At 46.5% G+C, this 71556-nt stretch overlaps 3 protein-coding genes and 1 pseudogene across 4 annotated transcripts in view; 3 read left to right on the forward strand and 1 right to left on the reverse strand.

The window, feature by feature from the left end:
• RAC1 (Rac family small GTPase 1) overlaps positions 1-2187 on the reverse strand; it is a 20378-nt gene extending 18191 nt beyond the window's left edge. The window contains exon 1 of the mRNA XM_080940521.1: positions 1867-2187. Coding sequence (XP_080796647.1) covers positions 1867-1901 — 35 coding nt within the window. The 5' untranslated portion in view covers positions 1902-2187. The remainder of the gene's footprint in view (positions 1-1866) is intronic.
• Positions 2188-19986: 17799 nt separating this feature from the next.
• SMIM10L3 (small integral membrane protein 10 like 3) lies at positions 19987-34424 on the forward strand. Its single transcript, XM_080940584.1, has 2 exons — positions 19987-20373; positions 34286-34424. Exons 1-2 carry the CDS (start codon positions 20188-20190, stop codon positions 34304-34306), a joined length of 207 nt encoding a protein of 68 aa, XP_080796710.1. The 5' UTR covers positions 19987-20187; the 3' UTR covers positions 34307-34424.
• Positions 34364-35988, forward strand: FAM220A (family with sequence similarity 220 member A; the record flags this gene model as incomplete). The annotated part of the gene is made up of 1 exon (XM_080940581.1): positions 34364-35988. One exon carries the CDS (start codon positions 34364-34366, stop codon positions 35147-35149), a length of 786 nt encoding a protein of 261 aa, XP_080796707.1. The 3' UTR covers positions 35150-35988.
• A 12741-nt stretch (positions 35989-48729) lies between these two features.
• LOC308439184 (L-lactate dehydrogenase A chain-like) lies at positions 48730-49727 on the forward strand (annotated as a pseudogene). Its single transcript has one exon. The product of its transcript is annotated as an L-lactate dehydrogenase A chain-like (transcript).
• Positions 49728-71556: the final 21829 nt, after the last annotated feature.

Below are 71556 nucleotides of genomic sequence, written 5' to 3' on the forward strand. Positions count from 1 at the left end.
ATTAAAAATAAAAAAATTGGACTTGCCCACCCCTAGAAGTCATCAAGGGCCCATCTCGACTGAGCTGAGGTCCTCTCTGCCCTGGGCTAGTATCCTGTACAGCTGCTGTTGAACTCAAAGTGGAGTCCCGAAAATACTGTTTCCACCTAGAGTCCCTGTCCTCTGGGTCTTACAATCTCTCTTCCTCCCCATGGTCTCTAAACTCTGGGAGGAAAAGAGGATGGTGACAGAGCATTTCAGCTTATTAAGAAACTAGGAATGTGGTAGTAGTCCCCAGTCCACAAACTGCTGACTAAACATTTTTAACTTTTAAAGAAAGGTCGGATAACTTTCAAACGTTCCCCAGCAAGGTGCTATGTTATAGCTCATTCACAACAGAGACAGACATGGGGACAGAGAGGGAGGAAGGGAGGGAGAGAAAGAGAAAAGAGAGAGACAGACAGGCAGACACACACCACCCAGTCTTCACTTAAAGCAGACCTGCTGGCACACACCGGTAGACCCCACACAAACTTCCTACCTACCGCTGACAGGAGACTCGAGATGAAGTCAGAAGCCAAGATTTACACAAAAAGACCCCCTCCGAGTTCTACAATCCATCTCCACTTGCACTGCTTTCATAATCAAACTAACTGCCCCAAAAGACAAAGCTTTCTTTCAGGAGGTGTAAGGAAAGCACCATACACTATACTCAATGAAATTCCAGTTGTGTAGTTACATGCATTGAACCGTGTCCAGGAGACTTCCTGTTCCCGAGACAAATCCCACAGACTGACATGTTAGCAGAAAAATAAACTTCTCTGACCGTCGGGCTGAATTAGTTACAGGGACGATCCCAAACGTCTGAAGTAGAGTTATGTAAATACGCTGAACAATCGATCATAAATCCATGAGCTGCGAGTGCTCAAGGCAAGTCCGGAAGGCATGAACCAAGTTTGCAACGTATTCTTCTGAACTTGAAAATGTACCAGTTGCATTCTGCGTTTGAGGAAACGGGGAGTAGTAAATCTCCAAGCTTCCTCGTTAACACGAACCTACACAAGCAACGCTGAGACGCGCGATTTTGCTCAGATTACACTGAGATTCTTGTTTCTACCGAAGGGGGGTGGGGGCACAGCATAAGACCAGTCTTGTCTCCCTCAAGGGCCTGAAACCATCACGGTCAATCATGAAAAGAATTGCCTCGAGTCACAGGGAGCTGGATCAGCTACATCCATCTCTAATGCCTTCAGAGAAGATTTAAAAAAAAAAATGAAATAAATAACCACACTACGTTTAATGGACAGTCTTCCTCACACTCCTTCAGCTAGCATCCGAATAACTTTCTCCGCATAAAGTGGGGAAAACAAGTATGTTTATAAACACCCTGCGAAGTCGAAGCATCCGAGCCCTTTCCCAAGTTCCAGGTCACCCAAGTGACTGGTGCAGACATGCATCGAACAGGACAGACTTGGAGGCCGTTACCTATCCCAGTTCTCGGGGAGGATGAGGGGGGGTACCCTGAATTAATGAAGAAACTAGAGTTCCCTTTCTCAGAAAAAAAAAAAAATGGTCAAAGAAAAAATTCTTCAAACCAGCCTGGTCTACGTGCCAACCCGAGCAGGGCGACGGGCGGTGTCCGGCCCGGGAAGAAGGCTGGAGGGTGGAGTTCACTTTTCCCTCCGGCCGGCTCGCCCAGGCCCTCCCCCAACCAGAAGCCGGAACCAGGCCCGGGAGGGTGGGAGGCCCGCGCCCCCCAGAAAGCCGGGCGCGCGCTCCACGCCAGCTCGAGGCTTTTCGGGCCTGCGGGGACCCGAGTGCCGCCCGCCCCCGATGGCGCCGCGCGAGACACCCCCTCCGTAGCGCCCAGCACGGTGGTGCACTCACCCGTCTCCCACCACCACACACTTGATGGCCTGCATTTCGGCCGCTCCGTGGGCCGCGGTGGCGGCGGCCGGTCACTAAGGCGGGAAGCGGCGGGCTCGGGAAGCGCGGGGCGGGCGGGTGCGAGGCTGCGGGCGGCCGGGCGCCGAGTGCCGGGACCGCTGTCCACGCCGCCTGGCCCTCAGCGGACTGGAAGGCGAAGCACAGCAGCAGCCACCACCCAAAGCTGAGGAAAACTGCAGAGAAACAGGAAATGGCCGCTCCACTCACATCCGGCCTCCCCTCCCCCTCGGTGCCGTCGACGCAGCTTCCAGGCTCCGGGCGGGGCCGCTCCCGCCCGCGCCGTTCCTGGGTTCCACCGGCTTTCGGGAAAGCTCGGAAACAGTCGGCTCCAGCCGGCGAACGGGTCTCGAAGGCCGTGGGGCGGGGCGTCCGCCATTTTGGCACGCTAAGGCGTCCTGGGTGTGACCAGGTTTAGGATGGTCTTCAGATCCTGGGGTCACCGGTTCGGGTCTCTGGTAGGGTCCCAATCGCTTGCACCCACTTCTGCTAACTTCATGGGGAGATTCCTGAGCCCCCTTGTTGTGTGATAACTACAATATGCTGTGGTATAAAGTCCTGCTAGAAAATTCTAAATAGTTTGTGCTACAGTGAGAGCCTGTCTCAAAAAAAAAAAAAAAAAAAAATCTGCTGGGGAAGTGCCAAGTTAGAATGCTTGCCAGCATTTACAACCTGGAGTTCCATCCCTAGCATGTCAGAGCCTGCCCTGGTGGTTCACATGTAATCCCAACACTTGGTAGGAGAAGCAGTTGAACCCTGAGGTCAACCTCAAGGACATGTAGAATTCAAGATCCAGCCTGGGCTACATGTCTCTAAGAGGAGCTGGGTATACAGCTCTCAATTAGTAGAGTGCTCTCCTAGCAGGCATAGGTTTGAGCCCCACTATGGTATGAAGCAGGTATGGTAGTACATACCTGAAATCCCAGCTCTGATGACAGCAGAATCCAAAGTCTGTCCTCTGGTTATGGTCTAAGGTTAACCTGAGTTAACCTGAGCTACTATGAGATGTTCTCAAGGTGGGAGGGGGGCACTAAATAAACCAATAGGAAGAAAAAAGAAAACATACATACCATTAAAATAATGAACATAAGGAAAAAAGGACAGGAAGAATTTTTGGAAGGTTGCTGATATGATAGGGTAAGAATATAATTCATTCACAAATAAGGTAGCCTATTAGAAGACAGGAACAGTAAAGATATTTTTGGTTATGTATGTGGTATGTTTGTGTGTGTGTGTGTGTGTGTATGTATGTGTGTGTGCATGTTTTCATGTGTGTGCACATGTGTATAGAAGACCAAGGTTCATATTGAGTGTATTCTTCAATTGCTCCCCACCTTATATATATTGAAGCAAGATCTCTCACTGAACACAAAACTAGCCAATTCTAGTTAGTGTGGCCAACCAGATTGCCCTGGAGATCCCGTCTTTATCTCCTGGGATTACAGGTGACTCACCTCCCGGTATATACATAGGATTGGAGCTCTGCTCCTCACTCTGGTCCTCACACTTGCCTGGCAAGTTCCCACTCATGGAGCCTAAGAGCCCAAACTGCTCTTGCAATAGACTGGAGTTTGGTTCCCAGCACCCGAGTCACACGGCTTACAGTTACCTGTAATTCCAGCTCCAGACTGATCCAACACCTTTGGCCTCCTTAGACACCAGCATTCTCTCACATGTGACATGTGTGCCCATGAGCACATGCACAACATGTTGAATATTTTTTTAAAGAAACCAGACCAGGAGTTCCCACCATCTTAATAGCCTAACAGTAAAAAAGTTAAAAAAAAAAAAAATAGAAACAAAGCAAAACAAAATAGGAACGTGTCTGTGGAACTATTCCAAGAGAATTTCCCGGACGTGAAGGATAAACCATTTACAGATGGATAGTGCCCACAGGGAAGGAAACCTGCCCCGCTGCACTGGACAAACTTGTAAAACTTGAGAACTGTGTGAACAGATAAGACCCTTCTGGCTTCCAAAGAGAAAACAAGGTCTTAAAGAGACAGCAAATTAGAATGGCTTAGGGCTTCTCAGCAGTTCCATTCGAGGGACACTGCCTTCGGGCTCAGTGAGTAAAGGCACTTGCTGTTCAGCAACATGTTTGGTGGCCTGAGAGCCACTCTTGCAACCCAGGTAAAGGTGGGCAGAGAGAATGGACTCCACAGAGCTGTCCTCTGACCTTTGCACACACCCTTTGTGCACACGCAAATGGGGCCCGTGAGATAGCTCAGTAGACAAAAGCATTTGCTGCCAAGCTTGATGTACTGAGTTCAATCCCCAGGACCCACAGAATAGAAAGACAGAATTTACACTCTCAAGTTGTCTTTTGGTTTACACACACACACGTGCACACACACACACACACACACGCACACTGTGGTACATACCTGCACCAGACATCCACACAAAATAAGATGTAAAATAAAATTCTTTTAATGAATACATTTTTTAAAAAAGAATTATTCTTGGTCTGGACATGGTGGTTCATACTTTGCCTTTCATCCCAGCACATGTGAGGTAGAGGCATGCAAATCTCTGTGAGTTTGAGGCCAGCCTGGTCTACTTGGTGAGACCTTGTCTCAAAAAACAATCAAAGATAAGTAATAAATGAAAACTCTTTTGGAAAAGTATGCTTAAGCTAGAATTCCTCACATGGCCAAATTATTGATCAAGTCGTTGGGCAAAGTAAGAATGGCTTCCGATAAGTAAGTTCTCAAAATAGATTAACCTCCCACACACCACGTTTAGGGAAATTTCTGGATCATGTGCTCTTTCAGAAGAAGGAAATATGAAAGACAGAAAGAAACTTGAGCTCCCGAATAGCAGAAGGGATGCCACAGACGGCAGGGAAACTGCCACAGCCCACACTCAGTCTGTGCCTGCGGCCACTTCCTTCAAATGAACAAAGCAGCACTTCTGTGGGCCACCGGGTTCCACTGACAGGCTGTGGAGGTGATACTGATGGCATTAAGAGCGAGACAGGAGGGGACGGTCTTCTCTGTACTGTCCCCCCACGCCATCTTTACAGAATACAAACCTGGGAAGGCTGGCGAGATGGCTTATCACGGGAAGAGCTCACCAGCCTGGCGCCTGCGTTTGATCCCCAGGAGCCGTTAGAGGAGAACCTATTCCTTCCTTGTCCTCACTCCTGCCTGCTGTGTGCACTACAGGTGCTCAACTGCACACACACACACACACACACACACACACACACACACACACACACACGGATCTAACTTATAAAAATTAGCCCTGTGCGGTGGCACAGCCTTTAGTCCCAGCACTTTAGGGGCAGAGGCAGGTGGATCTCTGTGAATTAGAAACCAGCCTGGTCTATATAGTGAGTTCTAAGCCAGTCAGGGCTACAAAGTGAGACTCTAGCTGAAAAGGAAAAAAAAAAATGAGTTTTTGTTTATTTGTTGTATTTGAGACAGGATTTCTACTGGGTGTTCTGGAGCTATGACACATATGCTTTCTTGTTTCTTGGTTTGGTTTGAGGCTCTCTCTCACGATGTAGCCTTGGGTACTCTGGAACATGCCGTAAAGACCGGCCTGGATTTGAACTCAGAGATCCTCCAGCTCTGCCTCCTTCTGAGTGTTTGCATCATAGGCGTGCGCCACCAGGCCTAGCACATCACATATTTTTTTTAAGGAATCATTAAGATAAAAATTTATATTAGGGCTGGAGAGATGGCTCAGAGAGCGGTTAAGAGCACTGACTGCTCTTCCAGAGGTCCCGAGTTCAAATCCCAGCAACCACATGGTGGCTCACAACCATCTGTAATGAGATCTGATGCCCTCTTCTGGTGTGTCTGAAGACAATTACAGTGTACTCACATATAATAAATAAATAAATCTTTTTTTTTTTTTTTAAGATTTATATGAGTGGAAAAATGGCCTGGAGCCTAAAAGCAAGTACTCTTCTCACAAGGACAGGAGTCAGATTCCCCACACTCACTTCCGGTGGCTCACAACCACCCGTGACTCCAGCTTCAGAGGATCTGATGCCCTCTTCTGCACTCCATGGGTACCAGCAAGCACACGGGCACACACATAAAGAAAAATGAAAAAAACATACTTTTTAAAAATGAGAATTGGTACTAGTCAATGGAGTGCCTGTCATTAATGTTAATAGTTATTAACAGTGTTTTCAGGGAACTCAGTTTCTACTCAGGCCCCTCTGGGACAGGTGGGCCTCTCTGGTCTGTTTCACTATGACCCTTCCCCCCCACATTAACTAATTCATTCATCAGGTTTTAATTATGTATTTATTTTGTGCAAAGTAAACATGTATGTTCTGTGGTGTGCCCATGGAGGTTAAAGAACAATTCCCTGGAGTTATGGAGGTTTTTTAAATTTGGTTTGTTTTTCTCTTTGTTTTTGAGACAGTGTCTATGTAGTCATGGCTGTCCTGGAACTCACTCTGTGGACCAGACTGGCCTTGAACTCAGAGATCTCCTGCTTCTACTTCCAGAGTGCCGGGATCAAAGGTGTGCGCCATGATGCCTGGCCTCTGCAGTTAGCTCTCACCTTAAGGCACAGCTCTCTGCAGCACTGAGCTTTCCGGTCATCCACCCGTGCAACCGTATCCACCTCCAGTTTTGCTGTAGGTGATATCGTAGATCTCTGTGACAGCATCTGGCTTTGGACACGGGCCGTGGGACTACATCTCTGGTTGCCAGGCTTGGGATACAAGCACCTGATGCTGTGTGATCTCTGAGGCCCACACTTTAATTTTTAAAACATCTATTTATTATACATGTATATCCATGCATGCATGAATGTATGTGTGTACACAGCATGCATGCAGGAGACTACAGAGGCCAGAAGAGAGCTCCGCAGTCAAGAGCATTTGTTGCTCTTGCAGAGAACCTTGATTCTCAGCCACATGTGGCTCACAACCATCCGTAATCAGTTCCGAGGATTCAATGCCTTCTTCTGACCTTCTCATTACCAGGCACACACGTAATGCAGGCATATAGAGTATAGAAAAAGAAGTCATCCGAATACCTGGGAACTAGAATTATGGGTGGCTGTGTGGTTGTGAGCCAACCCCAGTCCTCTGCAAGAGCAGTAAACATTCCTAACCACTGTTTCTGCTGCTGTTACAAAATACTACACTCTGAGTAGCTTATAGCACACTTATAACAGTGAAGGCTATTGACTCCAATATCAATGTCTCAGAACTGTGCACCTTTTGGTTTCTTGTTTTCTTCCCAGCCCTCAGAAACACACAAATGCACAAACATAAAAATACATCATGCATGTGGTTCAGCTAGCCTAGTACTGTTATCAGATAACAGGGGCTAGAGAAATGGCTCAGAAAGAAAAGGGCTCAGTGGGGCAGAGGTGGTGCACACCTCTAATCCCAGCACCTGGGAGGCCTCTGAGTTCAACGCCAGCCCCGTCTACAGAGTGAGCTCCAGGATAGCCAAGGACAGAGAAACCCTGTCCCAAAATACCAACACCCTCCTTCCCCCTGCAAGGGTAAGGATCAGAGTTTGGATTCCAAGAATGCAAGTAAATGCTGTGTATGCCTAGCAGCTTATGTGTAACTCCTGTGCACGGAGGGGAAATGAAGGATTTCCAGATCTAGATGGCTAGCTAGGTTAAATAAGAGACTTCTGGGTTAACGTGAGATTTCCTACCTTGATATACAAGGTTGTGTGTGATTGAGGGAGACACCCAATGCCAACTTTGGCCTCCGCATACATACACACATACCCACACATGTGCCTTCACATACATCAAATCATTGAAACTGGTTTACTACTCCTATTTTTTTTACAGATTGATTTTAAATTTTATGTATGTGTATATAGCGGACAGGTGACCTCAGAGAACAGAAAAGGCTTTGGATCCTTGGACTACCTGATGTCACCCTCCACCCCCATATATGTTCTGGAAACCTAACCTGGGTCCTTTGCAAGAACAGACGTCTTAATCAACTTCGATGGGCTGGAGGGATGGTTCAGTAAGTAAGAGCACCGAATACTCTCCCAGAGGTCCTGAGTTCAAATCCCAGCAACCACATGGTGGCTCACAACCATCTGTAATGAAATCTGATGCCCTCTTCTGGTGTGTCTGAAGACAGCGACAGTGTACTTATATATAATAAATAAATCTGTTTAAAAAATCACTTAGACATCTCTCTGGCTGCCCCCACATTTGTGGGAGTGGGTAGAGTCTCTTTTTGTGGACTAGTCTGGCCTGGAACTCACAATGATCCTCCTGCCTCTGCCTCTCCAGCCCCGGGATTAAAGGTGAGTACTACGTTGCCCCGTTCGCTCCTCTCCCATCTTTATGGCCCTTCTGAGCCTGTAACAGGAGACTCTACCCCACTGTGCCGTGCCTTCCATATAAAACAACGAGGCTAGGTGATTTTATTACATTCTATTTATTCTTATGTCTATGTGCTTTTTACCTGCTTGGACGTATGTGGGCAATGCATGTACCTGGTGCGTGTTTGATGCCTACAGAGCCAGAAGGCTTCGGATCCCCTGGAACTGGAGTTACAGGCCGTCAGTAGCCACTACAGAGGTGCTGAGAACCGAACCTGTGATCTCTGCAAGAGAAAGAAGTGCTACTAACCACTGAGCCATCTCTCTACCCCTAGTCTAAATCATTTTTAAAAGGGCAAGATGGTGAATTTCAAGTCAATGTATCTCACTGTAGATATTTTTCCCACTTTGCATTTGAAACTAATTTTTAAGCTGGGTGTACTGATTCACATCTTTAATTACAGCATTTGGGAGGCAGAGGCTGGTAGATCTTTGTGAGTTCAAGGCCAGCCTGGTCTATCTATCACGTTCCAGACCACCCAAAGCTATATAGTGAGACTCTGTCTCAATAAACCAAAAATGTACGTGTGTGTTCACAGACACACAGGTGCCATGGTGCATGTGTGTCTCTACCACTGAATTATTCCTTAGCCTCTCACTGTCCCCCACACAGGGGCTCTACCACTTAGCCACGACCCAGCCCCTCACTGGGGATTCTAGGCAGGGGCTCTATTGTAGAGCCATCTCTCAGCCTCTAAAATTCAGTTCTCCACATTTAGTTGCTACATTACAAAAGTTCAGTCCTGACCAGCATAGTGGTGCATACATTTATCCCAAAACTTTAAAGACAGAAACAAGTGTATATCTGTGAGTTCAAGGCTAGCTTGGTCTACATAGAGAGCTCCAGGAATACAGCTATTGAAAGACTTGGGAAAAGACTTTCAAAAAATTGGGAAAAGGGTTTTCTTCTTCTTCCTCCTCCTCCTCTTTTTATTCTTCATCTCCTCCTCCTCCTCCTCCTCCTCCTCCTTCTTCTTTCTCTCTCTCTCTCTCTCTCTCTCTCTCTCTCTCCTTCTCTCTCTCTCTCATTTTTCAAGGTAGGGTTTCTCTTTCTCTGTACAGCCCTAGCCATCCTGGAACTCACTCTGTAGACCAGGCTGCAGGCTGGCCGCAAACTCAGAGATTCACCTGCCTCTGCTTCCCAAGTGCTGAGATTAAAGGTGTGTGCCATTACCACCCATCAGGAAAGGTTTTCTTAAACAAAAATTTTAATTATAAGTATGCACACACACACAAATAAATGTTTATGAAAAGTAAAAAAAAAAAAAAAAAAAATGAAGACACAAAGGCTAGATCAGGGACCTGAAGGTTTTCATTCTGCAGAGCTGACACCACAAATCCAGCCCTTCTGCCTGAGCGTCCTATGCCGCGCCAGAGAAAACACCGACGTGATAAGGGGGAGAGAGAATCTTGGTTGTCTGGTTCCTGGTCACCCACTAGGGAAGAGAGGGACCAGCTGACTTGCAGGACCACATACGTGGGGTGGAGGAGTGGGAGCTGTGGCTGGGCAGAAAAGAAAGAAAAGAAACTGAGAGAGTTCAGCTGGTAAAGAGCACACAGAACCGACACCTGAGTTCATTCCCCAGCACCTGTCATCCCTGTGGTAAAGCTGCAGAGACAGGAGGATCCCTGGGGTGACTTGGTCAGCCAGGCTAGTTAAATCACCCTGGTTAGAGCATGAGATCTTGTCTTAAAATACTAAGTGGGGGAGCTGGATGGGGGGGTGGCACATGCCTTTAATCCTGGCAGAGGCAGGCAGATCTCTGTGAGTTTGAGGCCAGGCTGATCTACAGAGCGAGTTCCAGGACAACCAGAGCTCCACAAAGAAACCCTGTCTTAAAAAAAAAGGTTAAAGAGGAAGGAGGAGGAAGAAGAGAAGCCAGCCATCAACCATCAACCTTTGGCCTCCAAGCACATTGCGCGCGCACACACACACACACACACACACACACACACACACACACACACACGGTCACATTTTATATGTAAACCTATATACGTGTTTAAACACATATACATATGCGTGTTCTACACACACAAAAATAAAAAACAATATATAGGTTTTAATCAAATAATTGAGAACAATGCAAATTGTAACTTTTTAAGATGAAATTACACAATTCTGTATATCCTTATTTCACATTTTTATTTACATATTTTTTTCTTTTGGTCTTGAGGACAGGAACTCAGGCCATGCAGGCTGGCCTTAGATTCATTCTGTAGCTGACCTTGACCTAGATTTCTTGATATTCCTGACTCCACCTCTCAAGTGTAAGGAGTGCAGGTATGTCTGGATTTATCTTTATTTTTTTAATATTTATTCTGATTTTTGTTTTTGTCTTGTCCTGGTTTTGAGACAGTGTGATGTTCCCAAGATAGGATTCAGAGTTACTAGGTAGCCCAGAATGGCCTTAAAGTCTTGATCCTCTTGCCTCTGCTTGCCAAGTGTTGGTATCACATGGTGGAAGGCAGAACAGACCCTGTATTTTATCCTCTGACCTCCGCATATCCACATCTAACAAAGAAACTAAAACTTGGCGATCTCCACAGCAATGGGCAGTCTGCCCCTCCAACTGCTCCACAATGGTAGAGACCTACAGTGAGCCACCCACCGGATGGACAGGATGACCTGAAAGGACAACTGACAGTAGATAGTCAGGGAAGTAGTTAGTCCCCTATTCTAGTGGTGACACCAGCGGTTATACCCAGGAATACAACAAGGGGTGCAGCCAGAACCACGTGTTAGCCATGTGGTGCTGCTCTATACTCTGTGATGAGAACTGGTAAGGCTTCTGGTCAGACCTGAGTCTCAGCAGATGTAGGAAGCCTTGCCCAGAGGAGAGCGGATTGACCTTAGCACCTTCTGAAGCCTAAAGAAGCAAGGGTCTGTTAGAGTTGAAATATAAAAAGAGGGATTATTTGGAGGCATTGGTGGAGGCTTAGATTTCCAAATCCTACTTTAATAAGGGTTCTTAAATAATAACAGTATTATTATTAAATAATAATAAGGGTTCCCTTTTAACCCACCACCCACCAGAAGTAGTGGGAAAGAAAGGTTAATAAGAAACAGGGGTTGTGGACCTATTTAGAAATAGTTCTTTGGGGCGATTCCAATCTTAGTTGTCAGCAGTCCAGTGCTCTAGAGAACATTGCTTGTGAATCAGCAATGGCCGTCCAGTCCAGGAGAAATTGAGAGGTTCCATCAACAGGCCTGAATCTGTGCAAATGGCAAGAAGCTGCTGGAATATTACAAGAAGTTCTTCGGCAAAATGACTCTCTATGACATCATGACAAGTGAAGGTCTACGCAAGGGGAACCAATGCCAGACTGTCATCGGGGACCATTAGCAAGATGGAACACGGTAATCCAATGCCAGAGCCTCCTCCCATTCTCTCTAAACACCACACATCTTCTCATTGTGTCTGCCCCAGCAAATCGTCTTATAACATAACTGAGTTTCCAAAGAAACCAGAAATTTCCACTTCACAGTGTTGTCAAGGGCTTAAGATGGGAAAGGTGAACCTGTCAAGGAAAACATTAAGCTTAGTGGCAGCTGTGACAGTCAAGATGACCTGGAAGGCTCATCCATATAGGGAGAGGAGGGGGCTTGTGACCAGGAGGAGAAAGAAAGGATGATGTTAATTGAGGAGGGAAGACAGTTAAGAAGCAGCTGAGGCAAGGAATGACTGGTGAAATTTCAATGGAGGTATGAAACGGGGGCATGAGAGCTCACAAGGGAAGGTAGACAGAGGCTACTTACAGGAAGAGCCATGGCAGTTTTATCTACATGGAGTCTTCGAAAGAGCTTGGTGAAAATTTTTCTGAGGGAGTGATTGGCTCATTTGACCTTGCCTAAGGACTGGGGATGATAGAAAATACCACAGGATGACGAGCACGTTGGTTAATTTTTTGAGAGATGTGAGACTGAAACTCAGCACAGTTATCTGCCTGAAGGGAGGTTGGAACTCTGAAACGGGGATGATCTCCGAGGGATCAGATACTATCTGTGACCTCTTATGGTGGGGAAAGTCTCTGCCTATCCTGAGGATCTGTCTACCAGGACCAAAGGGTATTTAAAACGTCTAATGATGAGCTGGAGGGTGCAGTGGAGCTCCCAGTCCGTCCCAGGACATGATGAATGAAGAAAGGAAGACTCCTAAGCCCCTGTGGTGGGATTAGGAGTTGGAAAAATTTTATAAGAAGCGGTGACCACCTTTAGAATGGATAGATCCTCAGGGGTGGGATGAAATTGGGTCTTAATGAAATGAGAGGAAGCTGGTTATTGGGGTGAAAGAGCTGGTGCAGACAGGACAGACGTCATCCGGTGTTTGGAGATGAGAGTACAGACATGGATGGTAATGTGGGGATCCTGATGGCTGGGACAGGGATCTGGGCCTCTGGGAGCCCTACCTCTAGCCACCACAGAGTCTCGTTGGCTGTTGTTTCCTTGAAGACAATGGGATTGCCTGCTTGGTTTGATTGGCAGTGGATAATTCCTATGGCTGTGGGACACTGAGAGGCCCTTAGCATGGCCACAATTTGGTCTGAGTCGGCTGTTGACATTCCCCTTGTTGTGAGTAGTCAGTCCACACTCCCTCTGGATGGCTGCGTCGGACAGGAGACTATGGCAGGTATGTTTGGAATCTGTATAAAGGTTTAAGGATTGTCCCTTTGTTACTTGAAAGGCACAATTCTGGGGCTGGAGAGATGGCAGCCACTGCTCTTCCAGAGGTCCTGAGTTCAATTCCCAACAACTTCGTGGTGGCCCACAACCATCTGTAATAGGATCTCATGCCGTGTTCTAGAAAACAGGCGTGCATGCAGGTGGAGCAGTCATACAGAAAATAAACTCATACATCGTAAATGGGAGCCCTGATTTGGATAGTCCCTCCTGGTGCCTTTCCTCCTCATTCGGTCTGAGCCACACCAGGACCTCATCCCCATCCACAACACACGGCTTCCAGCTCAATACTCTCTCAGCCTCCTGTTCTCCAGCAGCAATTCTGTAAATTTCCCCTTTAGTATAAACACTTTCCTGAGTCTGAGGAAGTGACCAGTGAGCATCCGGCACCCCTGCAGGTACTCTGGGCCTTGGCTTCCTTGGGGGATATGTCCAATCAGCAAACCAGCAATAACAAAAGCAGCAGTGGTGTTTACAGCTATGGAGTAGTTGGCTTGGTGTCTCCGACCCCGTCAAACAAGCAGTTCAACAATAGCAAAAGCAGCAAACACAAGAGCAGGAACCAGGAGCAGGGCGAGAAGCCGGCATGTATAGACCCTCTCAGGAGCCCCCAGAATGCCAAACAAACTACTTGCTGCTGGCAAAAATCATGCCCCTCCTGTAGCATGTGATTAATCACAGTTATCGGCTGTGGACAATCTGAATCAGCCCCACCTGGGAGTAAAACATAACAGGTTTTTTGTTTTGTTTTAAAGAACCAAAATCCGGGCTGGAGAGATGGCTCAGTGGTTAAGAGCACTGACTGCTCTTCCAGAGGTCCTGAGTTCAATTCCCAGCAACCACATGGTGGCTCACAACCATCTGTAATGGGGACCCAGTGCCCTCTTCTGGTGTGTTTGAAGACAGCAACAGCGTACACACATATATAAAATAAATAAATACATCTTTAAAACAAAAACCCAAGTCCTCACGACACAGAAATACTGAGTCACAGGAACGGGGATTTCCAAGGCTCAGGAGCTCCAGGTCAAGACAGGGGCAGGGTGTTCTTTCCGTGGCCCTCGTCTCCTGCTTGGGGTCAAGGCAGGGACAGGATATTCTTTTCCTTTGCTCTTTCCCCCTACATGTGAACATGAGTGTGGGAAGAGGGCATCTGACCATATCAAACTGGAAATACCTGGTTGTGAGTCACCTGATATAGGTGATGAGCACCAAATCCTTTTCTCTTGAGCTAAACAAGTCCTCTAACTGCCGAGTCATCTCTCTAACCCCGTTCATTCTGTTGTTGAGACAGGGTCTATGTAGTATGCAATCCAGACAAGACCGACACTCCTGGATTCAAGTCACCTTAGCCTTCCGAGTAACTAACTGGTTCTACAACTTGTCCACACCCATATTCTCTTCCTTTCTAAAGCATCATTAAATAGAACGCCAAACTCCCAATTTTGCAGATTTCTTCATTGTAATCTTTATTGGCTTAGCTCAGTGTTGTGTGACCCCTGCCCCCACCCCAGAAAAATGTGAACAGGTATATATTCATCTCAGATGATCACAGACAAAGACCAAAGGAATGGTCTTCCCTGTTTACTCTAGCTTAGTCAATCAGTGGGTTTATTGAGTTACAGGAATATAGGTGACTTACAATAACGTGGGTGATTCAGAGGCTGGTATGTCATCTTAAAGTTCACCCCAACATGAGTAATGGCTCAGGAGAGCTGCAACCCTGAAGATCGCTGAACAACTCATTAGGGAGTTTAGCCAACTGGGGAGCCTTCTCTACAGCAATTATCAACATATAACCTCGAAGAGCAGCCTTGTAAATCTTATCACTTTCTATCTTCCTGAGCCTCGTAAGTTGTATGAATTCCCTTAGTCGTGCATGTTACAAGAGCCTCCCTCTTCCAGGAAGGGATGCTTCAATTCAAGGAAGTAATAACACTAAAGCTAGCCTGGAACTCTGGGCAATTCTCCTGCATCAACCTCTCCAATTCTGCGATTACAGGTATGAAGCACCATATCCAGCTTTAGAAAAAGTAGTTGACCCACTTCTCAGACCACATGTGCCCATTCTCTCCTCCTGCATCGTTGTCTTCGGGTTAACCAAATGTGCATGTAAAAAAAATCATTTCATAGTACAGGAGAGGTGGCTCAGCAGTTAAGACCTTGGTTCAGTTCCCAGTTTCCACATAGTGACTTACAACTGTTTGTAACTACAGTTCTGGGGGGCAGGTCTATATGAAGGCTAAAGAAACTCCATTTTTTTTTTTGTTTGTCTCTGACTCCAGTCCCTGGAAGATAAGTTCCCAGTAACCCTAACTCAGCGACCCCCATCCAAAATGCATAGCTGTGACTTTATACTTGTTATGATATGACTAACTGGTTTTTGGCTTTATAGGAATAACTTACTTATACAGTTAGTTAAAGGGTCTTCTGTTTTTGTGGGTTTTTTTTGGAGGGGTCACTTAACTTGGCAGAACAGACCAGTTTTTGCTTGATACTGCAGTTATTGAAGTTTTCTTGTGGTTTCCCCTTTAAAAATCATTCACCCCACTTCTCAAGGAAATATTAAATTTGGCTCAGATTGCTCATCCTGCTAACAGCTAATCAAAAAAAACCTCTAATTATAACTGAATTGGGTCTACAGTATTTTCCCAGAGGTCACAAACTCTATAACATCTGTCTCCTCAAGGACCAGGCATGAGCATCATGTATGTGCATACATATGGACAGACCTCATACACATAAGTACAATTCTCAGGTTAAAATCATGTATGTGCACACATATGGACAGACCTCATACACATAAGTACAATTCTCAGGTTAAAATCATGTATGTGCACACATATGGACAGACCTCATACACATAAGTACAATTCTCAGGTTAAAATCATGTATGTGCACACATATGGACAGACCTCATACACATAAGTACAATTCTCAGGTTAAAATCATGTATGTGCACACATATGGATAGACCTCATACACATAAGTACAATTCTCAGGTTAAAATCATGTATGTGCACACATATGGACAGACCTCATACACATAAGTACAATTTTCAGGTTAAAATCTTTCCATCATACATCGGACTAAGGATTTGGCTCAGTGGGGAGGCTGGATCCCAAGCACCCAAGTAAAAGCTGGGCCAAGACCTTAATTTAAGGCAGGGGATGGGGGAGGCAGAGGCAGGCAGTGTACTTGAGGCCAGCATGGTTATGCAGTGAGCTCCAGACCAGCAAGAAGTACAGAGTGAGACCCTGTTAAAACAAAACAGGTTTGGTCACAGATATCTGTAAACACCAGTACTGGTGTGACAGGCATGGAAGATTTCCCTAAGCCCATTGGTCAGACAGCCCAGCCAACTGGTGAGCTCCAGGCTCAATGAGAGACTGTCTCAAAAACGAAGGTGGCAAGATTCTGGCCTCCATGCACAGACACACATGTTTCATCCCCCAGCATACACATATAACACGCACACCAAAAGGCAATAAAAGATGGTTTCCTACAGAAATTTGAGATTGAATCCACTGCCTCATGGGCTGTCAAGGAAAATTGCTTTAGTTTTAATTCATTTGTGTGTGTGTGTGTGTGTGTGTGTGTGTGTGTGTGTGTGTGTGTGTGTAGGTGCATGCATACACACACACGGTGGGCATGTGGTGGCCAGAGGACATCTTGTAGGATTCAGTTTCTTTTTCTGCCATGTAGACCTTGGCCAGTGAACTCAGATCACTGGACTTGTCTGCAAATACTGTCCCAGGGAGAGTAATTTCATAAACACCTAATCAACCATTGTAATTTATACACTGACTTCCTAAATCCGGCTGAATTTACAAAGGACTCAAGGGCTCCGGGTATAAACATAGTTACTGTTTTCTGGGTGCTTGGGACTCTGCTCAGTGCCATCCTGAGATCATTCGGGGAGGAGTGGGATGAGCATCCACATCCTCTTTTTCTGGAAACAGGTCATGATAACAAGAAGAAGGTGTTGAAAATGGAGCCTGGATTCTCTGAGCCTGCTCTCTTCCAAGGCTTTGCCCCCAGAGCTTCAAGAAACTTAAGTGTGTGTGTGTGTGTGTGTGTGTGTGTGTGTGTATTCTTGTTGATCAGTTATTAATGAAATTTCCCTCCTCTCCCCTTCTTGCAACACTTTGTGCCTGTAAAAAAGCACTTTTCACACTGACATTTATAATTCTCTCTTCTCTTCTCTTCCTCCCCACAAACCCCCAACAAGGTCTCATCCCCGAGCGAGCAGGCTGGCTAGACTTGCAGTACCAGTGAGTCCTGCCGTCACTGAGGATGCTGCTTCAGAATTAACTGGAAGATTTATTGTGGAAGACTCTTGATATCGACCTTGGGCTGCCAACATGGGCCCTAAACCCTGAGAATTGCCCACCCACCCACCCACTCACACATACACACAAAAAGAAGAAAACAATGTAAAAAACAAAATACCTCTCAAATTGAAAAACAAAAATTTCCTCCTCTATTCCAGAATACTAGAATTATTAAAGTCTGTATATTTTACCTCAGAGGCTTTATTTTTTTAATAATTATTTATTCATCCTATGCATATGAGCACACTGTGGCTGTCCTCAGACACAAGAAGAGGGCATTACAGATGGTTGTGAGCCATCATGTGGTTGCTGGGAATTAAACTCAGGACTTCTGAAAGAACAGTCAGTGCTCTTAACCACTGAGCCATCTGTCCAGCACCTTCAGGGGCTTTAATTAGCACCATAATTATTTTGATTCATTTGTCTTTTAAGGTGAGGTCTCACTGCCTAGCTGTGGGTATTCTGGAAGCTACTGTGTGAACCAGGCTGCTCTTGAACTCACAGAGATCTGCCAGCCTCTGCTTCCTGAATGCTAGGATTGAGGGCATGTGCTACCCTGCCTGGAAGCCTTACAATTATGAAAGTATGTATGATTATATATGATTGAGGGCTGGAGAGATGGTCCAGTGCTAAGAGCACGGGTTGCTCTTTCAAGTTGGAAATCCGAGTTGTATTCCTAGCACCCACTTGGAAGCTCAGAGTCTGTAACTCCAGTTCCTGAGGATCTGATGCCCTCTTCTGGCCTCTACAGGTATCTACAGGTACATGTGGTACACAGACATACATACAAGCAAAATGGTACACGCAGGCAAACCCTTCATATACATTAATAAAAGCTTAAAGTACATATATCTGAACAGTGAACAGGAATGGCAGGCAGTGAAGGTAATTCACATAAGAACACTGGGTATCAGCCCACAAATGCCTTTTTTCTTTCTTTTGAAAAGTATGGTAAATATATATAATAAAAATTTACCACTCTAACTATTTAAAAATATTTTAATTCTCTCATGTGTATATACATGCATGTGCATGTAGGTGCCCGCGGAGGCCAGGAGTAGGCATCAGATTCCAAGGAGGTGGAGTTTTAGGTGTTTGTGAGCTGGTCCCTGGTCCTCTGGTAGAGCACTATACCACTGAGCAATCTCTCTAGACCCAATTATAACCGTTAAAAAAATGTAAAGCACATATTATTTAGTGCGTGTGTTTGTGTGTGTGTACTACATACACATGCATGTAACACATCAGGCTGGAGGATGTGGGAAGATATATTAGTTTGATTTTTTTAATTTTTATTTTTATATTAGTTTGATTTCTACTACTGTGATGAACACTATTACCAAAAGCAACGTGGGGAGGAAAGGATTTACTTGCCTTATACAGCCAGAAGGCAGTTTATCACTGAGGGAAACACAGAAACTGGAGGCAGGCACTGAGTTTGAAATTACAGATGAAGCACTCCAAGGCTTGTTCACCTGTTTTGTTTTTTGTTTTCTTTTAGAGACAGGGCTTCTCTGTGTAGCTTTGGCTGTCCTGGAACTCATTCTGGATACTGACCAGCTTCTAAAGCATACACCTGCACCACGAACAGGTTTACCTTGTTTTCTTGTGTGTAGGAGAGTGGGGCTGCGACGGTGCGTCCTGGCGCCCTCTAGTGGTGAATCTGAGAATAACAGGGAAAGTGGAGTCTTGCTATTCCAGCGCTCAGGATGCTTATCCCCCTTAATGGCCTGGACCCTCTCATAACCATCACCAAACAAGAAAATGCCTGCAGGCTAACATGATGGAGGCATTTTTTAATGGAAGTTCCCTTTTCCTGGGTAACTCTAGCATTTAGATAACTCTAGCCGTGGTTCTCAACCTTCCTAATGCTGCGACCCCTTAATACAGTTCATGTGGTGACCACACTATTTCATCACTACTTTGTAATTTTGCTGCTTTTATGAATCGTAATGTAAATGTCTGATATACAGATGGTCTTAGGCTGACCACGGTGAGTCTTTTAACCTCCTTCAAAGATTCACTGGTTAAGAACGGCTAGTCTAGCTTGTGTCAAGTTAACAAAAATAAATAAGGAGCCTAGAGGACTACACCCTGGAGTCAGTTGTGTTCTTTCCCCATGAGGGTCCCAGGGATTGAACTCAGAACCTCAGGAGCAATGGAAAGTGCTTTTTACCTGCTCCACCCTTTTGCTGATCTTGCTGTATCTTTAAGAATATGTGGTATAAAGTCCCTGTGGCCATAACCTTGCATGATCTCTTTTCTTTTAAAGATGCATTTCTATGTGGATGTGGATGTGTGTGCAAGTGACTGCAAATGCCCACAAAGGTCAGAAGGTATTGGATCTCCTTGAGCCAGTTATAGGTCATTTTGAGCCTCCTGGTGTGGGTACGGGAAACTGAGCTCAGGGTCCTCTGGAGGAGCCCCCAGCCTTGAGTTCATTCACCTTTTCTCCGCCTCAGCCTCTCCAAGTGCTGACTTATTAACAGGCTTGCGCCACCACGCCTTTCCCTCTGTTGTTATCCTCAACGTCACCATTAGAGGGCGCGAGACGCAACCCGGCCAACCCTATTCTCCCACGCACGCGCACTTCCCTCGCCAGGAAAGCCGCCGGAGGGGCGGGGCGGGGCGGGGCGGGAGGCGGGCTTTGCTGCCTGCGCAGGCGCGGGCCGGCTTTGTGACGTCAGGCCGCGCGGCCGGGCCGGGAATCCAGGTGGTGGCTCGCGGAGGCGCCTCCCGAGGGTGACGCGCAGACTCAGCTCCCCCGCGGCCCGCCCTCCTGCCGGCCTCGCCGCGGTCTCCCTCGCTCCCTGAGATCGCTGAGCAGCGGCCCGGGGGAGGAGGCCCTGGGCGACGGGGCGCGGAGAGGGAGGGCGGGCGGGCAGTGGGAGCGCCGCGGATCTCTATATGGCGACGGCTCTGTCGGGTCTGGCTGTCCGGCTGTCGCGCTCGGCCGCCGCCCGCTCCTATGGGGTCTTCTGCAAGGGGCTGACCCGCACGCTGCTCATCTTCTTCGATTTGGCTTGGCGGCTGCGCATCAACTTTCCCTACCTCTACATCGTGGCTTCCATGATGCTCAACGTGCGCCTGCAGGTAGGTGAGCCGCGCAGGTGAGCCGCGCCCTCGGCATCCCGCCTACCTGGCTCGGCGGGATGCAGGTGCTTGGGGGCTCACGCTATCAGCCTGAAGCAGCGTGTGTACCAAACATCGCGTATTCTCCCCCGTCACCCCACTCTGCATAGAGGATGCTTCAGAGGGTAGGTCCCACATCTGGGGGTGGGGTCCAAGGGAAGATGACAGGAAGGTCCCTTAGGACGCTTTGTCCTTAAAAATGACAAATTGTTGGCGATCCTGTAGCTGCGAGTTCCTTTGTGAATTCTGGTCTCCCAAACTTTGTGACGGTTCATTATATTATCCTTGTACCTTAGGTTGAAAGTTAATGGCGTCTTGACCAATGTTTCCGATTTATTCTGGCCAGGAGTTAGAACTGGCGATGGGGATGAGAGAAAGGGGGATTTAGAGGCCTGAAACAATTTAGACGTGTGAACTAACAACACTCCCGAATCAGCATTCTGGAGGCCGCATTTGCTGGAAATGACTGACATTTCTCCATCTCTTGAATTTCAAAATGCTTTTTTTCTGGCAGAGAGGTCTTGCCGATTTGAGTGTTCTGTCTCAAAACATAAGAAAGGCTGGATAGCAAACTTCCTTTGGATTCTGTTTACACACCTTGGAGTGGCACAGGCTGTGTTGGAAGGAAGGATTTAGCTCCACCCCTGGGAAGCATATAATCTGACAGTATTGGGGTTTGTTGTTCGTTTTCCCCTGTGGTTCTGAAAATGAACCCGGTGGGTGCTTTGCATTTGCTATAGGCAGAGACTCGCCCCAGCCCCAGACTTACTGTGCATGTGTCTTTCCCTGGTGAGCAGAGGAGCCAATTCTGTGTAGTGTACTTACTTTTTCTGCAGTTGGACCAAGTTAAAATGTAGTGGACTTGATGTGTGTAAATGGTCCCGGACACAGGTGATCACAGACCACGTGAAATCTGAAGCCAAGCATGTTGATCAAAACTGGTTAAAATGAGTTATGAAAAAGAATTTTAATGTCCAAATCAGAATATCTTTAGTTTTTTGGGTTTTGTTTTTAAAGATTTATTTATTTATTATATATGAGTACACTGTTGCTGTGTTCAGACACACCAGAAGAGGGCATCATATTCCATTACAGATGGTTGTGGACTCTGGAAGAGCAGAGCCATGTCTCCAGCCCTTGTTTTGTTTTTTGTTACATGTGTACCACCTGTAACGTGTTACCACCCTGATTATGAGGTGCTGCTTGGATCAACCCGGGACTTGATGAATGCCAGGCAAGCACTGTAACTAAAGAGCTATGTCTCTGCTGCCAAATCAAGGCATCTTGCATGAACAGGACTGGTGGCATCTTAGGTGACACCAGGCCATGGGGGCAGAAACGTTAAATCTTTACAGCAGGTGCCACAAATGAGGAAAGAGTGCTGGGTGTGGGACTGAGATAATCCAGAAATCCCATGTTCTTGCCGATTTCCAACCTGCAGAAACATGGCTCCGGTGTTTCTGCCAAATCTGGTAACCTCCTCTGAGAGAAATCAGACCTCCTGGAGTCAGTTGTGTTCTTTCTCCATGATGGTCCCAGGGATAAATATATAAGTACACTGTGGCTGTCTTCTCAGACACACCAGAAGAGGGCATCAGATCCCATGACAGATGGTTGTGAGCCACCATGTGGTTGCTGGGATTGGAACTCGGGACCTCTGGAAGAGCAGTCAGTACTCTTAACCGCTGAGCCATCTCTTCAGCCCCAGACATCCTGATTTTTAAACATCAAGTTAGCTCAGAGTTTAAAAAAAAAAAAAACTTTGGGGATAAAACAAAGTGTCTGTAGTCTGTGTTTGACCCATCAGGTCCCACTTTGGAAGCTAGTGTATAGAGTCACATATGATTTGTACTTAGAAAATTATATGAAAGACTATAAGAACTTACTACAAAATGTTGATGTTTCGGATTGCTGTGTTTTGTGACATTATAAACAAGCAAACACTAAAAAAAAACAAAAACAAAATAAAAAAAAATCCCAACAAGCTAGGCATGTAGTTCAGTGGTGGAATGTTTGCCTAGAATGTACCAAGTCCTGGGTTTAGTCTCCAGTACTGCATGCACTAGGTGTGGTGATCCACGTCTATAATCCTAGCATTTGGAGGGCAGAGGGAATCAGGCCGAGGGTCACCTTTGGTTATGTCTTGAGACCTGATCTAAATAGACAAAACCCAAAAAATGTCCTTATGTATTCATTTCTCTCTTCTCTAGTCCAAGCTGCTCCAGTTGCTAGCCCGGAATTTTGTGTATTCTCTGTATCTGTTTTCCACTGGTCAACTAGAGGCATCGTGTGTGTGTGTGTGTGTGTGTGTGTGTGTGTGTGTGTGTGTGTGTGTGTGTGTCATTATCTGCAGGAAGAGGAGGGGGAGGCCAGAAGAGCTCACTGAATCCTCTGGAGCTGGAGTTGCAGACAGTTGTGAACTGCTTGAGTCCAGATCTCTGCAAGAGCAGCAAGACCCCTTAACAGCTGAGCTGTCTTGAGTCTTTCTGGCTCCCTAGAGAGTCTTCTAAACATATATGTCCTGTCCTGGCATCCTTAAACTTGATCACAGCAGGCCCATGCCTCTCCTTCTTACGTGTGGATCTGACTTCCACCCAGGTCTCACCAAGATGGCCGAGCAGGCTTTGTTAGGGTCTCCTCCTCTTTACCGGGTTTGCAGTCATGTCCTTTCTCTCCTGGGGTATGGTGGGTGTCCCCTTGGCAGGGACAGTCTCACAGTTGAGTTCTTGCTCTGGCTTTTTTCACTGCAGGAGCGTATAAGCAATAACTGGGCAGATTCCATTCCCGGTGTTTTCCTAATTGCACATCTATTTGTAGGACAGTGAGCTCATCTCTGGAAAGGTGATTCAAATCCATATTTCATAATGGGGAGTGTGCACTGTGCTGAAGGAAGGCAAATGCATTTGGGAGGAGGGAAGCAGATCTATAGTAAGCAGTGTGAACAATGAGTTAGTGCAGGCCCATTGGTAGCAAGGACAGCTGGGTGGGCTCCAGGTCATTATGATTCAGGTGTAGCCAGTCTTAAAGAATTTGGGGAACCAGAAATGGGCTCTCTTAATTCAGGATCAAGTGGGCCCAGGCAGAGGGTAAGATAGTTTCACTAAGTGCTTTGGGAAAGTTTGTTTTTCTTACAAGACAAGGTCTCACTGTGCAACCCTGGCTAGCTTGGAGCTCTGTAAAATTCCCTATGCAGACTAGGCTGGCCTTAAATTTAGAGAGCCCTGCTTGCCTTTTCCTCATGAAACATGCTAGAACTAAAGATAGGTGTCACCGCCTAGCCAGAGAAGAGTTTCTAAGACCCCTATAAGGGTTTTAGGCTTGATCTTGGACCTGGTGAAATGCAACTGTTCATCCTGGGGAAGGAGAGAGGGGTTCTGGGTTACAGTGCAGTACTTGAAATCTTTACAATTGATGATTTAAGTTTCCCTGAAGGCTTTAGGGCTTTTGTTCCTTTGTGAAGATCTAACTGAACGTAAGGGTTTAATTATTCTGGTTTTGGGAGAAGGGAAGTGTACTGAGTACACTGACTACAGGGACATAGCTCACAGCCTTCCTCAGGTGTCCCTTCCTCCGTTACAGGGGAACTGGAATGAATGTAAAGGATTTGGGCCCCATGAGACTTTATTACCCATGTGTTTAAATCTCTTGTTCATAGGGCACTGGCCTTTCCTTTGGCAGTGCTAGACATGGAATCCAAGGCCCTCCCTGTGCTCACTAAACATTAAGTGTGTCATAGAGCTCCATCCCTAAGCCAGCACTGTGGCATTTTATCGATACTAATGAGCTCTTTATCGGAAAGACGATTGAACAAGACAATAGATGGAAAAGGGGTGTAGACTCAGAAGGGCTGGAGAGTTGGCTGAGCAGTTAAGAGCACTTGCTGTTCTTGCAGAGGATCTGGGTTCCTTTCCCAACACCCACAAGCTGGCTCACAACCACAAGAAACGTCAGTCCCAGCTCTAGGCACCAGGCTTGCCTGTGGTACACAAGCCGGCAATATGCTCACGTTCATAAGTCAGGACATTTTATTTTTAATATTTGTGCTACACTTGTCCCTGGTGCCTATGGAGGCCAGAAGAGGGCGTCAGATCCCTTGGAACTGGAGTTACAGATGGTTGTGAACTGCCACTTTGGTGCTGGGAATCGAACCCTGGTCCTCTAGAAAATCAGCCAGTGCTCATATCTGCTGAGTCATCTCTCCAGCCCACAAATAAACAAATCTTTAAAAATAAAGATGGCCGTGATCAGCAAGATGGTTAAAGGTGCTTGCCACCAACTTTGGCAACCTGAGTTGGAGCCCCAAGACCCACATGGTCAAAATCCTCTCTTGAGGATTGTCCTGTGCTTACTGGACCACATACATACATTTCATACACAGATAAACACATGTAGCAAAAATGTTTCTAAAAGTATAGTTTGCAGATGAAGCATGGCATGTGGGTGAGTGTATCTCCAGCTACTTAAGAGCTGAGACTGGACATTCACTTTTGGGGGCGTGTGAGTGTGTGTAGGTGCATGCATGTGTATGCATGTACATGTATGTGTGTATGCATGTGCATGTATGTGTGTATGCATGTGCATGTATGTATATGCATGTGCATGTATGTGTGTATGTATGTGTAGGCCAGACAAAAGTCAACCTTGTGTGTCTGTCCTCATGTGCAAGCCTCTTGATTTTTTTAAATGTTATTTATTTATTTATTTAATTTATTTATTTGTTGTGAGACAGGGTCTCTCATTGGCTGTAGGCTTATTAATTTGACTAGATTGGTTGGCCAGGGAGCCCCAGGAGCCTCTTATCTCAGCAATACTCCTGTGTTTAACTCCACAATGCTGGCATTAGAAGCACAAGACAACACACACACACACACACACACACACACAACTTTTTTTTTGTGTATTCTGGAGGATGGAACTCAGGTTCTTGTGCTTGTATGGTAAGCTCATGGCTGAGCTGCTTCCTCTCCAGTCTGTGGCCAGTGTAGACAACAGTGACGAGACCCTGTCTCAAGATAGAAAAGGGTTTGGAGAGGGGGCTGGCTGCTGTGGAGGGGGCTGGCTGCTGTGGAGGGGGCTGGCTGCTGTTGGAGAGGGGGGTAGCTGGTGTTGGAGAGGGGGGTAGCTGGTGTTGGAGAGGGGGGTAGCTGGTGTGGAGGGGGCTGGCTGCTGTGGAGGGGGGGCTGGCTGCTGTGGAGGGGGGGCTGGCTGCTGTGGAGGGGGGGGCTGCTGTGGAGGGGGGGTGGCTGCTGTGGAGAAAGCTGGAGCTCAATGACTCATGGCAGCTGTAATTCCTGCTCCGGGGAGTCTACAGAGCTCTTTTGGCCTCTGAGGGCACTGTACTGAACACACTTCTCCCAACACCCAATTAAAAATTAAAATCTTAAAAAAATAAAGCTAAGCAATCTTTAATCTCAACACTCAGGAGGCAAAGGCTGGCGATCTCTGTGAGTTCTAGACCAGCCAAGGTTACACAGTTTTTCTGTCTCAAACGAAAAAGGAAGATTCTGCTTTTTAAAAATTCACTTTACATCCTAAGCACAGCCCCTTTCCTCCTCCCCTCTCAGTCCCACCCCTATAAATTTCTCCCCCATTGCCCTCTCCCCTTGGGTACCACCCCACCCCGGGGCATTTAGTCCCAGCAGGTCTAGGCACATCCTCTCCCACTGAGGCCTGCTTTGAAGCCTCAGTCTTCTAAGGTTATTAGCACTCCGCTTTTTCATACCATGGGAATTTCATACAGATACATACAGATAATAAAAAGCTATCTGGGTGGACTAGAGTAGTATACACCGGTAATCCCAGCACTTGGGAGGTAGAAGCTGGAGGATCTGGAGTTCAAAGCCAGCCTGGACTATGTAAGACCTTGCTCCTCCCCAACCAACAAAAAAGAAAAGCCAGGTGTTGGTGGCACACAACTTTGGCCAGTGGGTCTCTGCATTTGAGGCCAACCTGGTCTACAGAGTGAGTTTTAGGGCAGCCAGGGCTACACAGAGGAATCCTGTCTTGAAAAATAACAAACCAACAAACATAACCAATATCATGAATTCCTTCTGGACCTGCAGCTGCTTTCTCCTTTTCTGCCCTGTGCTCAGCAAGGTGTCTTTGCCTCCTGTGCTCTTAACACACCCCTGGCTGTCCAGGAACTGTCCAGGAACTGTCCAGGAACTAGCTCTGTAGACCAGGCTGGCCTTAAACTCGATATCTGCCTGCCTCTGCTCTGGAGTAAGAGTCTGCGCCACCACCCACTCAGCTCCATTCCTCTACTTTAAAGCTGGGGACCGAGCCCAGAGACTCTCGTCACTGAGCTACATCTTGGTTTCTGGTGCCAATTTCTGCCTTCTAATAGGATCTTTGTGTGAGGACATTTGTGTTCCTGTGTGCATGCACACATGGGATGTCATAATGCATGTGTGGTGGTGGGAGTTTCTTGTCTCTGTGTGGGTCCTGAGGCTCCAACTCTAGTGATCAGGCATAGTAGCAAGCACTATGAGCTGTCTCACAGGCACAGCTGCTCTTTCTCCTCTCTGAACTTGTTTAACTCTTTAGCTTCATGGGTGCTGTGCCTCCTCACCACTTGGACATCTTTTTTCCCCTTAATTCTTTTTTTGCTTTACCAGGCCTTGTGCTTCAGGCCTGGAATTCCAGCATGTAGAGATGCTAAGGGAGGAAAAATGATAAGGAAGCTAGTCTTAGTCAAAATCAAAAGTGAAGTCAAACTCTAATCATCCAATATCTGGGATCCACTCACCATCTTCTGGGCTCCTCCAAGGACTTGGGTCACTTCTCCCTTTGTAGCACACACCTTGTCTTCTAGGCTCTAGGCCTGTTCTCCACTGCTGCTGCTGTTCTTGGTGGTCATCTCATGGTACTGGCGTCTCCAAAACACTGCTGTCTTCTGCTGCAACTGGGCTTCACCAATAGCCTCTCATAGGCTCTCCTCATGGTGCCAAGGCTCGACTCCTTTGTATGACTTTTTCAGTTCTGGGCCATCAGTTGCAACCGAGGCTGCACCTTCACCAATGGCCTTCCATGGCCTCTCACAGTGCTGAGCCTCAGCTGCTCTTCAAATCCAGTGCTGACCCCTCGTGCCTTCAAATCCAGTACCACCTGGGTGACTCTTACACATTACCAAGTCCAGACACAGCAGGAAGTACAACATTGGCTATCTCTGGAACACAGCTTATGCTCTTAGGAAACACTTCCCAGAAGATTTCACTTCAATGATGCTGGTCTCTTCTTAGTCACCACTAATTTCTTAGCTCCAGCTGACCAGCATCAATAGTCTCAGTAATGCAAAGGTCTCGATTTAGTAGTTCTGGTATCTTGTTAATCACAACTGATTCTTCAGCCCCAGCTAACCAAAACAGCAATGGCTTCTAATAAGACTCTTTAATCTTCCCTTTGAAATTTCACAAGCCAGGCCTCCATCTTCTGCACTGTTTTCAACATTATCGTCTAAACTCCTACTGAACATCCCACAGAACTCTTAATATCCCAATGACTCTTCTAGCCCAAAGTTCCAAAGTCCTTTCACATTCCTCAGCAAAACACGGTCAGGTTGTCACAGGAATACCCCACTCCTGGTACCAGTTTGTCTCAGTCAAGGTTTCAATTCCTGCACAAACATCATGACCAAGAAGCAAGTTGGGGAAGGAAAGGGTTTATTCAGCTCACACTTCCACATTGCTGTTCATCACCAAAGGAAGTCAGGACTGGAACCCAAGCAGGTCAGGAAGCAGGAGCTGATGCAGAGGCCATAGAGGGATGTTACTAACTGGCTTGCTTTCCCTGGCTTGCTCAGTTTGCTTTCTTATAGAACCCAGGGCCACCAGCCCAGGGATGGTACTACCCATGAGGGGCCCCTCCCACCCTTGGTCACTAATTGAGAAAATGCCTTACATCTGGATCTCATGGAGTCATTTTCTCAAGGGAGGCTCCTTTCTCTGTGATAAGTCCAGCTTGTGTCATGTTGATACAAAACCAGCCAGTACCCATCTTATCATGTAAGGAAGGTGCAATGGTACAAGCTTATGACTCTAGCACTTAGGGGCTGGAGGCAGGAGGATGGGGAGCTCAGAATCATCCTCAGCTAGAGTGAGTTTGAAGCCAGTCTGGGTCACATGAAACCCTATCTCAAAAGACAAATATATCATACCGGTTAAGGGTATAATTCGGGGACATTAATACCTTTCCATATTGGACAGTTGTCACCACCCATTTTTAGAGTTTCTCCATCACATGGAAATCTTTCTTGTCTTCTAAGGGGGAAAGGGAGTTGAGAGGACTTCAAGGGAAAACTTGAGCAGAACCTTGGCAGAGGTGAGGTCTGTCTGTTACCACATTGTTGTCTGGGCTGGAGGAGTGCAGAATGTGGACAGGACGAGCTGTCACCAGGACCCACACCTGGGCAAGCCTGGAACAGCAGGAAGCTGGAGGCTGGGGAAGTGAACCAGGAAGAAAGTGACAGATTTGTGCAAAGCTCATTGGAACACTCCTTTTGTTTTTCTTGGTATTTTAGTTATGTGTGTGGATTAGAGGATAGTTTGTCTGAATCACTTCTCTTACTATAACGTTGGTCTTGGGGATCAAATTTGGGTTATCAGGCTTGGCAGAAAGAGCCTTGCCTCATTTGCTGAGCCATCCTGCTCTGCCCAGCACCTACATTCTTTATCTTTTAAGTGTGTCTGTCTGTGTGTGTGTGTGTGTGTGTGTGTGTGTGTGTGTGTGTGTGTGTGTGTGTGTGTATACTTATGCAAATGTATCTGGAGGCCAGAAGAGGTGTCATCTGGAGCTGGAATTACAGGTGTTAGTGACCTACCCAGTGTGGGTGCTGAGAATGGAACTTGGGTCCTTTCCAGGATAAGCAAACACTCAGCCTCTGAGCTGTCTCCCCAGCCTCTTTCCTGTATTCGGGACTTGCTTAGTTGTTTTGAGACAGTCTCACTGGGCTGACCTAGAACTCATGTAGCTTAAGCTCCTGGAACTCCGAGTCTTCTGCCTTGTCTGTCTGAACCCTGGGATTATAGGTTTGCACCACCATGGCAGGCTCCCTTGACTTGTTTTTGAGAGAGTTCTAAAAATAACGGTGTATGGTTCAGGCAGATGTTTCAGTGTATCAATCTGGGGCTGTGGGATAGGTGAGAACCAACACCTGAGATTGTCCTTTGACCTGGACACTTGCACATACCTGTATCCATCACACAAATAACGACTGTTTTAAAGCATGTGAGCTCACTCTAGTTAGACTAATGTAAACGTACTTACTTTCCTTCTGGGGTTGCCCTGTGTGTCCTGGGCTCTGGGTGCCAGCTCCGGCATCTATACCTGGAGAGAGAAGAACCAGTTTCTTCACCTGATAGTTTTGTAAGATGCAATAAATTGGAGTAAACATTCATTCTACATGCAAAAAGGACTGTAGAGAAGATGTAGGTCAGTGGTCAAATGTTAGCACGGATGAGGGCCTAGGTCCATCTCGAACATGTTGAGGGGGCGGGAGACCACCCACAGAGCGGAAGAAAGCATTTATTGGTAAATTAATTTGGTAAGGGATTAATACCCCGAATAGAGAAAGATTTTTTACAATTAAGAATAAATAAAGTAAAAAAACCAAGCAGCCTAATCCAGTTACTGGCAAAGTGCTGGAGCAGAGACTTCTCTGAGAAGGTAAACAGATGGCAGTGTGTCCTTGAGAAGCTCCTGGACTGTCAGAGGAAGCGTATCACTCAGGAGCAGTGGGAGGCAACGTCACACCTGTTGGGATGGCTGTTGTCAGGGCAGAGGGTGGGAGGAGGGTTGCAGAAGCAGATGTTGCTGTGGGTGTTCTCTGTCCCTTTGTGCTGCTGGGTGGGAGTCTGGTGGTTCTTCACGCAGTTGAACATGGACTTAACTCACAGTCCAGTAAGTCTACCTGCGAGGTTTGGAAACAGTTTAAAGTCTGGTACTCCAGTCTTAATAAACAGTGGCCCAAAGACAGCAGCAGCGAGTCTGGACAGGTGAGTGGGTGAATGTGGGCACTGGGAATGTGGCCTGGCTGGAGGAGGCTTTGTCTAGCATGTCCTGAGCCCTAGGTCTCATTCCTAGGACATCTTACAACCAAGGCAAAGTGTCCTAGGCCTGTAGTCACAGTACACAGGAGGAGGAAGCAGGAGAATCAGGAGTTCAAGGTCATCCTCAGCTACAAAGCTATCTGAGGTCAGCCTATTTGAGACCCTGTCTCCAAGGTAGGTAGGAAGGAAGGCAATTCTAGGAAGCCTTGCAACCCTTTCCCCACCCCTTCTAGCCCCAGTTTCTTCCACCAGCGTGCTTTTCCACTGCTGGATCCCACTTGGAATCTATTAATAGCTGCCATTTCTCCAGATAATCTCCAGTTGGCTGCTGGACCTTTAGGTTGTTGTCACTGAGTAATGTTTCTAAGGGTATTTGTGTGCATATTGGTGTGTGTGTGTGTGTGTGTGTGTGTGTATGTGTCTGTGTGTCTTGTGTGTGTGTGTGTGTGTGTGTGTGTGTGTGTGTGTGTGTGTGAACTGGAGTGTCTGTGTGTGTGTGTGAACTGGAAGCCTGCTGTTTGACATAGGCCAGCTGGCCAGCAGCTGCTGGAGTTATAGGTGCTGGCATGGTCATACCTATTTTTTTTTGGAGTACGGGTTTGTCTTAAGTGTAGGGGATTTGAACTCAGGTTCTCATGTTAGCACAGGAAGTGATGTTACCCAGCCAGCCATCTTCCCAGCCTGATTGTTTATAGAGACCGGGTTTCCCAACTCCCTCTCCCCACCCCCACCCTGACGTTATATCCAGGCTGTTCTAGAACTTCATGGATCTCCACAGAACTTGAACCCAGAATGGTCCTCTTGCCTCATGCCTTGAAGCACCAGCCACCCATACCAAGCTACCTCAGGGCTACATAAGACCCTGCTTTAACCCTCCTCTCAGAATGAATATGGAGGCGCACCGTACAGAGTTTTTAAGAACTCAGTAAGAGTAAACAGGTTTGAGCATCTTGTATTCTGGCTTTGCTGGTCATGCTTATGTTTGTTTACTTCTGAGAGAAGGGTGTTTGAGATAGTCATTGTGTAATCCAGGCTAGCCCATTTGGGACAGGAGCTCACTGTGTAGTCCAGGCTGGCCTTGAGCTAGAATTTTTTTCTCCCTCATTCTCCCAAGTGCGGGGATTCCAGGTCTGTACTACTGTGCACACCCTGAAAATTGTTTGTGTTTAGATTTATCTCTGTGTAGGTGTGAGTGCCCACACGTGTCTGTGCCCCACATTACATGTCTAGTGACCTCAAAGGCCAGAAGAGAGTGTCAGGTCCCTAGAACTGGAGTCACAGGTGCTGAGTTTCAACATCTTCTGCAAGAGCAACCCAGTGCTCCTCACTGGGAATCCTCTGCCCAACTCTGAGTTTTTAAAAAAGATTTATTTATTATATATAAGTACACTGTAGCTATCTTCAGACACACCAGAAGAGAGCATCAGATCCCATTACAGATGGTTGTGAGTCAGTATGTGGTTCCTGGGAATTGAACTCAGGACCTCTGGAAGAGCAGTCGGTGCTCTAACCATTGAGCCATCTCAACAGCCCTTACCTTTTTTTTTTTTTGAATCCAAGTTTAATAATCTATTTTGGTGTTTGCTGTCACTAGAAAGTCCTTCCCAACCCAAGGGCATGAGGGATTCACATATATTCTGGTGCTTACTTTGTATGTTTTTGAGATAGTCATACCTTGTAGTCCGTTCTGGTCTCCAACTGGAGAGCCTCCTTGCCTTAGCCTCCTGATACTGGGGTTACCGTCAGGTATCTCCTCACTTGGCTCCTTTCAACTTGGGGTGTGGTATGTGTGTATGTTGTTGAAATCAATCAAAGGCTTAACAAGGTGTGGTAGTGCACTTGGGAAGCAGAGGCAGGTAGATTTCATTGAGTTCAAGGGTAGCTTTCTCCACAGAGTGAATTCTAGGCTGCCAGGTCTACGTGATGAGACCCTGGTCTCAAAAACAAAACAGCCAAGTCAGCTAAGAGCTTTTAGTATACCTGGGCACTCTACCATTGGGCTGTATCTCCTGTCCCTCTACATTTATTTTGAGAGGAAGGTTAAAGACAGGGTCTTACATACCCTACTGTGGCCTCAGACATACTGAATAGCTGAGGATGACCTTGAACTCATGATCCTCCTTTCTCTGTTTTCTTCCTGAGTGCAAGGCCATACTAGGTTCTCTTTAACCTTTGGAGGTAGTGTGTGGAAGCAGGGACAACCATAGGGTCTCTTAGGTGCTGCCCTCTTGGTGCTTAAGACAGTCTCTCTCACTGGCCTACATTGCCCAATAGGCTAGGCTGGCTGGCCAGCAAGACTCACAGATCTGCCTGTCTCCACCTTCTGGTGGTATCTCCACCACCTCCCCATGGATTTTGGGCTAGAATTGAGGTCTTTCTAACCCTTGTTTTCATTTTAATTTGAAACTTTTATGTGTGGGTTTGTGTGCCCACAGAGGCCAGAAGGTGGTATCGGAAACTCGCTGCCCACTGAGAGGCATTTGTCTGTTGAGGCTCCTCTTCTGCCCTTCACGTCAGCAAACACCCCAGCAGCCTTTCAGAGACACTTGCCAGGACTGATGGAAAAGCTGTCACTGCTGGAGAGCATGTTCAGTGCTTTGCCTCACTGAGCCCACATAGCAAGTGTGAACTTTCTTGAGGATACCAGGTTGCGCAGCTTCCCCAGAGCTGGGTGGAGCTTCGCCTTATTAAATGTGCTTTTGAGCAGATATGTAGCCAGGAGACAAGGCGTGGCTACGGGGCATAGCTGGCTTTTCGAGATCAGGTGTGATGCAGAGATGCTTGCCTGGTCAGAAGAAACTCGGTGACGTGTCCTCTGTGGTCATGAGTCAGCTTCATTCAGAAGGGTGGCGTTGGTGCCTTTCCTCATGCTCCCTAGTAATTTACCTCTAGTCAGGGCCCACTTACCCATGCTGCACCCCTGCAGGCAGGTTGTCTAGAATGTGCTTGAGCTGCCCTGCTCACTGTGACTCTCCCTGTCCCCTTAGGAGCAGCCTTGCTAATTTGCCTCGGAAAGTATTGGGAGCAGGCTATTTTTAGGTTACAAAGCAGTGGTAGTCTGGACTGTCAGGTGCCCGAGGTCATTAATAGCCAGGGTTAGGGAAGGTGAGGAGACAGGCATCCAGCAGGGCAGCAGCTGCCTAACTGGGTCAGCCTATTGTCATCTAGGAGATTGGCCGCCTCACACAGGGGAAGGGTTGGTGTGGCCCTGAGGATCTTGGACATAACAGGGAGCCTTTTTCCCACTCCTCTATTAGACTTTGAGCTCTTAGCATCTTCAGCAGGGGTAGGGGATGAGGAGGGTGGGGGATGGGAGCAGGGGGAGTGGCTCTTGAACTAACCCCCAGTGCTGCACTTTATTTTTCCCTTGAACTTGGAAATCAACTCATCTCTCACTTAGCATTCTGCTGGGCAGGGTGGTTTGCCATAAGTTAACAGGGTTGATTCTTTTGTAGACTTGACATGGGGTTGGGCGCTTTGTAAGACCTGGGCCCAAGGGAACTGATATTTGTATCCTTGTGTATACTTGGTTCATACATTTACCTGATTGAGTCAGGGTCTCAGTGTAGCACAGCTGACTCAGACTCACTATGTAGCTAAGGATAGCCTTGAATGTACGATCCCCCTTTCTCCATCTCTGTGCTGTAAGCCCATGCTTGTCTGGAATTCAGGGTGACCTATGACAGTGGTCAGTGCTTCTTGCTATCTGGCTCCTGTTCAGCTCTGTGGCCCCATGCCTCAAGGACCTAGTGTTTGGTGATATTTTGTGTGTGTGAATGTTTTAATAACCCTTTGTCACGGACTTTTCATTTGATTATCTTTTCCAGGTTCATATTGAGATCCACTGAAGGCCATCCCTGACGGATAGGCATCACCCCGACTCACTGCACCAGAGGGCGCAAAGCATGCGGGCTGGGAGAGGGACCCTGGGTGTTTGCCTGGCCAGTGTCAAGCAGTCACAAGGAGGGAACCTGGACAGTCTAGCTTGTGGCCTTAAGAAGAGAAGTCAGAAGAGGAAAACCAGCCCATCAGATGTGCCTTCTTGGACAGACCAGCCTGTAGCAGATACCCATGGAAAGTCACAGGCTTCAGGGGCAGCATCCTCAGAAACAAAGCAAGATCAGAGCAAAGCCAACCACATACTTCATAGTGGCTTCAGAGTGCTTCAGTATCTGAAGGAATCAATGGGGAAAAATTCAGCTCCAGTGGCCTCCCTAAGCAAGGCTACAGTTCTGTCCTCTGCTCCTTCAGAAGAACATCTAGCTCGGGTGTCCTGTGGCATCGGGGATGCACTAGGGAGTGACTGGCCAGAAAGAGAGCCCAGAGCCACAGACAGCCGTGGACAGTACATCAAAGGAGAGTCCTGGGTGTCAGGATGGCCAGGCCATTCAAAACTGAGGGAAATGGGAGTCTTAAGAGGTGAATCTCTAAGTGCTGTCCCCAAGAGTCTGGGCACCGGGTCAGAACTGTCTTACCGGATCTCCGAGCTGTGCAGGCTGCCGTATGCTTACCCCCATTATGAAGTTCTCCCAGAAGACAAGATGAGATGTGTGTCCCTTGACCATTCAAATTCTGTGTTTTCAGAGGAAACCATGGAAGACGAGAAAACTCTCAAGTACTTCAGATGGTCTGCAGATAGTGGGGTCACTGGCTCTGCGGCCCTCCAGATTAGCAAGTCTCTGATGCCCTAGTTAGGTACGAGCAGAACAATAAAAATAGCAGATTAATTTTAAAGGTTGTCTTACAGTTTCTCTTGCATTAAGTCTGGAGTACACTGCAGCTGTTCAGTTCCTGCTCGGATTCCTGTGAGCAGACACGCCCTGCTGGTTGGCACAGGGGGACGTTTTCGAGTATGGTTTCAATCATCTCTCAGAACTGGGAAACCCCCTCCCCTGGGGAAATGATTGATCTGCCCAGTGTAAGATCAGACAGGAACCATTTAGCACAGTTCTGTATCATGGAGACCCATTCTCAAGGGCTAGCATCCAGATACCGCCTGCCTCAGCTCACCTCTGGCTCTGATGAAGTGGAGGGCTGTAGGCTATGCCCTTCACTTCCTGTCAGCCTTGCTTTGGCCATGAAGAGTCTTGCCATTTCTGCATTGTACAGACTCTGTGGCCTGCAGCCAGATGTCCTTTCCCACATGCCCTTCTCCTTCTGCCTGAGCTGCAGATTTTAATGGAGGCACCTTGGAGAAGTTGCAATATTAAGTTTAGGATAATTTTAAATTACGGAAGAGTTTGAGACTTTTCTGCCAACAGAACATAGATCGCAAATGAAGTATTTTCCTTTACCCAGACCCAGGACGTGTGATCTCTTGAGATCCCCCCCCCAGAAGTAACTTTTGTGGATTGTTGATAACTTTAATAAAGGTCATTTTAAGAGTGGACATTTTAAAGCCTCCTACCCAAGACAATTACAAACAGCCATGGGGGTGGGGCGGGAACCTGACTGTATATGTCATTTCTATTGTGTCCTAAATTACTATGCTATGGGCTATTTTAGTGTTTTGGGAAAATAATAAAATCTTTTCTTTAGTATAATAAATATGTTTTATTTTGTGTTTGTGCTTATGTTCTCATCTTTTCGTTAAGGTTGTTGTTTTCCGAAGGTTTAAGCATCTTTAGCACCGAGTGAAAGGCCACTGATGAAGGATGTAAGGATCAGCTTGAAGAAAAACCTTAACACAAAGGTGGATTTGAATTCCTCCTCCTCTTCCTCATTCTCTTCTTCCTCCTCCTCCTCTTTCTCCTGCTTACCCCTCCCTTCCTCCTTTTCCCCTTCTTGATGACTTCTTGTCCTCTTTCTGTCTCCAGGTTCTGAAATCGTGCACTATGGCCGGTTATTGTAGCCCACACCCGGCACTCAGGAGACTGAGGGGTGAATTCCAGGCTAGCCTGTGCTGCTGGTTCATGAGTTCAAACACAGCCTGGTTTATGAATTGAGTGCTAGGCCAACTTGGATTACAAAGCAAGTCTGTCCCAGGAAACAAAATAAGGGGTTAGAGACATGGAAACCTGTTTTCTGTGCAAGCTTGTCCTGGGTTTGACTACCAGAACCCACTTAGGACGGCCCAGTGAAGCTGCGATTGTTTATAACCCCAGCACGAGGGGAGTGGTGTGTGTGTGTGTCCCTGGAACTTGTTGGCAGCCAATCTAGCCTAATTGGTAAACTCCAGGCCAGTGAGAGCCTGTCAGAAAAGAGGCAGATGGCTGTGGAAGAGCATCATCCGAGGCTGATGTGGCCTATACACATCTGTGCGTGAGCCTCCCCATGTGAGTCTCTGGGTGTACAGAGTCTGGCAATCACCTCTGGCTACAGATGGCACCACACTCTGTGATCCCAGCACTTGGAAGGCAGAGAAGCAGAAGCAGTTAGAGATTAGGGCTAGCCTGGGCTGTATAATGAGACGAAAAACACCAAGAAAGCTGGGCATGGTGGCTCACACACCTGTAACCCCAGCATTCAGAAACAAATGTGCTTCAGAACTGACTGGTGAGTGCCAGTAATCCCAGCACTTCAGAAGCAAAAGGGGTTTTGTTTGTTTTATTTATGAGTTTGAGGCCAGCCTGAGCTATGTGATGAGGTTCCCTCTCTTTTTTTTCCTCAGAGGAGGTTTCCATAGAACATGTAGCTTTGCATAGGACCGCAGGCACACACCATCACAGCCGCTCTGTGTGATACTGGGGATGGGTCACAGGGCGGCCTGCATGCGAGGCAAGAACTCTGTAGGTTTCGGTCCAGCTCCTCATCCTCTGTAGTTGCTTCTCTGAAGGACCGAGCAGTTATTTTAAATTTAGCCACTATGCCAAGTAGAAAATGTTGGGCTTGTTCACATCTGGAAACCACGATTTCCTTTAAAACAATGGAAGTGAATAATGAGACCTTTAAGTCATTAGGTGGTTTCCCAGCTACAAGGAGTAAATTAAGTGTTCGTGTGTGAATTGGGCTGGCATGAGTGGGAAAAGCCCCTCTCCAACAACCTGAATTCACATGGAAGGTGAGAACCAGTTCCTGCCAGCTGTCCTCTGACCTCCGTGCACAAGTAGTACGTAAGTTATGCAACGAATGTAGGGAGATTCCCACAATGCAGTTGTTATGTCTGGTCAGAGCAATCTGAGTATCCAAGGATTTACACCTAAGTCAACTTGTGCCTATATATAAAATCAAGTCATGTAAGAATATTTATACACAAGTATTTTAAAGATTTGTTTACTGTGTTATAGATTATATATATACTATTTTATATTATATATAATAAATACATATAATATATATGTATGAATGCTCTATTTTCATGATAGAAGAGGGCATCAGGTCCCATTACAGATGGTTGTGAGCCACCATGTGGTCACTGGGAATTGAACTCAGGACCTCTGGAAGAGCAGCCAGTGCTCTTAACCACTGAGCCACCTCTCCAGCCCCACAAGTATTTAACAACTTTTTTAACTAAACATTTATTTTGTGGGTGAGTGGTGTGTTTGTTACAACACTAATGTGGAGGTCACTATAGTGTGTGTGTGTATATATATATATATATATGTATATATATACATATATATATACATATATATATATACATATATATATATGTGTCATCAAAAGGCCTTTAGAGCTGTATATTTATACAGTAAAAATTAAGGAAGGAAACCAGGCACATGAAAGACAAGTGGATCTCTGAATTTGAGGCCAAGTCTGGCCTGTATAGTTCACAGCTAGCCAAGACCACATAGTAACCCTGTCTCTAAATAAATAGATAAATACATTTTCTTTTTTTTTACACTCCAGATTTTATTGCCCTCCCAGCCCACCCTCTGTTCCACATCCCATACCTCCTCCCTGCCCCAACTCCCCGTCTCCACAAGGACGTCCCCACCCACCCCACCAGACCTCTAAACTCCCTGGGGCCTCCAGTCTCTTGAGGGTTAGGTGTATCTTCTCTGACTGACTGAACCCAGACCCTAGAGACCTCTGCTGTATATATGTTGGGGGCCTCATATCAGCTGGTGGGTGCTGCCTGGTTGGTGATCCAGTGTCTGAGATCTCAGGGGTCCAGGTTCATTGAGACTGCTGGTCCTCCTACAGGGTCTCCCTCCTCAGCTTCTTCTAGTTTTTCCCTAATTCAACCACATTGGGTGCAAATATCTGCATCTGACTCTTTCGGCTGCTTGTTGGGTATTTCAGAGGGATACATTTTCTTAAAAGCTTTTCATTACAGTGCTGTGTGTGTGTGTACACTTAAGTGCCGTTGTGTGGAGGTAGAGCCCAGAGAACATCCCCTTTCATGTATGAACTCAGGCTTGGTGGCAAGCACAGTTACTTGCTGAGTCATGTCATTAGCACAAGTTGTTTTCAGAGTTGTTTAGGAAAGATAAAGTTCCTAGGACTGTGGACTTTATATCCTTGCTGTATGAAGCCCATTAAGACACCATGCTTTTGAGGCATATAGTCCAGACTGGACTCCAACTTCCTATGTCTCCAATAATGGTGCCTACAAAGGCCAGACATTAGACTCCCTGGTCTGGAGTTACAGAGAGTTGTAAGCCTCTGGGTAGGTGCTCAGATTGAACTCAGGTCCTCTGGAAGAGCAGCCAGTGCTCCTAACCACTGAGCCAGCAGCGCCCTGAGACCTTAAGACAAACATGGACAACCAAAAAAAAAAAAAAAAAAAAAAAATCCTCTGTTGACTTGGGATTTGCTATGTAGCTGAGGTTGGCACATACTTCTCTCTCCCAAGTCCTGGGGTGAATGTGTGTGCCAGCACGTCCAGCTGGGCATAGTTTTTAAAAATTGTCTGTGGGGTCCTTGCTTTGCATTGGGTTCAATCCACAGCAACTCATGTTGTTTTAGAGCATGGGTGTTTGTCTTGGTGGCTTTGTTCTCCAGTGTCATACACACACAAATTTCAAGAGAGAAGTTTAACCTGAAGGGGAACTGCCCGAAGCCACAGTGCTTGTGATACCCCTGAAAGGCAGTGTGGATCAAGGAAGGTCCTCCATCTGGAGCTAGGAAGACTAACTTTCCGTGTCTGTGCCTGCAAGGATCAGACCTGCCAGTAGAGGGAGCCACATGTCCACCTAGGCAAATGAGCTGCTTTCCAAGAGCCTTCCATCTTTCCAGTGGTTAGTTTATTGAAGTCTCTTTGTCTCCCTGTTTCTATTTTCTTCCCGCTCATCTCCCCCTCATATATATATGAAATTGCACCTGCGTACATGCACACACAGATGCATGTATTCTTTTTCTTTTTGTACAAACTTGATATGTAGCTCCGACTGATCTACTGTATAGCCCAGGCTGACCTAGACTCTTAGCTAGTGGTGATCCATGTCTTTAATCCATCACTAGAAATGCGGAGGCAGGTGGATCTCTGTGAGTTCAAGGCCAGCCTCGTCTACAGAGTGAGTTCCAGGGATCAGATGCAGGTCTTTAGGCTTGCAAGACTGTTTTTGGTCCATGATGTGCATTGAATGTGTGTGCATGCACCCGTTGCTGACGGGTGAACCCAGGCCCCTGTGGATGCTAGGCAACCAGCCTCCTGGGACACATCTGCAGCCCAGTATACAGACATCCTTGAGGAGATCATTAAGCACTAGATTTTATATAGTTTTTATTTGTTCAAACATAAGGAAGTGGGTTACATAAAGAACAGTTTGCTAAAAGTTAAAAATGTACTTTATACCCACAAATACTTAATTACAACCTTAAAAAATGTATTTGAATAAATAAATAAATAAATAATAAAATAAAAATGTACTTTAACAAATGACACAATGAAATAGATTCCTGGTTCTGATTATTCTGAATACAATACCTCAGCCACCGAGTCGACTCTGCCATCTTGACTTCCTCATCTGTATGTTTTCTTTTGTTTTGAGAAATAGTTCTTTTTTTCCCAACTTTATTATGGAAAAAAATGGAGATACATGTACAGATTTTTAAAAGCATTTTGGCATAAAACTATATGAATATATTTTTGTCAGTACTTGATTTTTTTTTAAGGTTTGATAGTGTGCATTGAAATCTTACTAGTTACAATGAGCATAAAGTACATGTAAAACAAAACGTAACATGGAAATAGTCAAAGTTTCTTGGTGTGTAAAGATTAAACAGGTGATTTTTAAATACCAAAAATTGCCACAAGGCTATCTTCTTAGCTCTTTAGTTATTAATGATTTAAGGTCTAGGGGTACCCCTCTCTGATAGGGTGCTATACACTTTTTTTTTTTTATAAAGGACTGAGGCTTCCACTTTTTGCCCTTTCTTTTTTTTGAGCTTCATATGGTCTGTGAGTTGTTTCTTCGGTATTCAGAGCTTTCTGAGGCTAGTATCCAATTATCAGTGACTGCATATTATGTCTGTTCTTTTGTGACTGGGTTACCTCACTCAGGATGATATTCTCTAGATGAACCCATTTTCCTAGGAATTTCATAAAGTCATTGTTTCTAGTAGATGAGTTTTATTCTTATCTCTGTCTGTGTGTGTGTAAATGCCACATTTGTGCAGGTCACCCAAGGAGTCTAGTCCCCTGGAGTTGGAGTTATAGGTGGTTGTGACTAATTAGATGAGGGTCCTAGGAATTGAACTGATTGAACTGGAGTCCTCTGTAAGAGCTGCAAGAACTTGGAACCAGTAAGCCACCATCTCTCTAGTCCCACGAAAAAATAAATATATATTACATTAACATTAGTGGAAAAGAAGAAAAATTGCCAAATTAGAACAAAAAATAATTTCTAGCAGACAAGACTGAATCATGACAATATAATGGCAATATGTATTTATTTTTAAGATTTTATTTTTATGTGTATGAGTATTTTCCCTGTCGTTCATGCGTGCAGTGGCTACAGAGATGAGAAGAAAGTGTTGGGTCCCTTGAGATAGGGGTTATGGGTGCCTGGGAGCCATCACGTGAGTCCTAGGAATACTGTGGAACAGCAAGCTGTGCTCTTAAAACTGAGCCATTTCTCCAGCCCCCAGTGCATGTGTGTGAGCAGTGCAGATGCCACTGAGGCCAGAGGTGTCCGATCTGCAGCTGGAGTTGGGGTCATTGTGAGCCACTTGATGAAAGTGTTGGGAACCACACTACAGTCAGTCCTCTGGAAGCACCAGCACCACTCTCAACCACTGTGCCATTGCTACGGCCCTTAACGAAATATTCCTAAGCTCTAGGAATATGGCTCAGAGGATAAACTGGTTTGCCACCAAGTCTGACAAACTGGGTTTGATCCTCGGAACCCCAAGGTTGTTCTCTGACTTCCATGTCCACATGGACGCAGTGGCACAGGTATGTGTGTGCCCCAAAATAATAAGCAGTTAAATACATGTAAAAGGGTTGCGGCCTGCTGTTTTCTTTTAATTCTTTTAATTAAGGAATTACGGTGATTTCTTGTGCATTTTGGTAGCACTGTCAAGAAGAAATGTTTAATGATAAATTGGGATAATCGAGTATATATAAATAACTTGCATGATATTTAGTATTTTAGAGATGTTTTGAGCACCACTTAGAATGTCTTCAAATAAAGATGTTTGCTGGGATAAACTCCAGCCTTTCTCTTTGTTAAATATTTCTGTTTTAGCCTGTTTCAGAAGAATTCCCAGGGTAGCCTATTTCCTGTCTTCTGATTGGGTCTTGCATGCGATTCAAAAGTCTTTTGATATGTTCTACAAGATCACAAAACTTGGCAGGAATTTATTCTAGAAATTGGTGTCTGTTCATAGCTCTACAAAGAAGTTTAAATTTTAATTACATTTAACGTGTGTGTGGATGGGTGGGTGGGTGCGTGCGTGCGTGCGTGCGTGTGTGTGTGTGTGTGTGTGTGTGTGTGTGTGTGTGTGTTGGCTCTGTGCAAGTGAGTGTAGGTGCTTGTGGAGGCCAGAAGAGGGCATTGGATTTGGATCCCTGGAGCAGGAGTCACAGGCAGTATTGAGCCACCTAACACGGGTACTGGGAACCAAACTGATGTTTCCTGTGAGAGTACTAAGTCCCTTAACTACCGAGCCATCTCTCCAGCCCCACCTTCTTCCTTAGCACCAACACTCCACCCTGTTTATGCTAGGCTAGAGCTCTACCGCTGAGTCATGCCCACAGGGCCTCACTGGGATATTCTGTGATGTCCAGGCCTGTGCTCCCAGCATCTGAAACAGTTTTCCGTTCTCCTGCAGCCCAAACTCCCAACTTCCGGCAGCAGAGCCAGCCACCTCGGCGCGCTCCAGATGAAATCCATATTCAGGTTTAAAACTTGACCTTGGCACTGGTTCTGGGACTGTTCATCAAATTTGGGATGATTCATGAGAACATCCTGTACTGTCCCCCACAAGAGCCACTGGAGACTCAAAATATGAGAACCGATGCCCAAGACAGGGAGGCGGGACTTTAAAGTATCTGTCCCCCAGAACCACAGGAACTGCACGGCTTCTTAAGGCACCCTTGGGCATCTTCCTTCCAGCTTCAGGCAGGGCTTGACCTCCCTCATTGCCTCCAATATTACCTCTTTTCCCATAAATAGGATTTGGAGCATTCCCCATGTGACATAATGCATCTTATAGTCAGAGGCAGGAAGTGAGTGTTTTCCGGCCCGGCCTGTGAGGTCCCCTGGAGATGGAGTTGGAAGGTTGTTCCTTTTTAGTCCCACTCTGCTGAAGAATATTAGGGCTGAGTTAGACGGTGGCTATCTTTTCTTTTCCTTCTCATAATTTTTTTTTTTTTTTAGTGTGTGTGATGGTCGTATATTTCTGTGTGTCTGTTTATGTGTATATGTGTGTTTGGAAGTTTGTGTGTATGTTTAAGTGTGTATATTTGTATGTGTGTGTCTGTTTGTATATGTATATATGTATGTTTATGTGTGGATGTTTATGTATGTTTATGTGTATATGATGTGTATGTACATGTGTGTACATGTGTGTCCCATGCATGTGTATATGGAAGACAGAGCACATAATCTTCCTTAATTATTCTCCATTTTTTTCTTTGTTTTGATTTTTGAGACAGGGTTCCTTTGTGTAGTTCTGGCTGTCCTGGAACTTGCTCTGTAGATCAGGCTGGCCTGAAACTCAGAGATACACCTACGTCTGCCTCCCAAGGGTGGCCACCTCTACCCAGTCACTCTCTACTTATTTCAGGCAGTTTGTCACTGGTTCTCATAGGCTAGGCTGGCTGGCCAGTGAGTCCCTGGGATCCTCACATCTCTGCCTCCCCAGAGCCAGGGTTACAGGTGTGCTAGGCCATGCCCAGCTTTTGTGTGAGTGCTGGGGATTCGAACTTATGTCTTCATGCTTGCACAGCAAGGGCTTTATGGAATCATCTTCCCGGCTCCTTAGAAGAGCCTTTTTTTTTTTTAAAAAATCAGTCTAAAAGCATAGTATATTCTTTTCTTTGTTAAGATTTACTTTCCAGTGTGTGCGTATGCATGTGTAATTAGCCAGGGTCCTCTAAAGAAACAGGACTAAAGGAAAGGTTGTATATGCGTATATGTGTCTACTTTTTGTAAAGGGGTTTTTTAAGAGTGGCTTACAGGCTGAGATTTGGGTAGTCCCTCAATGGCTGTCTCCCAGTGGAAAGACCAAGGCTCCAATGGATGCTCAGCCCACAGGGATGGATGTCAGCCGTCCTCATCCCTTGCTGGAGCCCCAGGGGACTCCTAGAGAGCTGCGTCTTCAGTCTGTGCTGGAATCCCAAAGAAGGATTGCCTCAGCGACAGGATAGGTGAACTTGCCAACAAGAGTGAGGGCAAGCAGGCAAAACGCAGAAGCTTCTTTCTTACGTGTCCTTTTATGTGGAAATGCCACCAGAGGTGAAGCCCAGATATAGGATGAGTCTTCCTGCCTCAAATGATGCAATCAATAAAACCCCTCACAGACATGCCCAGCTGCGTGGGGTTTAGTTGGTTACAGACATAGTTGACTGAGATTTATTCACAGTGTGTGTCTGTGCATGGCTGCATGGAGCTGATTGCAGGTGCCCGTAGAAGCAAGGGGCTTTGGATTCTCTGGAACTAGAGGTACAGGTGGTTGTGAGCTGCCCAGTGTGGGTGTAGAGAACTGAAGGTGGGTCCTCTGCAAGAGCAGTGTCTCTCTTAACTACTGAGCCGTCTCTCCAGCCCCAGTTTGATCTCCCATTGTTCTGAGAGCTTGTGTAGCTCAGGCAGGATTCAAACTCTACACAGCCAAGACTGGCATTGATCCTACTGCCCCAGCTCCCAAGTGCCAGAATCACAGTATTGTCCCCTACACTGTCCATGGCACAGAGTCTGCTCTCCTAAAGCATGTCAGGCTAGGTCAGGTTAGGATGCCGTTCATGTCCAGAAGGAGGATGCACACTGGCCATCACAGTACTAGAGAGGATTTATGAGGCAGGAGATGTGAGTTCAAGGTCAGCTTGGGACACATAGCAAGACCTATCCCCACAAAAAGGAAGAAGATGTTAACATTATTAGATTTGGATACTTTGGGGTGTGTCCACTTTATAAACAAAGTGAGCACAAATGTTAGTATTGGTGCTTCCCATTGGCTTGGACCCCGTCCTGGGATCTGCTCCCATAAACAATGAGGTCACCCATCATCAGGGACACATCAGTCTCCCTGTGATCAGAACAGAAGTGGGACATGGTGGCTCACTTCTATAACCCCAAAATTCGGGAGGCTCAAGGAGTAAAGGCCAGCCTTAACTACGTGGTGAGTTATGAATCAGCCTTATAGAGTGAGACCACGTCTCACTCAGAAAAAAAAAAAAAAAAAAAAAAAAAAATCCAAACAAGGTCGCAGCTGGCAACAGCCTCTGGCAGGGTCGCCTCATGTGTGAATGGGAACTGTAGAGCCAAAGCGGAACAGACAGGTCAGGGCTTGGAATATAGTACGGGAGTTGTTTTGGTTTTCTAGGGAATGTTTTGTTTCTGTGCCAAGCTCTAAAGATAAACAGATGGAGGAGACCGGAGACCATCTCCTGTATCTGCACACTCGGAAGGAAATCGGTTGTTAACATACAGCTGTGTGGAAGGCCTGAGACTGTTCTTGAGGCTGGGAGGCGTCCAGACAGATGTTGGAAGAGGCTCACACACACTTGCTAACTATGTGTTCGGCTTCTTGGGCAGAGGCTTCTATCACACCAGCCCCAACTGCTTCACAGGGGTTCTATTTGTTTTTGATGCAGGGAATTGAACTTAGGGTAGTTTTTTCTAAAGGTTTGTTTGTAGTGTGTATGAGTGGGTGGGTGGATGAATGGATGGATGAAAGGATGGATGGATGGGTGAATGAATGGATGGGTGGGTGGGTGGATGGATGGGTGGATGGGTGGATGGGTGGGTGGATAGATGGGTGAATGATGGATGAATGGATGGGTGGGTGGGTGGGTGGGTGGATGGGTGGGTGGGTGGATGGATGGATGTGCATTATGTGTGTGCCTGGATCCAGGGAACCCAGAGAAGGGTGTTAGAACTAATGGTACTGGAGATGTGGACAGTTGTGCCTGCCTTATAGGGGCTGGGAACCTAACCTGAGCCCTCTGAAGAAGTATCCCCTGCTCTTAACCACTGTTCTCCCTTTAGCCCATTGCTTCTCTTTAATTTGTAGGTGCTGGGAAAAAAACATGGTCCTCTGGAAGGGCAGCCCATGCTCTTAACCTCTGAGCCTTCTCTCCAGCCCTAGTTTCTTTTCTTGACTCTATAATAAAATACTCTGACAAAGGAAAGTTATAAAAAGGGTTTTATTTTTTTTGTCATGATTCAAGGTAAAGTTTGTTATAGTGGGAAAGCAATGTATTAGGGTTTGAAGTAGCTGGCCACTTTAACATTGCTCAGTACATGCATGGTAGACTCAGGATGCTTTCTCCAGTGTTTGCAGGATCTCCTTCCTAGGAAATGGTCTGGTCCACGATGAAGATGGTTCTTTACACAACTACCATCATCATCGCCACCATCATCACCAACATCTTCAAGACAGGGTTTCACTGTGTAGCCCTAGTGTCTTGGAACTCACTCTGTAGACCAGGTTGGCCTGGAACTCAGAGACCCACCTACCTCCGCCTCCCCAGTGCTGGGACTAAAGGCGTGCTCCCCCACTGCCTGGCATTAATTAACATTATTAAGCTATTCTTCCACTGGCATCCCCAGAGGTCTGTCTTCCAGGTGATGCTGGATTCTGTCAAGTTGATGTCACTCACAGTCACATTCAGTGTTCTCCTACTGAGCCACACCCTCCCCCATCAATGCAGGATTTGCTGAGCTATAACCTAAGTTCCTTTGTAAAATTATGAGTGTATCGTCTAGATGTGATGGCTCACTCCCCTGATCCCAGTACTCTGGAGGCAGAAGCAGGCAGATCTCTGTTGAGTTCAAGGCTAGCCTGGTCTACAATTCGAGTCTGGGACAAGCCAGGGCTACACAGAGAAACCTCATCTCAAAAACAAACAAAAAAAATTACTAAGCGTGTATGAGTGTGTGAGTGTGCGTGCATGCGCACATACATGTGCAGATGCTCTTGTGCTTTCTTGCATGTGTGAGGCTCAGAGGATAGCCTTCGGTATCAATCTTCATCATCCACCTGGTCCACAGGATCTTTTGTCCACTGCCTGTGGTCCCAGAACTCTGAAGCTCAGGCAGGGACAATGCTGTGAATTCAAGGCCAGTCTGGGTAATGGCGCTTGGGAACTGTTTCCACACACAAACATGGGGACTGGAGAGACGGCTCGCTGGCTAAGAGTGTGAGGCTCTGTCATGAGAACTGGAATTATGATTCCAGCATCCACATCAGGTGCCCCACACTGTAAACTCCAGTTCCCTTTTGTCCACCAAAGCACCTGTACATACACACTCACATATAGTCACAAGATACATGTAAAATGAGCAAAGGTCTGGGGTGTGTCTTGGTGGCAGAATGACTGCCTAGCATGGACGAGATACTGAATTCACTCCCAAGTATGGACACACCACACACACACACACACACACATGCCTCATACACCTCACACACACCTCACACACATCTTACCTTATACACACACATATACACACACCACACACACCTCACACATACACACACACACACACATACACTTCACATATAACACACACCTCACGCATAACACACATCTCTCACAAACACATGTGGAAAAACATTGAGACTAATGAGAATCTAGTTTTATTTTATTAACTCTCTCTCCCTCCTCCCCCCCCCCTTCCTGAGACAGGCTCACTATAGAGCCAAGTTGTCCTGGAACTCTATATAGATCAGGCTGGCCAGAAGTTCACAGAGATCTGCCTGTCCCTGTTTTCTGAGTCCTGGGATTAGAAATGTACAACACCATCAGCATTTTGACAAGGCCCCAGGAACCGCACACAGCCACACCAAACCCTATGTCGGTTCCAAGGGCCAAAAATTTGAGCGTACCAGAGGCCGAAGGGCCAGCGAGGCTGTAAAAACTAACCCTGGACCTTACTGTTAATAAAAAAAGCTTTGGATGCTGAAAACAAAAAGGCACAACACCATAATAGCTCTTTTGTAAGCCAGGTTTGCCTAAGACTCACTAGGTAGGTGAGGTCGAACCTTGATCCTCCTGCCTCAGCTGCTGACTGCTAGGATTCTAGGCATATAGCAACAGACCCATTTTATGTGGTGTTAGGATTTGAACCCAGGACTTCATGCACACTTGGGAAGCATTCTTTGACCTGAACCACACACCTAACCCTCATGCTACCTTCATGCATAAATAGCTCTTTACCTGGGTCACATTTCCTGCCACCTCCTATTACTGTTACCATTCCTGAGCCCTCCTCCCCTGCTCGACTGTTCCCCCTTCTTTCCTCTAACTCCCTCAGGAACCATTTCTGCTTTGATGCTTCAAGTGACACATCATAAATTCTATTTTCCTTTGTCTTATTTATTTGGGTGTTGGGAGGCACATGTGGAAATCGCAGGACAACGGCTGGAGTCAGTTCCCTTCTACCGTGTGGGGCATCTGACTCAGGTTATCGGGCTTGGCAGAAAGCACTTTTGCCGGCTGAGCCATCTTTCTGGCCCTCCTTATAAGTTCTAATATAAGCAACGCTCCACTTACTTACATTGACAAGTGGGGGTTTTCTACCAAACCAAACAAGCAGATTATTGGGAAGGTTTAGGGTGAAAGATGAAAGCTTGTTTGCTTCCTTTGATCCCTGCACTCATAGAATGGCTCAGGACCAGTGCTGGAGCCACTGTCACCGAGCCCAGGTCACGCTGCTGCTGCTGCTCACCCATCCCCCACCCCCTTTGTGCACTAGCGATCTCAAAAGATTCAAAGTCCAAGATGGCAACCCTCAAGGACCAGCTGATTGTGAATCTTCTTAAGGAAGAACAGGTTCCCCGGAACAAGATTAGTTGTTGGGGTTGGTGCTGTTGGCATGGCTTGTGCCATCAGTATCTTAATGAAGGACTTGGCAGATGAGCCTGCCCTTGTTGATGTCAGGGAAGACAAGCTGAAGGGGGGATGATGGATCTCCAGCATGGCAACCTTTTCCTTAAAACACCAAAAATTGTCTCCAGCAAAGACTAGAGTGTGACTGCAAACTCCAAGCTGGTCATTGTCACAGCGAAAGCCCATCAGCAAGAGGGAGAGAGCCAACTCGATGTGATCCAGCAGAACGTGAACATCTTCAAGTTCATCATTCCCAACATTGTGAAGTACAGTCCTCACTGCAAGCTGCTTATTGCCTCAAATCCAGTGGACATCTTGACCTACGTGGCTTGGAAAATCAGTGTCTTTCCCAAAAGCCAAGTTCTTGGAAGTGGTCGCAATCTGGATTCAGCTCGTTTCAGTTACCGGATGGGAGAAAGACTTGGAGTTCATCTGCTGAGCTGTCACGGGTGGGTCCTGGGAGAGCATGGTGTCAGTCTAGTGGGCCTGTGTGGAGTGGTGTGAACATTGCTGGCATCTCCCCGAAGACTCTGAACCCAGAACTGGGCACTGACGGGGATAAGGAGTGGTGGGAGGAGGCTCACAAGCAAGGGGTTGGTGGTGCATATGAGGTGATCAAACTGAAAGGTTACACAGCCTAGGCTGCTGGCTTCTCTGTGGCAGACTTGGCCGAGAGCATAATGAAGAACCTTAGGTGAGTGCATCCCATTTCTACCATGATTAAGGGTCTCTACGGAATCAATGATGATGTCTTCCTCAGTGTCTCGTGTATCCTGGGACAAAATGGAATCTCAGATATTGTGAAGGTGACATTGAATCCTGAGGAAGAGGCCCACCTGAAGAAGAGTGCAGATGCCCTCTGGGGAATCCAGAAGGAGCTGCAGTTCTAAAGTTACCCAGTGTCCTAGCCCTTAACTGTCCAGGCTGCAGAGGGTTTCCATGGAGACCACACACTTCTCATCTGAGCTGTGGTTAGTGCAGTTGTGTTGCGATGGTCTGGGGAAGATCTCAGTTCTCACAGCTACCCTACTGCTAAGTGATACTTGTGTGGCGGTAACCTGGTTAGTGTGACAGTCTCACAAGACACACTGACAGCTGTATGCAGGCTTTGATTATCCTGTAAGCCTGCTGTATTCCTGTGCTGTGCACCCTCACCAAACATGCCTAGGCCAATGAGTTCCCAGTTAGTCACAACCTGGCTCCTGTGTGTAAGTCCATTATGCATATCTTGTGCATAAATGTTCTACAGAATATTTTATGTATTATATATGTCTGCAGTATACATTGCAATATTATGTGAAATGGAAGATCTGCATATGGATGATAGAACCAACCACTCAAGTGTCATGCCAATGAAAACATCACATAAGCCTTGAACAGTGAAAAAAATTAAAAGAATGGCTTAGGGCCCCCTGCCTAGGGAATGGTGCTGCCTATACTGGGCTGGGTCTTCCCATACCAATTAACTTAAGACAGTTCTTTACAGACATGCTCACAGGTCAACCCAAGGTAGAAAATCCCTCATTAAGACTCTTGTCCCATCTGGGTGGAGACGCTCAGAAGGCAGAGGCAGGTGGGTCTCTGTGAGTTCCAGGACAGCCAGGGTTAGACAGTGAAACCTTGTGTTGAACAAAACCAAAACAAACCAAGAGTCATCTCAGGTGGTTCTAGGTTAAGTTGACAAAGCTAATTATGGCAACACCCCATAGATCTTAGAATCTATATGTCTACAGGTGGGGGCCTCCCACCTCTCAATGCTCAGTTCCTCACAGGAAGTGACACCTGAAGGTTCTGTTTAATGATCCAAGGACCTCCACAGGGATCAGGACCATCCCATGTCAGTCATCAGTCAAGAGCATGTGTCACAGGCTTGCCCTCAGATCAGTCTCATGTGGACATTTTCTCAATTGAGGTTCCCTCTTCTCAAATGACTCTAGCTTGTGTGAAGCTGACAGAAAGCTAGCCAGCACAGTGACCCTTAAACTGGGAGTGTGGCTCAGTGGTAGAGCCCCTGCCTAGCATCCCCCAGTGAGGGGCTGGGGTGTGGCTCAGTGGTAGAGCCCCTGCCTAGAATCCCCAGTGAGGGGCTGGGGTGTGGCTCAGTGGTAGAGGCCCTGCCTAGAATCCCCCAGTGAGGGGCTGGGGTTGTGGCTCAGTGGTAGAGCCCCTGCCTAGAATTCCCCAGTGAGGGGCTGGGGTGTGGCTCAGGCTCAGATAGCCTACCTAGCATATGCAAAGACCTGTGTTCTATTCACTATAACACACACACACACACACCACATACACATACATGCACGCTCATGCCTGCATGCATGTGTACATACACGGATATCATGCTATCTTTCCTCCCAGAGTCAATGCAGAGATGAAGTGAGAGGACCAAGTCACACCCACATAACAGACACAGGCTGATTTGGTCTCTTCCCCTTCTCTAACCTTGAGGGTTAGGGCAACATCCTTAAGCTTGTAAGAATGTGGAGCCACCTCGGGGAGATCTGAATTGCCATACGTACCCCGGCCCTTTCAGCATGAATGGGGAACAAGAGATGAGTCATATTTGCGACCAACCCAAGTGAAACGGCATCCAGCATCTGGCCACAGGGGAAGTGCAGATTGCATGTACTAGACTGGCTAGTACCCGGGAGTTATGGGAAGTCTGGGGGAGGATGTAGAGAAATGGGAGCCCTGGGATGCTGTTGGTGGGAATGTGGGGGCTGTTGCTGCATTGGGAAACAGTTTGGCAGTTCCTCAGAGAGTTACACACAAGACTCCGTGATCCGGAGGCACAGGACATTGTGAGCTGCCCAGTGTGGGTGCTGAGAGCCCAACTTGAGTCCTTTGGCAGCAAGTGCTGTCAACTGCAGAGCCGTCTCATCGGCTCCTCCATCTTGGAGCATTCTGCCTCCAGAGTGGAGAGAAACAAATGGCTGCATTTTGTATGCATTCTTCTTTTCTCTCTGTGTGGATGTTTTGGCTGTAGGTGTGTCTGTGTATCCATGTGCATGCCTGGTACCCGTGGAGGCCAGAAGAGGGCATCAGATCACACGGAACAGGAGTTAGGATGGTTGGGAACTGCCCTGTAGGGGCTGGGACTCAAACCCAGTTCTTCTGTAAAAATGCTCTTAACTGCCGAGCCATCTCCCCAGCCCCAAGTGCTTGTTAGTTAAGCTACCTACTCCGGCTAGAGGTTGTTGTTCAGAGGTAGAGAGCTTGCCTGGCATGTTCGAGACCTGGGGTTGGGCCTCCAGACCCTGAACAAGAAGAAGTGTCTAAGTGCATGACGGGGAGCTGAGATGAGTCAGTCAGGCACTTGCAGTGCAAGTCTGGGGGACCTACACTCAGTCCTAGAACCCGTGTGCAAAAGCCAGGTGTGGTGGTGCACTAAGGAAGCAGACAGGAGAATCCCTGGGGCTAACTGGCCAGCCAGCCTGGCCTCCTTGACCGAAAACAATGTAGACAACCCCCATGGGAACAACACCGAGACCAAGCTCTGGCCCTGCACATGCAGATGTGTGTGTGTAAGACAAAGTCACACAGACAGACACACACCGAGGCAAGTGGGGTTTAGGATATGGATCAGTGGGTTGCCCATCAGGATGAGCCCTAAATTTGATACCTAGTGAGAAGGAGGAATTGATATATGTTACAACTCCCATGAGTTTTGGAAGCATGTAAAGAGGCTAGGCATAAAAGGTCACTTATTGCATAATTCATACTCATTTGAAATGTCAAAGTGACTACACACAGACAGCAAGTAGGACAGTAGTTGCCAGGGACTGGGGCGAGGTTCAGAGAACTAGCGGGAAGATGAGTAAGATGTTCAGGGGATTTTTGGGGGGTGATGAAAATATCTTAAAATCGAGGGTAGTGACAGCAGTGACGTTTGCACAACTCCACATGAGAAGACATTGAGTGGTGTACTTTTTGTTACTGAGAAGGGATCTGTTGTGGCCCAGGCTGGCCTGACATTTGCTGTGTAGCTGAAGCTTGACTTGAACACTGATCTCCCCACCTCTACCTCCCAAGTGTTTGGGTCAGAGGCTTGTACCACCACACCCAGATTGTACTGTGTCCACTGAGCCACACCCCAGCCCCTCACTGGGGATTCTAGGCAGGGGCTCTACCACTGAGCCACACCCCAGCCCCTCACTGGGGGATTCTAGGCAGGGGCTCTACCACTGAGCCACGCCCCAGCCCCTCAGTGGGGGATTCTAGGCAGGGGCTCTACCACTGAGCCACGCCCCAGCCCCTCACTGGGGGATTCTAGGCAGGGGCTCTACCACTGAGCCACGCCCCAGCCCCTCAGTGGGGGATTCTAGGCAGGGGCTCTACCACTGAGCCACGCCCCAGCCCCTCACTGGAGATTCTAGGCAGGGGCTCTACCACTGAGCCACACCCCAGCCCCTCACTGGGGGATTCTAGGCAGGGGCTCTATCACTGAGCCACGCCCCAGCCCCTCACTGGGGATTCTAGGCAGGGGCTCTACCATTGAGCCACACCCCAGCCCCTCACTGGGGGATTCTAGGCAGGCACTGTACTGCTGAGCCACACCCCCAGCCTGTATTTTCTTTGAGGGACATGTTATAATTGAACATATTTATAAGGGGCAGGGTAACATTTTGATTCATGTACACAATATATCTGCATCAGCTTTGGTCTTTGTACTAAATTAAAGTAAGCTAGGAGACGATCAGCTTTTGGGCCTCGAGAAGCCTCAATTCCAGAAGGGTCTGTTGGTCTCATTGTGCCCGGTCTATGCTTTTGCTGTTCCTTAAGAGCTTATTTTTAGTTGCCAGGACCCATTTTTGAGGTAAGCCCTTGGCTACTTACACAGCATTTCTTTTTTTTTTTTTTTTTTTTTTTTTTGGACTGATCACACTTATCCCACCAGTGTAGAAGTTCTAAGGCAGAAACATTTCCTTTTTAAGGCGGTGATTCTCCATCAGTTCAAAGACTAATCCAAAAGATTAGCAAAAATAGCCAGTTGCTAAATAGCTCCAACGTGGGAAATGCAGGCGATTGATTCGCAGCTCCGAGAGGAGCAAAGATGAAGAGCGAGGATGGCTGTGAGCAGCGGTGAGCAGAGGAGTCTCTGCTGGAGTGCAGGTTTTTGTTTTTAAGCAGAAAGTTAACCTTCATCAATGACAGATGGAGCACATCTGAGCCCAAACTGGTGCTACTGCACATCCTTGCCCCAAGTTTGCTTTAAGAGGTAGCTTTGCTCAGGGGCAATGTGGCACATGCCTTTGATCTCCACTCTTGGGAGGCAGAGTCAGGAAAACATCTGAGTTCAAGGCCAGCCTGGTCTACACAGTGAGCTCCAGGACAGCCCGGACTACACAGAGAAACCCTCTTTCGAAAAACCAAAGGAGGAGGGGAGAAGTAGCTTTGCTTGGGTGTAGTGGTGCAAGCTTGTAGCACTAGGGAGTCTGAGGGAGGAGGTTCTTGAGTTAGAGATCAGTACAAGCAACATAGTAAACTCAAGGTCAGCCTGTGCTCCGAGACTCTCTCAAACAAAAACAAACAAAGGGGATGTGTGTAAGCATATCAATGGTAGAGCCCCTGCCTAGAATCACCCAGTGAGGAGTTGGGGGTATGGCTCAGTGGTAGAGCCCCTACCTAGAATCCCCCAGTGAGGGGCTGGGGTGTGGCTCAGTGGTAGAGCCCCTGCCTAGAATCCCCTACTGAGAGGCTGGGGGTGTGGCTCAGTGGTAGAGCCCCTACCTAGAATCCCCCAGTGAGGGGCTGGGGTGTGGCTCAGTGGTAGAGCCCCTGCCTAGAATCCCCCAGTGAGGGGCTGGGGTGTGGCTCAGTGGTAGAGCCCCTGCCTAGAATCCCCCAGTGAGGGGCTGGGGTGTGGCTCAGTGGTAGAGCCCCTGCCTAGAATCCCCCAGTGAGAGGCTGGGGTGTGGCTCAGTGGTAGAGCCCCTGCCTAGGATCCCCCAGTGAGGGGCTGGGGTGTGGCTCAGTGGTAGAGCCCCTGCCTAGAATCCCCAGTGAGGGGCTGGGGTGTGTCTCAGTGGTAGAGCCCCTGCCTAGAATCCCCAGTGAGGGGCTGGGGTGTGGCTCAGTGGTAGAGCCCCTGCCTGGAATCCCCCAGTGAAGACTCAGGGCATGTCTCAGTGATAGTACCTGCCTAAAATGTCCTAATGAATATTCTAGGATTTACTAGCATGCACAAGGCACCGAGTTTCATCTTCAGAACTGAAAGACCAGTTAACTAGCCTTCTAACTTCTTCTGGGTTAACCTCACACAGAAGTTGGTTTAGGTCAGCGGATGTGTTTCATTCCTGTTTGTCTATAAATGATGCATCCTGATGGATCTTCTCATGGTCTTAACCCAGTTATAGGCTCTGGGTCTGGCTTTCCTTTCAAAAGCCATAAGTGTAAAATATTGTTTCCCTTTTGAAAATATGTAAAGTCGACTTTAAAAATATCAATGGGTTTCTTTTTAGATTTATTTTATTCTAAACTATTTATGTACGTTAGTGTCCAGGGATAAGTGATGTGTCATTGCTGGAGGAGCCCAGAAGAGGGAGTCTGAGTCCCTGGAAGTAGAATTAAGGATGGAGTTAGGGGTTCTGAGCTGCCCCATAGGTGCTGGGAACCAAACCCAGTTCCTCTGTAAGAGTAGTGAGTGCACTAAACCCCTGGGCCATCTCTCCAAATCCTGAAGCTGTTTGTTAAAGATTTTATTTATTTTCATTTTGTGAGTTCTGTCTGAATTGCACATCTGTGTACCACCCAAGCATCTGCTGCTAGAAGAGGACATCTCATCTCTTGGAGCTGGAGTCAAGGATCCTTGCGAGCCATGTGGATGAGGAGCCAAACCTGTGTCCTCTGGAAGATTCACAATGCTCTTAACCACTTAGTCACCCCTCAGCAATTCATTTTATTAATTAAAAAATATTTTTATTTTATTTAGTGTGTGTGAACAAAATGCACACATGCCCTGATATGTGCATGTATCATGGCCAGAGGTCAGAGGGCAACTTTGAGAAGCTGGTTCTCTCCTACCTTGCTGAGGTGGAGTTTAGCTTGACCTGGGTACAGTGTACTGCAGAGTAGCCAGCCTTCATGATCTGATAGATTCTTCTGTCTTCACCTCCCATTTTGCTGTGGGAGTGCTGGGATTACAGATGCAGGACATCCTCTCTCTGTGTGTGTCTCTCTCATCTATATTTTTCTAAACTGATTAAATCAGTTTATTAAAAGAGCTGATTTAGTTGTCTCCAGTAGTGACTTCAATGTCTGCTCCTGGCTCAGTGCTGTTGGAAGTGGTTTTAACAATCCCCAAAGGACTGTGTAAATCCGAGACGCTTGTAGATTCTCATCCCTACTGAAGCCTTCACCACCGGGTGTTTCCTGTAGAGAGTCTCAGTGTCTTGGTAGGCATACACACTAGTCCCTTCATGTTCTGAGTCTTCTCCTTTCTGACTCAGTATGCATCCCCCATCCCCACCCTTAAGGACTTCATGGAGTTGCTGGTGACTGTAATCTGAATTTGGTGCATTGCCACCCTGGTTTCACTGGCCTTGTTTCATCTTTCTGATATCTTTTAAAAGCCACAAAGCCAAGACTACAGCTTGTCTTCCTCCAGGATGACTTGTTCCTCAGCGGAAACCAACAGGTGCGAGTGAGGACAGGAACAAACTGAACGGTCTGAGCTTTTACCATTTGAGCCACAGTAGGTCTTCATGGAGACCGAGTTTCACTTGGAGAAGATGACCAATTTCTAGGTGGATGGATGGCGTTACTCACGGCTGCTGACACTTGTGAAATACTAATGCCAATGAGCTGTCCACCAAAAAGTGGCTAAGGTGGACCTGGGTGGGATGGTGTATGCCTAAAATCCCAACATTAGGGAAGTAGAGGCAGAAGGGTTAGGAGTTCAAGGGTAGCCCCAGCTACAGAGGAAGTCCAACTCCATCCTGGGCTACTTGAGACCCAATCTCAGGAACACACACACACACACACACACACACAATAGAGGTGATTCAGCCAGTCAAAGCAGAGGCCATTAAGTCTGATGACCTGAGTTCAATGCTGAGGACCTACAGAGAACTGAGGTCCCACAGAGAACTGGGGTCCCACAGAGAACTGGGGTCCCCCAGAGAACTATTCCTGCAGGTTAGTCTCTGGTTTCCACGTGTGCTCTGTGGCACAAGTACATGGAAAATGATGTTAAGTGTAATGAAAAGGGGTGACTGGAAGATGGCGTGGCTGGTGAAAAACTCGCTGTGTGAGCATGAAGATGCAAGTGTGGGTTCACGACACCCAACCACGGAAACCCAGCCTGTGTCATGTGCCTGGTGTCCCACTGTAGGTAAGGTGAGGGCATGAGAAGTCTGGGGAGAGCTCTAGATTCTGTGAAAAATTCTGTCACAGAGATAAGGTGGAACTGGAGAGGTGGCTCATTGGTTAAGAGCACCAAGTGCTCTTGCGAAGCACTAGGCTTCAGTGCCCAACACCAACATGGCGTCTCCCTAGCATCCGGTCTCAGGGGATCCGATGCCTTCTTCTGACTTTTGTGGACACCAGATATGCATGGTGGTGCACAGAAAGTACCCACAAACATAAAACAAGAACAATTATAAATAAAGAAGTTAACATTAAACACACACACACTCACACACACACACACACACACACACACACACACACAAAGTATGTCCGGGACATGGTGGAATAAGCCTTTAATCCAAGCACTCAGGAAACAGAGGCTGACAGGCCAGCCTGGTCTGTACAGAGATGGAAAACAGTAAAGGAAGACCTAAGTGACCACTGGCCTCCACCTGCGTGACATGCTCACATGCATGAATACCCTCACACAGGAACACAAGCACACGCAGGCTCACATATGAAGAGAGTGACTCATGAAGAGTGGTAAGAGAATCTGAAGTATGTAAAATATGCTGGTTACGAATCTTGTAAAGACCGGAATGAAAAGTCAATGGAATTGTTTAATAATCTCCGAGGGCCCCAGGAGCTCTACTTTCCCCCAGACAGCTCTAATCCAACCCTGCCCTTTACCAGGAATAGAAAATTAAGGCCGGAAGCATTGGGCAACTCCACCATGGGTTTCAAGGAGGTCACTCACTCTACTCCCATCACAACTCAGAGACTAGCTGTGAGATTGAAGTGTTAAAATGACTCCCTGTGCAACACGGACATAAAGAGGCGCCTCTCATGGCTAGACCTGATGAGCCACAGAGGAAGTTCAGAGTCACCGGAGTTACCTTGGTTAGACATTAAATGAACTTAAATAAATAAGTGACTAAAAGTAAACAGCCAAGTAGTTGTAAGTAAAAAGTGAAAGGGGTTGAGGATGGCTCCCTAGCAGAGTGTTATCGAACGAGCTTGAAGCTGCGTCTTCCATCTCCAGCAGCTAGAGCTCAGTGGTTTCCATGGTTAAGAGCACTGGCTGCTCCTCTAGGGTGCTAGCATCTATGTGGCAGCTCACAACTGCCTGGAACTCCAGTTCCAGAGGATTGGATGCCTTTTTCTGACCTTCATGGGCACCTGGCATGCCAGGGGTACACATACACACATGCAGGCAAACTGGAGTACCCCTTTATCTTTTTTGAAAGAATTATGTTATATCTATTCATTGTGTGTGTGTGTGTGTGTGTGTGTGTGTGTGTGTGTGTGTATGTGTGTGTGTAAGCACACATGTGTGGAGGTCAGAGGACAATTCGAAGAAGCTGGTTCTTGCCTTCATTATGTGGGTCCTGACCCCACAGGGTTATCCTCTGACCCCAAGGTACTCAACGTGGGGCAGATGTGCTCATGGAATGTAACATAGAACATACGGATAAACACACACAGAGAAACACTCGAGCTAAGTCAAATTTGAAGGAAAACAAAAACCCTATAAACCCCTGGGAAATAATTCAATTTTCTGGAGACTTTTTCTCAAAACAAAATAGAAGACATGAGACATTTGTCTATACCCCCTTTTACAGTAGGATTAATCTGTGAGCCCCTTGGGATGACAGAAAGTCACAGACTGCTGAGGTGACCCAGCTTTGCTTGTCAGATGACGGGGTGGAAGTGGGAGAGTGGGGGTGGCTGGGATTTGGCGGTCTGTACTTTTGTTAAGTATTTCCCGTTATTATAATGACTGAGCTTTGAGCCACTGGTACAGTTTATACAATAAGAGCTAGAGAATGCTCCAAATAAAACAAACATCTTTCAGGGTTTGAAAGACAATTCTAGGGAGGTCCCCAAAGTGACAATGACCTTATGTAATTTTCTGATGTTAAAGAGAACACAGTGTATTCCAAACATGGGCCACAAACATAAATCCTACAAGAATAAAAGTCCCTCAAAATACAGTAATTCAACAAACCCGGATCTAGGGAATTGCCAAAATCCCTTTTGATTCAAGTTCTCAATTTTCAAAACAAACTGTGCTGGTGTGGTATTACATGCTTCTTTTCCCAGAACTCGGGAAAAAGGTGTGTGGATCTCTATGAGTCCCAAGCCAGCCTGTTTTACACATCAAATTCTAGGCCAACCAGTGATAGATACACTGTCTCAAGAACCCCACTACCCAACCAACAAAAACTTCAAAAAAAAAAAAAAAAGATGAATATATGTATATGTATACCCTGGCCACATACTTGGGAATCAGAGGACACCTTTGTGTAGGTTCCGGGGATTGAACTCGGGCTGGTAGGTTTGTCAGCAAGCACCTTTTGCGGTTGAGCCATCATCTCTCTGGTCCTTTGAACAGTTTTATTTGTAGGTTCCCATATGAAGAGACTTTTATTTTGTTTAAAGTACTTATTTGCCGTCTGGGTGTGTGTCTGTGCACCCCGTGTATGCAGGAACCCACAGAGATGAGAAGAGGTGTCATCACCCCAAGAACTGCAGTCTGAGGTGACTGTAGGATGCATGTGGGTGCCGGGAACCAAACCTGGCTCTTCCGTGGGAGCGACACTGCTCTGAACCACAGACCCACAACTCCAGCTCTGTCCCTTTTATTTACTTATTTACTTATTTTCTTGAGACAGGGTTTCTCTGTGTAGCCCTGACTGTCCTAGAACTTGCTGTGTAGACCAGGCTGGCTTTGAACTCATCAAAGGCAGGCACCACCATCAGCTGGGGACTATGTGCTCATGTGCCTGAGACTATGGAGTCATCCCCTCCCCCACTTCACCCTCCCCTCATGCCTATACTTCTTTTACTCTCCCCTCTGTTTTCTCCCACCCCCTCTTCTTTACTTATATTATTATTATTATTACTATTAATTTAGGTTTTTGAGACAGGGTTTCTTTGTGTAGTCTCGACTGTCCTGGAACTTGCTCTATAGATCCCATATGGCTACACCTTTTTTTTTTTTTTTAATCCATTTTTTTCTTTTTTAAAAAATGATTTATTTATTTATTTTTAATTTTATGTACAGGTGTTTTGTCTGCATGTATGTCTGTGTGAGGGTGCCGGATCCCCTGGAACTTGATTTACAGACAGCTGTGAGCTGCCGTGTGGGTGCTGGAAATTGAACTCAGGTCCTCTGGAAGAGCAGCCAGTGCTCTTGACCACTGAGCCGTCTCTCCAGCCCTCTTTATCCATTCTTTTGTAGATGTACATCTGAGTTCCTTTGCTACTTAGCTATTTTACATATTATTACTGAGTGTGCGTATGAAATCTATGTCTATGCACGTGGACACATGGGTGCCATGTCATATGTATGGAGGTCAACAGACAGCCTTTGGGAGTGTGTGTGGGTGTGTGTGTGTATGTACATTTGCCACAGCGTACACATGTGGAGGTCAAAGGAGAATGTTTTCAGGGTCCTTTCTCTTCTTTCACCGAGTGGGTTCTGGGGATTAAACCTAGGTCATCAGGTTTAGTGGACCGTTGATCCATCCCGTAAGCTGGTGTCCAACCTTTTAGCATGTGCTTCAGTATCTGGTTATACATACAAAACTTTAGAGGCACAGTGACCCAGCTTGCTACTCATCTTGCATAAGCAGACATGCTCCCATTGTATTTCCGGCTCTGGTTAGATCTGGCCCCAAATCCTCCTGAAGTGCAGGGTTGTTTGTTATCTTAGAAGCTCCCAAGTTTAACAGAGCTCAAGCGTTTAGCTGAGAAATTGGTCACGTGGGCTAAATACCCTATTCAGTTTTTATAAAGTTTCCTTAACACCGGTGACCCCTTTCCCAGCTCGCCTCCAGGAGGCTCTTGTTCCCGTTTTTGACTCAACATCAAAGCAAAATCACTCTCGAGCTCCCGTGGACCCTGGGAACAGAGCTCCGGGATCTTTTCTTTGCTACTTTGTATTGAAAATTATCTGATGCTCTGCACTAAAGCGCCTGACTGCCCTTGTGACTCAGATTAAGAATCAAAGTCCTCACAATTGCTCCAGGCCCTCCGGTATCAGCACTCCTCACTCCTGCCTCCCTGACTTGGATGGAGTCCAGCAGACGCCTACTGTGGACCTCTCTCATCTGGGTTCCACTTTAAGAGGCCTGCGGGCTGAGAGCTGTCCTGCGGGGGTTCTCATTTTGGGCTGCTCTTTCTCAGGAGCCCCTGGCTTCAGTTGGTAAAGTGCTTGCTGGGTAACCTTGGGGACCCGAGTTCAGATCCTCAGCACACATTTAAAAGATGGGTGTGGTGGCCTATCTATGCCTGTGATTCCAGTGATGGCCAGGTTGGAGGCAGGATCCTTGGGGCTTGCTGGTCAGCCAGTCTGCCTGAATTGGTGAGCTTTGGGATCAGTCCTGTGGGAGACTGTTTCAAAAGATAAAGTGAAGAGATTGAAAAAGATATCCAGTGTTGACTCTAGTCTATGCATGCAAGCACACACACGCAAACATGCACACGCACATATGTATACAAAGGAGCACATACATGCACACTCACCTTCCTAAAGTCTGTTCCTAATTAGCCTCTTTAATTAAGACAAACATTTAAGCAAACCGCCAGGGGAGCTGGAGAGATGGTTTAGCAGGTAAGAGCATTTACCGCTTTTCCAGTGGACCTAAGTTCAATTCCCAGCACCCACATGGCGACTCACAACCGTCTGTAACTCCAAGATTTGAACACCCTCACACCAGCATACATGCAGACAAAACACCAATGCACACAAAATAAAGATGAATTGATAATTAGCCAGGAGTGACGATGGTGCATACCTTTAATCCCAGCACTTGGGAGGCAGAGGCAAGTGGATCTCTGAGTTCAAGGCCAGCCTGGTCTACAAAGCAAGTCCAGAACAGCCAAAGCTGGTTACACTGAGAAATCCTATTTAGAAAAACCGAACAAATAATCAGACAATAAAACACCTGGTATGGTTTCTGCCAGCCCAGGACTCCTAAAGGCTGAGGCAGACAGATCATGAGTTCTAGGCCAGCCTGGACTAAAGTGTGAGAATTTGTCTCAAAAAAACAAAACAAAAACAAAAACAAAACCAACCAACCAACCAAACAAAAACCCACAAACCACAAACCACGGGGCATCGATATGGCTCAGCAGGTAGACACTTGGTTTGTGTGGTGGTTTGAATAGGGATGGTTCCCCAGACTCATGTGTGTGAATGCTTGACCCACAGGGAGAGACACTATTAGGAGATATGTTCTTGTTAAGATAGGTGTGGCTTTGTTGGAGGATATGTGTCACTGTAGCGGTGGGGTTGGGGGCTCCTATGCTTAAGCTCTGCCCAGTATCAAAGAGACAGTCACTTCCTGGCTGCCTTCAGAGCAAGATACAGAACTCTCTGTTCCTTCTCCAGCACTATCTCTGCCCGGCCGCTGCCATGCTCCCACCATGATGCTAATGGACTGAACCTCTGAACCTGTAAGCCAGTATTGCCTTGGTCATGGTGTCTGTTCACAGCAATGAAACCCTAACTAAGACAATTTGTAAGCTTGGTGACCCATTAGGGAAAAGACAAAGTTGTCCTTTAGCACCTACATACACACGTTTTATATGCACATGCACACAGTGCATATACATATAACATACATAGTACATATAATACGTATAATGCATATAATATAATACACAATATAATATATATAATATAATACATAATGCATATAAGGTAATACACAACATAATATGTAATATAATACATAATGCATATAAGATAATACACAACATAATATTTAATATAATACATAATGCATATAAGATAATACACAACATAATATATAATATAATACATAATGCATATAAGATGATACACAACATAATATATAATATAATACATAATGCATATAAGATAATACACAACATAATATTTATATATAATATAGTGCACGTAATAATGAATGAAATATTACCCCCCCAACAAACCAAAGACAAACCAAACATAAGAACAACAAAATTAGATTGTAGTCCAGGCTGGCTTTGAACTCAGTATGTATGGAGGATGACCTTGAATTAATAATTCTCCTGTCTCTAACTCCTGAATGCTGGAATTTCAGGCATGTGCTACCAAGCTTGGTTTCTATTGTGTGGGGAATGGAACCCAGGGCTTTGTGCATAGTCAGCAAACTATCAATAATATAATTTGTCAAGTTAGGACCATGGCATGAGTTTTTGGTTTTCACATATGTCCCATAGGAAAGTTCCGGGTGTTTCCACTGTGGCCTTGCATCATCCCCCTGCTTCAGCATCTTATGTGTGGAATCACAGGTGCACACCACCAAACCTGACCTACACAATAACGTATAACACAGTCGCTCCTTCGAAGAGCAATTTCCAGAGTCCTCTCAGCAGACCAGGGAGATGGCTCAGGGGACAAAGGCCCCTGCGGCAAAGCCAGATGATCCCAGTTAGATCTCTGGAACCCACTTAGTAGAAGAAGAGGACTGACACCCTCAAATTGTCCCTTGGCCTCCACATGCTTGCACACGCACATGTGCACACACTGTAGTGCTGGGAATGAAACACGGGGCTCCTTGTGCACCTGATAAGCATTCTATCAACGGATATTTGCAACATCTTAAAGAATTCAGTGTAATTCAAGAATCCGAGTTGTAAAGGTTAAAAAGGCGGGGCTGCAGCAACGGCTCATCAGCTCCAGACGACCTGGGTTCAGAGCTGAGCACCAGTGTTTTCTTTCACTGTCTGTAACTCCATTTCCAGGTGGCCAGCCACCCTCTCCCACTTCCCCAGGTCTGCTCACTTGTGACAGAGCACACACAGGCACACCCATGCTTTATTTATTTATTTTTTTTGGTGTGGGGGAACATTTTAAAAATTAAAATGACCACTTTGTTTGCTTGCGTGCTTTCCCCCACCCCCAACCAAAGTCCTCTTTTCTTTTTGTTATGGTAATGTATATTGATGATCTGAGAAGCGCCAACTAGGGACTAGGGATGTAGGTCAGAGACAGAGAGCTGTCCTCATGCACAAGGCACTGGTCCTGACGCCATGGGTGGGGAATTGGCATTAACACATTTGCTCGGCTGTACATCCATTGCCTCCCTTATCCACAGAAGGCTCTTGATCTCTTAAACACTGGCTCCATGAGGCTTCAGAGATGGCTCAGTGGTTAGAGCACCAACTGCCCTTCCAGAGGTCCTGAGTTCAATTCCAAACAACTATGGTGGCTCACAACCATCTGTGATGGGATCTGTTGCCCTCTTCTGGTGTGTCTGACAGCTAAAGTATATATAAGATAAAAAATAGTTCTTAAAAACAAACAAACAAACAAAAAACCCCACTGACTCCTATATTATCCTTCCCCTTGTTCCTAACAGCAAAATTATATTTTTTTCTAAATTTCTTCCTTTCTTTCTTTCTTTCTTTCTTTCTTTCTTTCTTTCTTTCTCCTTCCTTCCTTTTTTCTCTCTCCCCAATCTCTCTTTCTCTCCATGAGAGAGAGAGAGAGAGAGAGAGAGAAAGAGAGAGAGAGAGAGAGAGAGAAAGGGAAGGAGGGAGGGAGGGAGAGAGAGAGGGAGTCTCTTGTAGCTCAGGTTGGCCTCAAACTCATACTATTCCTGAATTTGACCTTGAATTCCAAACCTTCCACCACCTCCCAAGTGCCTGGATTACAGGCGCACATCAACATGCAAGGAATCTATTTCTTGTCTTCCCCTAAGTCCCCCTTAATTCTAGTAAAACACCATGAGATAATTTACTGTTCCTGATCTTTGGTTCTTTTAATTTGTTGAGCAATGGTTGCTACTGTCTGCTTCCTGGATATTTTCATTGCCCCCCAAAAGAGCCTGTAACCTATAAACAGATGCATACACCCTGATGATTCTCCCCCAGCCCCCTACTCTCTGACCCTATGGGCTCTCCAGTTCTGGTCATCTCTAAATGGAATCATGTAACATTTAGTCCCCACGTCTGGCTTCTTTCCCTTAGGCTGATATGTTCAGATAACAATTATTTGGCCAGGCTTGATGTTCTGTGATGTCAGCCTGAATTCTTGCCCCAGCTTCTCTTGCTCCAACCTGGCTTCTGTCATTGCTGTAGCCCAGCCTTTTCTCCCAGCTACTCTCTCACTGTAGCCGAGGGTCCCATTCTCCAGCCAACTCACAGTCAAGATCTGGTTTTCTCTGCCCCTTGGTGATGTGCCATGTCTCCTCCCTCTACCCTGAGTCACCCATTCTGGCTCCCTGGGCATGTCTGGATGGGTTCTAGTGTTAAGAGGTACCTCGTTCCCCCACAAGCTTTCTTTTTCTCCATTTATCCTAACATTCTATTTGGGGATGTAGCTCATTTGGTACAGTGTCTATTGTGCATGAAGCTCTGGGTTCTATCCCCAGCATACATCACACGCTTGCTGTGTGTCTTTAATCTCAGCACTCAGGAGGTGGAAGCCAGGGGACTTGGCCGCACAGTGAGTTCGAAGCCAGCTTGGAATGAGACTCTGTCTCTAAAGAAAAAAAAATTAGATCACATTAATGGACAAATAACTCAGGAAAACATATGATTCTATCAGGGGATTGTTTTATCTCATTTGACTCTACTCTAGCCCAACCGTCCCTGGAGAAAAATAGACTCAAGAGTCTGGTCATACTCAGGGCGCTTGATATATTTGGAAACAGAAAGTAGATTCTTTATTGGGAAACATGTGAATAGGGAGTCCACCCATCTCTGAAATGTTGTCCGTAAACTCTCTTTGGCCCTGAGAATTTCAAATGGCAAGTTCTAAGAATGGGGCTGACGGATACAACTCAAGAGTTAGAGCACATGCCTGTAATACTCCAGACTCTGGACTCCCCTCCCCAAACCCTCACCTCCAAAGACTCTGGGCTCCCCTCCCAAACCCTCACCTCCGAAGACTCTGGGCTCCCCTCCCAAACCCTCACCTCTGAAGAGTCTGGGCTCCCTCCCCAAACCCTTACCCCTGAAGACTCTGGGCTCCCCTCCCAAACCCTCACTCCCCCCAGTCCCCACTAAGGATATTCACTAAGGGCCAGTGGGGTGCTTTAGCTGATAAAGGTGCTTACTAACAAGCCCAACAACCTGAGTTCAATTCCCGTGCCTCTCACAGTGTAAAGAGAGGACAGACTCTCTCAGCTGTCCCCTGCCTGACTTCCACGTGTGTGCTGTGGCACAGTCCTGCTCACAAGGAGGTGGACAAAATGTTTAAAAAGTTTTTTTAAAAGAATGAATTGCTAAGCCACATTTGGTGGAGTGACCACAGTTGGAAGGTAGAAGAGACAGGATGAAGAGGTCATCTTTAGCTATTCAGTGAGTTCCAGGACAGCCAGACTCAGTGTCACACACACACAAACACACACACACACACACACACACACACACACACTTCCTCCCCCACCCCCAAGAGAGATTGCACACTAAACTGCATCACCTGATCACTTGTCATTTAAGCTTTTCCGAAAGTTCATGGCATATTGAGAAATGATTTGTGACCTGGAACTTTGAAGTCTCTGAGCTGTTCATGGATCCATAAAAACTCAGAACGCAGTGACCCTGGTGTGGGACAAGAGCAGGGAAGTTAGATGAGCAGACCCGGTGAAAATTGGTTTTCGATGAATTTCTGCCCCAAGAGACTCACCAACCTAAATTCACCAGGATAAGCCATAAAACAGAATTTTTAAAAAAGATTTATCACACACACACACACACACACACACACACACACACACACACACACACACACTGTTGCTGTCTTCAGACACACTAGAAGAGGACATCAGATCTCATTACAGATGGTTGTGAGCCACCATGTGGTTGCTCTTAACTGCTGAGCCATCTCTCCAGCCCGGAAAAATTTTTTTTTCAACAGAGTCCCAGACTGATACCCAATTTGATATGTAGCTGGTAATGACCTTCAACTTCTGATCCTCCTGCCTCCACTTCCCTGGTTCTGGGATTTCAGGTAAAGGGCTTGGTGTATGCTAAGCAAGTACAGGACCAAACAAGCTATACCCCCAGGCTCAATAGCAGAATGTGTGTGTGTGTGTGTGTGTGTGTGTGTGAGAGAGAGAGAGAGAGAGAGAGAGAGAGAGAGAGAGAGAGAGAGAGAGAGAGAGATGAAAGCTAGAGCCTCACACATGTTAATCATGTGTTCTACCACTAGATACACAAACAGCCCTTGTTTGTCTGGGACTGTTGGGTGGGTTTGGCCTGTAATTCCAGCCTCCTAAGGTAGAGATGGGGGATCCTCACAGCAAACTGGTTAGCAAAACTAGCTGTGTATCAGCAAGTTCTGGATTTGATTGCCAGGCTCTGTTTTGTCTCTTAAGGTAGAGAACATTATCAACCTCAGAGCGTTCTTGTCTGAGTGTGTGTGCGTGCGCAGGCTTGTAGCCCAGGCTGGCCTCACACTCACTATGTGGCAGGAGATGACCTTGTACTTTGGATCTTCGTGCCTCCCTTCCGAGAGTGCTAAGAATATAGGTGTGCACAGTTGTACACAGCACTGAGGACAGAACCCGGGATCCTGTGCGTTCGGGTCAAATACTCTTCCGACTCAACCTCATCCTCAGCCCACCACAACTTTTTTGTGAGGTTTGAGACTAGGTCTTACTGCATAGGTCAGGCTGGCCTTGGGCCACAGAGATTCACCTGCCTCTGCCTCCCAAGGGCTAGAATTTAAAGGCCACCTGCCTGGCCCCATGACACTTTTTAAAATGTGCCTGTACTGTTTTTGTTGTTTTAAACTTTTTCCTTTAATTTGTATTTGGATGTGATGTACATGTGTGGCGGTTTGAATAGGGTTGGCCCCCATAGACTCATGTGTTTGAGTGTTTGGCCCCTCGGGGGTGGCACTATTAGGAAGTGTGTCACTGTGGGGGCAGGGCTTTGAGGTCTCCCGTGTTCAGGCTATGTGCTCAGTGTCTCCTTCTGCTGCCTGTGAATCAAGATGTAGAACTCTCAGCCCCAACACCATGTCTGCCTTCATGCCGCCGTGTTTCCCACCATGATGACAATGGACTGAGCCTCCAAAACTGTAAGCCAGCCCCAATTAAATGTTGTCCTTTATAAGAGTTTCCATGGTCATGGTGTCTCTTCACAGCAAAAGAAACCCTGACTGAGACAGAAGTTGGTACCTGGAGTCGGGTATTGCTGATAGGCAAACCGTGGATTAGAAAAGCAGCTAAATGCTTTACGTGGGGTTTAGTGGGTCATCCTAGCAGGAACTCGGAAGAGGGTGGTGTCCAATCGATTTCTGCGGTGGCCCAGCTCAAGAGGTTTCAGAGGGGAAGAATGTTGGTATGTGTACTAGAGACTGTTCTTGTGGTATTTTGGCAAAGAACGTGGCAGCTTTTTGCCCTTATCCAAAAAGTTTGCCTGAGGCTAGATTGAAGAATTTTTGGACTAATTGCATTGGCAGAGGAAATCTCAAAACAGCCTAGTGTGGATGTGTCACATGGTCATGAGTGGCCAGGCTTATATAGATCTGGACTGAAAAGGAACACATTGAGCAAGAAAAGTGACAAAATGTACACTTGGAAGAAAAAAGGGACATCAGGAAGAATGGAACTGAATCCTATGTTCAAGAAGATAAACACATCTTTTACAAGCTGGGTGTTAAATGAAATAAAGGGAGTAGTGACCTCAGGACAACGTCTTACCCAGAGAAGCTTCTAACTTGTGAAGAAGAATTTAACAAGGAAGCTTCGGTCCAGGCATGGTGGTGCATTCCTTCAATACCAGCACTCAGGAGATAGAGGCAGGCAGATGCCTGAGCTCAAGGCAAGTCTGGCCAACAGAGCAAGTTCCAGGACAGCCAGCTTTAGACAGTGAGAAAGCTGTGAAGATGTTATTGAAGAAGAGGGCCATGTTTCAGCCCCAGGAAGCAGCAGAACAGATTTAGCCACGTGATTTAGAGTCGAGGACAGAAGGAAGGGGTGGAGTTTCCCTCTGTGACTAAGGGAAGCTTCCAAGGGTGGCAGGGGTGTGTCTGCATGGAAGCCAGGATTGCCTTGGAGACCCCAAGAGGTTAGCGATGCCAGCGTCATGGGCTCTCTGCCAAGGAGAGCTGCTGACAGGGAGTGGAGCCATCTTAAGAAAAGTGTTGGCAGTCAACAGTGCTGAAAGAGCTGGAGACACGGGGGTGCAGAGTTTGGAATTTGCCTGGCTCGATTTTGTTCTTTCTTCGGTCCAGTATTTCCTTACTTTCATGTCTCTCCTCCATTTTGGAGTGGTAAAATATATCCCGTGCCATTGCATGTTGGAAGTATGTGATCTTTTTTTTAATTTCACATTTAGGATATTGCACAAATCTCAGAAGAGACTTTGAACTTCAGACTTTTAGATGTTGTTGAGACTATGATAGACCATGAGGACTTTTGAAGTTGGACCAAATACATTTTGCACTATGTTATGGCGACAAACCTATGGGGCCAGAGAATGGAATGTAGTGGTTGGAACAGGCTTAGTTCTCATAGACTCATATGTTGGAATGCCTGGCCTATAGGGAATGGCACTATTAGGAGGTATGGCCTTGTTGAGTAGGTATGGGCTGTTGGAGGAAGTGTGTCACTGTCGGGGCAGGGCTTTGAGGTCTCCTGTGCTCAAGCTATGTGCCCAGTGTGAGACACAGTCTCCTTCAGCTGCCGGCAGATCAAGATGTAGAACTCTCAATTCCTTCTTAAGCACCATGTCTGCCTGGACACTGCCATGTTTCCTGCCATGCTGATAATGGACTGAACCTCTGAAACTGTAAGCCAACCCCAATTAAATGCTTTTCTTTATAAGAGTTGCCATGGTCATGGTGTCTCATCAGAGCAATAAAAACCCTAACTAAGAGAGTATGTTTGTTTGTATGTCTGTACATGTGTGTATATGTATGTACATGTGAATGTATACATGCATCTGTAGCCCCAAGGTCGATGTTGGATGTCTTCCTCAGTCATCTCAGTCATTTTTTCACCTTAGTCATTGAAGCAGCATCTCTTAATTGTACCTAGAGCTCATAGCCTAGACTATGGCTAGTCTCAATAGCCAGCTTGCTCTTGAGGCTCCCCTGTCTCTGTCTCCTGTGTACTACCAGCCTGCCTGGTACCTGTTGCTGAGATACAACACCCTGACAAAAAGCAACTTAGAGAAAAAGTGTCTTATTGCAGAAGACAGTTCCAGGTTACAGTCTTTCAATGTGGGAAAATCAAGGTTGGAATTTCAAACACCTAGACATATCACACTCACAGTTAGGAGTGGAGAGAAATGACTGCAGTCCTGCTTGCTTGTGCTCAGCTCAGTTTCTCCACTCTCATATCGTTCAGGAATCCCTCTGCCTAGGGAATGGCGCTACCTAGAGTGGGCTGATTTTTCCCATGTCAATTCACTTCAGATCATTCCCCACAGACATCCACAGATGAGCCCGAGATAGACACTCTTCCCAGGTGATTCTAGGGTGTGCTGAGTTGAGCTATCAAATATGGGTTCTGGTTCCAGACTTCTTAACAGCTCTAACCAATAACTTTTGCCTTGAAATAGTCACTCAGCCCTGTCCTGTGGTAGAGCTTAAGTCTCTTTAATCAAACTAGACATTCTTACGCCGAGTGGTACTTCCTTCGTTATTTGATCGGCTTCCAGGTTTTGTCCAATTTTGTCCAGATTGTGGTCATATTTCTTGGTCTTTTTAATGTGAGTATTAAAATATCAAGCCCAGAGTCTTTGTTCTGGAGTCTTGGATTTTTCTTTTGTGCATACTGAGACATATTTTGGTACTCTTGACAAAGAATGCCTGCTTTCAATATTTTTTAGTATCTTGAAGCTTCCATGGTCATGTTCAAGTTCTAAAAATGTCATGCATTCTGATGAGGCGTTTTATTTACAGAGTATTTTGTCTTAATTAAGCCCATCTGAAAAGACACTCGGAGTCTGAAAGAATGTGCTCCCTCCTTTACAAGTCAATGATATTTATAACGTTCATAAACTAAATTGCTAGCAAAAGCATGGTTTTAACAGCAGTGTGTCTGTGTCTTCTAAGTTCATGGGGATGGAAGAGAGTAGGGCTGTGCTTAGCCAAACTACACAGTAAGTCAAGACACTGGAAACACACAGGCAAACTATTTCTAGTACTTTTAAAAACAGTGCTAGGTTTCTATTTTATCCCTTTAAAACTTAAAAAAAAAAAGGTGTATGGGTTTTTTATCTGCATGTATGTCTGTGTACCATACACATGCATGGTGCCCATGGAGACAAAAAGAGAGTTTTGGATTCCCTGGAAGTAGAGTTATAGGTGCTTATGAGCCACCACGTGGGTGCTGGGAATCAAACTCGGGTTCTCTTCGAGAGCAACTGGTGTTCTTAACCTCTGAGCCATCTTTCCAA

The sequence above is a fragment of the Micromys minutus genome, assembly GCF_963924665.1.
Source record: "Micromys minutus genome assembly, chromosome: 29".
NCBI classification, from domain to species: Eukaryota; Metazoa; Chordata; class Mammalia; order Rodentia; family Muridae; genus Micromys; species Micromys minutus.

What these genes read in the sequence shown, in the direction of transcription:
- SMIM10L3 (XM_080940584.1), top strand. Translation starts at nt 20,188, where the DNA reads ATGGCGACGGCTCTGTCGGGTCTGGCTGTCCGGCTGTCGCGCTCGGCC. An exon ending in TGCTCAACGTGCGCCTGCAG is followed by an intron (nt 20,374 to 34,285) that starts GTAGGTGAGCCG and finishes TATCTTTTCCAG; the next exon opens with GTTCATATTGAGATCCACTG.